Here is a 72,089-nt window from a genome sequence, read left to right as displayed (position 1 = left end):
GGGAACCTCCAACCTAACAGCAGACTGGTTAACCACCTGAAGCACCTTAAAAGGCCCCACAAACTTCGGACCCAATTTTTTAGAGGAAATCCTCAATCGCAGATTCTTTGAGGACAACCAAACCATGTCACCCACAGTAAACAAAACCTCTTTACATTTCCTGTTAAAATACTTCTTGGACTTTTTGTTAGCCTCTTGAAGGTTACAACGTACATTAGTCCAAACTCTCTCCAAGTCACCGGAAAAATTCTACTCCTCCGGCACCGCCGACCGCAATTTGGAGAACGAACCAAAAGACGGATGTCTCCCAGTACAACAAAAAAAGAACACCCAGCAGAGGAGGATGTATGGTTGTTAAGAGCAAATTCTGCGAGTGGCAGAAACTCAGACCACCCCTCTTGATTGTCTGCCACAAATCAACGCAAAAACTGTTCCACATCCTGGTTCTTTCTTTCAGTCTGTCCATTAGACTCAGGATGATAACCAGACGAAAATGACAAATGGACTCCCAACCTGTCACAAAAAGCACGCCAAAAGCGAGCCACAAACTGAGGTCTCCTATCAGAAACAATGTTGGTGGGAACGCCATGGTGCCTGACAATTTCCTTAACAAACGCCTTAGCGAGTGTCTTAGCGCAGGGTAGCTTAATGAATGGAACCAAATGACACATCTTGCTAAAACGGTCCACGACCACCCAGATGTCAGTGAAACCCTCGGACACAGGAAGGTCAGTAATAAAATCCATTGCCAAATGCGTCCAAGGCGCACTAGGAACCTCCAGAGGTCAAAGCAACCCCGCAGCAGGGGTATGGGAAGCCTTTGACCTAGCACACACCGTACACTGACGCACCCACTTGATGACTTCCTTCTGCCACCCGGGCCACCAAAAACTGCGACTGATAAGTCTCTTAGTCCCAGAAATTCCTGGATGACCTGCCAACCGAGACTCATGATACCCCACAAACAAATCTCTCCTAGAGGTTCTAGGCACAAACAATCTCCCATGAGGAGTGTTAGATGGGGCATCCTCTTGGGCTTTCAGAATCCCTTCTTCCAAAACAGAGTCTAATGCTGCTACCACAACTCCTTCCTGTAAAATGCTCTCCTCCTCCTCGGTACCAACCATGGGGGAAAAGCTGCGAGATAAAGCATCGGCTTTAACATTCCTAGTACCAGGGATATAGGTAACAGAAAAATTAAACCGAGAAAAAAAAAGTGCCCACCTAGCTTGACGGGCATTCAAGCGTTTGGCAGCATCCAGATAGATCAAATTCTTATGATCTGTGAAAACCTGAACAGGAAATTTAGCACTTTCCAAGAAATGATGCCAATGTTCAAACGCAAGTTTAATAGCCAACAATTCCCGATTACCAACATCGTAATTAAGTTCGGTTTCTGAAAATTTTTTTGAAAAAAAATCACAGGGATGTACTCCATCCTTGTTCTCCTGAGACAAAACTGCACCGACCCCCACCGAAGAAGCATCAACCTCGACCAAAAAAGGCTTGGTCTCATCAGGCTGCATAAGGATAGGGGCAGAACTGAACCTCTCCTTGAGATACACAAAAGCTTCAATGGCCTCAGTAGTCCACTGGACCGTATTCGCACCTTTCCTGGTGAGATCAGTCAGTGGCTTAACAATTATAGAAAAATTCTTAATGAATTTCCTGTAATAATTGGCGAAACCCAAAAATCTCTGTATCGATTTCAAAGCAATAGGCCTAGGCCATTCCTGCACAGCCTGAACTTTCACCGGGTCCATCTCAAAGCCCTCGCTGGAGATAATGTAGCCCAAAAAACTAATTCTCTGCACAACGAACTCACATTTCTCCAGCTTAGCAAAAAGTGAATTATCACTCAATAACTGCAACACCTCACGTACGCTCTGCCAATGGGAATCCAGATCTGGTGAATAAATCAGAATGTCATCCAAATACACAACCACATTCTTGCCAATCAAAGGTCTCAGGATGTCATTAATAAGGTTCTGAAAAAACGCGGGTGCATTGGTAAGACCGAAGGGCATCACCAGATTCACAAAATGACCTACCGGAGTGTTAAAAGCAGTTTTCCATTCATCACCCTCCTTCATTCGTAACAAATTGTATGCCCCCCGGAGATCAATTTTATAGAACCACTTGGTCCCCACTAACTGGTTAAACAAGTCTGGAATTAACGGCAATGGGTAGGAATTGCGTACGGTAATCTTATTAATTTCACGAAAGTCCAGACATGGACGTAAACCACCGTCTTTTTTTTTAACAAAGAAAAATCCAACGGCCACAGGCGACTTAGAAGGTCTAATGTGACCAGCAGCCAAGCTCGTCTGTATGTATCCTCCAAGGCCTTTCTTTCAGGGATAGTCAGATTTAATAAGCGACTCTTGGGAAGAGTAGCTCCAGAAACAAACTCAATGGTGCAATCATAGTCCCTATGAGGAGGTAAAACTTGCGACTCCTCCTCTGAAAAAACCTTCCAAAAATCCTGAATAGGTACAGATAATTCCCCTTTTTCCACAGCCGCAATGCGACCATTACAACATTTATCATAGCACTTAGGACTCCAAGACTTAATCTCATTAGTAGACCAGTCCAGTAAAGGATTGTGCAGTTTTAACCAAGGCAAACCTGCACATGCGGATTTCAATTGGGGAACATTGCTGCCCTTCTACCATGCGTTTTTCATGCGTTTCCGCGGCGTTTCCGCAACTGCAAAAACGCCGCGGAAACGCATGAAAAACGCATCGTGTGAACTCAGCCTCAGGCTATGTGCCCACGTTGCAGAAATGAAGCAGAAAATTTCTGCTTCATTTCTGCAAGTCCTCTCCCGGAAAAACGCATGCGGAATTCCGCACGCGTTTATCGCGCGTTTTTCATGCGTTTATCTCGCGTTTTCCACATGCGGAATTGCCTTGCGTTTTTAATGCATTGCACAAGGCAATTCCGCTTGCGGAAACGCAAAATTAATTGACATGCTGCGGATTTTTGAACGCAGCATAAAAGCTGCGGAAAATCCGCAGCATGTGCATAGAACTTGCGGAATCCCCTTGGGGACCATGGGGTGCGGATTACCATGCGTTTTACAAGCATTTCCGCTGCGGAAATTCCGCATCAAAAACGCTTGTAATCCGCAACGTGGGCACGCAGCCTAAAAGCAAAAGTATAAATACTAATTATTTATCAAAGCTCGACAAAATCTAGAAACCATATAATAAAACTGGCATAAAATATAGTGCTGAACAAGAGTTTAGGGAGAGATGTACAACCGGCACTGGCCTTTAAAAGGGATTGTGTAATCGCACAAAACTAGCAAAAATGTAAAGTGCCTGTAAAACAAGGAACGTGCAATTTACCTCTTAGTAAAAATCCTATTCTTTCTCAAGAACGGGAGGAATTTTAATTTCATGATTTTTTTTTAATCAAATAATTTTTATTGAAAAACTCCAAATACAAATTTTCCATCTTTCAAATAACATACATGACATAGTAATTCCATAGTATAAAACATGAACAAAGTATCTGAACTTCAATTCCCTAACCCACCCTAAACCCAAATCCCAACACTCCAGAGAGAACCATTTTAGAGCAGTTCTAGAATAACGGACTACAGCATTCGTAGAAGGGGGAAGAAGATAAAAAAGTGACTAACAAAGGGATAGCAGCGTTTTAATTTTATCATTTACTGCTTGATGCCTGAGCCGGGAAGTGCACGCTTGAAAACTGTTGCAGGCTGCTGTAATCACAGGACACAAGCAAGCAGCATGGCATTTCCTATCAGCAGGGAGGAAGTAAAGGAAACAGTAATGAAAGTCTCCTCCTACTCCGCTCCATAATGAAATGAACAGTGTGCATCCTACAAATGCGATGCATACAGCAAACAATTCATTTTCCATACACAGGTTTTGAGTTGACCACTGGATATACACATGTGTATAACTAATTACCAGAACTGGAAATCGAAAAAAAAGACGAGCAAGTTTGGGGTGAATCCTGCCTTCATTACTGCACAGCCGCTCATAGAGGGATCGGTGCTAGGAACAGCAGGAGTGCCGGCGATGTTCACAGATTTACCTGCTGCGGGACTGAAGGAGTCTGATAGTGTTCGGCTCTAAGCTTTTTACCTTGTTTACGACAGGAATAATTGAAAGCTGTGCTTCAAAGGCGAGGAAGAAGTTGGTCACTGTCTGCGCTTGAATACCCTTAAGAGGGGAAAAAATATATATATACATATATACAAATACTGAAACATCAAAATGCATTAGAACATCAAACCTGGTGAAGCGGTAAATGACTTGTCCTCCAGGGATACAGGCTACTGTCATTCAGTAATTATTTCATAGGAATTTTACATTTTATGTGATCACCACGCTAGAATGTAAATGATGAAAACACAACACAACTCCTCACCATATGAAGATATTTTGTGTTTTAGGCTATGTGCCCACGATGCAGAAATGAAGCAGAAAATTTCTGCAGCATTTCTGCATCTCCCTGGCAGAAAAAAACGCATGCAGATTGTGCATGCGTTTTTCCTGCAGAATACATGCGGATCCACATGCGGATTCACATGCATTTCTGCATGCAGATTGACAAGCACTTTCCAGGCGATTAGCATCACTTGGAAAGTGCTTGACAACTAGGTCACACTGTATAAATCCATGGAAACAGCATGGATTTATACAGTGTGAACCGCAAAAATTAAAACAAATAAAGCTATACTTACCCCCGAGGCCCCGGCGTGGCTGCAGCTCTGCTTCCTGGCTGGTTCCCGGCTGCCGGCATATCGCGAGACAGAGCGGTGAAGGGCCTGCGGTCACATGACTGTGACGTCACCGAAGGTCCTTCAGCGCTGCTGGCATTCAGAGAGAAGACGCCGGACAGGTGAATATAAACTTTATTTGTTATTTTATTCTTTTTTTTTACAGGTACAATGTTACCCAGGTCTGGATCAGAGTCTCCTCTCCTCCAGAACTGGGTACCATCCGCACATAGAGACGCATAGAAGCCGCTTGTAAAAATGTACAGTCGCGGTTTCTGTGCGTCTCAATGCAAGTCAATGGCGGGAATTCCGCTGCACTTCCGCAAAATTAAATGACATGCTGCGGATTTTTGTACGCAGCATAAACGCTGCGGAAAAATCCGCAGCATGTGCATAGAACATGCGGAATCCCCTTGGGGACCATGGGGTGCGGATTACCTAGCGTTTTACAAGCGTTTCCGCTGCGGAAATTCCGCAGCATAAACGCTTGAAAAATGCTACGTGGGCACACAGCCTTATAGAACAGCATTTCTGTGGAATAACACGACTGATTTACTGTGTATGCACCATAGCCTTCATTTGATGTCACTTACTGTCACCTGTCACCTTGCCCCAACTCTGCAATCCCCAATATCAGTCCATGACCTCAATGGGGTCACTATAAAATTCTAAAGAGGACTGGTCATGTCTCTATTAGAAAATAGACAAACTTAGGATAGAAACCAAATGAGCATATACCCTGCTATAAGTAAGTAAAAAGCAATAGTGAATATATATAATATAGGGTACTTAGTAAACATGGTTTTTGATTTAAAAAAAGCCATCCCACCCGCACCAAGGTGTACCCAGTCAGTTATGTGAAATATATAATAAAATACACTTTAGTACAATATTAGTGTTTTGTCCCTTTAAATCTGCTGCTACTTCTGTCACCATGGTAACTGCTTTCATACTCAGCCAATAGGATTGCTCGGTTTGAATTTGGAAAAAAAAAAAAAGTCCTATATCGTCAGTTTGTTCCTTCTCATCTGAGTGTGAAGACAGACACCTGCGATCAGCGAGAGATTATAGGTATAAGACGTGATATAATATAACGGACGGAGCCACATCCCATCACACGCACTCAGCGACCACAACTGACAGGAGTCAGCACATTTACCAGACAATAAGTTATTATTCCCCAACACATGATACGCTGAGACACCAGTGGGGGGCGCCGCACTCGTTACATCTCCCATCTGGATGGATCCAGCGACGAGATCCTGATATTTACCCCCAGCTCCGCTCCTCCATAGGGAATGGCCCAGATGCACGCAGAACGGACCGAAGTGTAATACTGCTAGAACTCTGCATGATATCACATCCTCCATATATACCACATAATAAAGGGGTGCTCCCACTGGGACAGGTCATCACCTATCCAGAGATCAGTGATAACTTGTTCCAACTAGACATCCCCTTTAATGGAAGAGATCACATCTCTAACAGTCAATACACTATTCATTCCCAATCTTCCCTGGCCCCAGTAATGCCCCTGAGTATATCGCCAATATGAGCCAATCATCAAACCCTCTGCTGACTGTTCCCGATGTTTTATAGAGTTTGGAGACGTTGCTACAAGAGAAGATATCAGCGGACACCATGGGGGTGGAGTATTCTGCCAGCGATGGAGCAGGTAGTATCCACCAGTCTGTGATATCTGACCTTCCTCCATATTCTGCTCTTACATGCGTTTCTTCAGCTTTACCCCTTCCCGACATAACCAATTTATGTTTTTTTTCTGTTTTTTCCTCCGCTTTTTCCAACTTTTCTAACTTTTTGATATCTGTCCACATAGTGTGAGGTCTTGTTATTTTGTAGGATGAGCTGTCCTTATAAATGACACCATTCATTTACCACATAGTCCTAGAAAACGGGAAAAACATTCCAAGTGCAGTAAAAGTGCGAAAAAAAAGCCTGACATTGTTTTTCTGGGAACGGTTTTAACGGCGCACATTGTGTGGTAAAAATGACCTGGTAATAGGATCCTACTCCTCAGTGTGATTACAGCAAGACCAAACTTCTCCAATAGTTTTGGCAAAAGAAAAAAACTTTTTTTTGATGCTGTCACCATTTTTTCTGAGACCCGAAACATTTTCAGTTTCCGGGTTGATGGAGCTGTGTGGGGGCTTATTTTTTGAAGGGCAAGAGGACTTTATTGATAACATTTTGGGACACATATGTCATGGTCATCGCTTCTTACAGGATTTTCTGCAGTATTTTGGCGAACGAAAAAATGCAATTTTGTCTTTTTGAATTTTTTTCTGTGTTCACTGATCGTTTTTTTTTTTTATATTTTGATAGATTGTATTTCTCTGAAAGAGACCATACCACAAAATGTGTATATTTTTATTATCTTTATTTTTAGTGGGAGGTGAGTTGAACGTGTGGGGTTTTAATAAATATATATATACTTTTTTTCACTGTATTTGTATACATCATCTGATTGCTTGTGCTATATACAGCGATACCACAGTAATGCTCCATATAGCAAAACCACGGTCTTCTTTACAGCCCAAATGAAGCTTTATGATGACAGGCACGGAGGCTTCAGCAGACCCACGGATGTCATAGCAGTCCATCGGCGCCCTATGATCGCGTCACAGGAGCGCCGGTGGGCGTATGGAACGACGCGTCCCAATGCTGGCGCGCTGTTAATGCTGCTGTTAGAGATTGACAGCAGCACTGAACAGGTTAACAGTGGTGGGCAGATCTTCGCTCCACTCGCAGCTGTTAGAGGCAGGTCCTGGTTGTTTGTCACAGCCATTATCTGCCATGTACGGGGCGAGCTGACCCTGCTCCATACACCCGCTACTGACTTATACCATACATGTACGGCAGATGTTGGTAAGGAGTTAAAGCAGTTGTCCAGCTTTGGGGCCATTTTTTTTACTTTAATGCAAGTATTTGGGGCTAAAATCAATTTCTGTATTTGAGTTTCATTAAAAATGTTGCCTTCTGTAGCATCTGTGCTGCACTGTCTATTGCTGGCTGCAAAATTAGCTAACTGAGAATCTATCAGTGAGCTCCTTAGTCGTAAGGGAGAGTTTGTAGATCTTTAATCTGTTTTTTTTTCGTGAGTGCCTATTAGCTGATCAATGCCCAAAGAAAACACAAAACTTGAATGTGCAGGGAAACAATAAGTCTGTAATAGTCGGTGTAAAACACTTAATGAAACCTAAATGTAAAAAATTACTTTTAGTAGTAAATACATGACATGAGAAAATATACACTGCTCAAAAAAATAAAGGGAGCACTTAAACAACAGAATATAACTCCAAGTAAATCAAACTTCTGTGAAATCAAACTGTCCACTTAGGAAGCAACACTGATTGACAATCAATTTCACATGCTGTTGTGCAAATGGAAGACAATAGATGGAAATTATTGGCAATTATCAAGACACACTCAATAAAGGAGTGGTTCTGCAGGTGGAGACCACAGACCACATCTCAGTACCAATTCTTTCTGGCTGATGTTTTGGTCACTTTTGAATGTTGGTTGTGCTTTCACACTCGTGGTAGCATGAGACGGACTCTACAACCTACAGAAGTTGCTCAGGTAGTGCAGCTCATCCAGGATGGCACATCATTGCGAGCTGTGGCAAGAAGGTTTGCTGCGTCTGTCAGCGTAGTGTCCAGAGGCTGGAGGCGCTACCAGGAGACAGGCCAGTACACCAGGAGACATGGAGGGGGCCATAGCAGGGCAACAACCCAGCAGCAGGACCCCTACCTCTGCCTTTGTGCAAGGAGGAACAGGAGTAGCACTTCCAGAGCCATGCAAAATGACCTCCAGCAGGCCACAAATGTGCATGTGTCTGCATAAACGGTTAGAAACCGACTCCATGAGAGTGGGATGAGGGCCAGACCTCCACAGATGGGGGTTGTGCCCAATGCCAGACCTCATGTGGCTGGAGTATGTCAGCAGTTCCTGCAAGATGAAGGCATTGAAGCTATGGACTAGCCCGCCCGTTCCCCAGACCTGAATCCCATTGAGCACATCTGGGACATCATGTCTCACTCCATCCACCAACGTCACGTAGCACCACAGACTGTCCAGGAGTTGGTGGATGCTTTAGTCCAGGTCTGGGAGGAGATCCCACAGGAGACCATCCGCAACCTCATCAGGAGCATGTCCAGGTGTTGTAGGGAGGTTATACAGGCACGTGGAGGCCACACACAATACTGAGCCTCATTTTGACTTGTTTTAAGGACATTACATCAAAGTTGGATCAGCCTGTAGTGTGTTTTTCCACTTTAATTTTGGGGGTGACTCCGAATCCAGGCCTCCATTGGTTAATAAATTTGATTTCCATTGATGATTTTTGTGTGATTTTGTTGTCAACACATTCAACTTTGTACAGAACAAAGTATTCAATGAGAATATTTCATTCATTCAGATCTAGGATGTGTTATTTGAGTGTTCCCTTTATTTTTTTGAGCAGTGTGTATATATAATATAAATAATTACTGCAGCTTTAATGCTATTTATTACGTCTCAGGAGGAGGACGGAAGAGGAAGAGGACGGAAGAGGCGGAGGACGGAAGAGATGGAGGACGGAAGAGGCGGAGGACGGAAGAGGAGGAGGACAGAAGAGGAGGAGGACGGAAAAGGAGGAGGACGGAAGAGGAGGAGGATGGAAGAGAAGGAGGACGGAAGAGGCGGAGGACGGAAGAGGCGGAGGATGGAAGAGGCAGAGGACGGAAGAGGCGGAGGACGGAAGAGGCGGAGGACGGAAGAGAAGGAGGACGGAAGAGGAGGAGGATGGAAGATGAGGAGGACCGAAGAGGAGGAGGACGTAAGAGGAAGAGGACGGAAGAGGAAGAGGACGAAAGAGGCGGAGGACAGAAAAGGCGGAGGACGGAAGAGGCGGAGGACAGAAGAGGCGGAGGACAGAAGAGGCGGAGGACAGAAGAGGAGGAGGACGGAAGAGAAGGAGGACGGAAGAGGAGGAAGACAGAATAGGAGGAGGACAGAAGAGGAGGAGGACGGAAGAGGAAGAGGATGGAAGAGGAGGAGGATGAAAGTGGAGGAGGATGGAAGAGGAGGAGGACAGAATAGGAGGAGGAGGACAGAACTGCACCTTAAGATCCCTAGGGGGAAAGGGATGGTAGTAATATAGTGGTAGTATATCCGTATTAGTGTAATATGAGTAATAATACTAGTGATAATAGTAAGAAAGTAATAAAATAACAGTAGTAATAGTAGTAGGTAGAATAGCAGTGTGATCCAGGGTCCTAGGACTGATCGCCTTTTCTCGGGGTCAAGAAGGAATTTTTCCCCTGTGACACAAATTGGCTGAAGGTGTCCTGGGGTTTTTGCCTTCTTCTGGATCAACACTGTAGGTATAGGGCAGTATTAGTAGTGATAGGAAAGAAGAATAATACTGTATGTAATAAGATAGCACAATGTAATAATAACCATATCAAATAGATTTATAAAAACAAATTAAAATAACTCCAGTAGTACAATAATTAGTGTAATATTATATAACTTGTAATAACATTAATAGGTTTGATCCAGGGTCCTAGGACTGATCGCCTTTTCCCGGGGTCAAGAAGGAATTTTTCCCCTGTGACACAAATTGGCTGAAGGTGTCCTGGGGTTTTTGCCTTCTTCTGGATCAACACTGTAGGTATAGGGCAGTATTAGTAGTGAAAGGAAAGAATAATAATACTGTAATAAGATAGCACAATGTAATAATAACCATATCAAATAGATTTATAAAAACAAATTAAAATAACTCCAGTAGTACAATAATTAGTGTAATATTATATAACTTGTAATAACATTATTAGGTTTGATCCAGGGTCCTAGGACTGATCGCCTTTTCCCGGGGTCAAGAAGGAATTTTTCCCCTGTGACACAAATTGGCTGAAGGTGTCCTGAGGTTTTTGCCTTCTTCTGGATCAACAGCTTTAGGCATAGGGATTTTAGTAATACCATTATTAGAATCACAAGATTAATAAAAAAAAATTAGAATTACATTTTTTTAATTCGTTTTATAACAGTTACAATTAATTGCATTAATGCAATAATAATAAATAGTAAAAATGGTGGTAATAATAATAATACAAAAAACTAGTCCCAGTTAGTAAGTTAGTGTAATGTTAGTGTAGGGACCCATCTGAAGAGGTCGCCTTGACGTTGGCAGATGGGCTCGCACAATTTGCTCAAAATGTGCGCTAAGAACCTCATATTTCTATGTACAGGAGATCTAGCAGTAATACCATTCAGGAGATATCTGTGTACACACATTTTGTTATATACTTTTGTGCAGCACACAGGGCAGGTATACAGGTACAGGGCGAGAGTGTTACAGTGATATTATAACTCGGCCTTAAGGATAAAATGCTGATAACTACAGATCCTGGAAACACATTCGAAACTAGACCTTGTAAGTAACTGGTTCCCAGCTAGTGGTAAATATGTACAGGGCAGTCCGGTACCAAGACCTGCTCTATAGGACACATTATCATCAGGCAGGTCCTTACAAGATCTGCGGCAGAAGTGTGGCTGTGTAACACAGTCCTGCTCCTGCCTCAGCTGCCCACAGTGGAGCCAACCTTGATCCTGGCAGCTTAATCCATTGTATGACACAGTAGGGGGCTTCCACAGCATTTAGGCACTTTAGACAGGAGAGGGAGGCATGATCATGGTGCCAATGAGTTTCTATGGCAGCTGAGATCTAACAATGGACCCCATGACGGCCATTTTACTGCTCCTATTAGACCCCGGCTGAGGAAAGGTCTATGAGGACACCGGTCAGACTTATGTCGCCTGCTCTGCACATATTAGAAATACCTAGGGCTGATTAGTTTGCCATTTGTAAATCTGATCCAGCAGCGTTGGGCTACCACTGACGTGATCAGGGCTATTGAGCTCCTAGATTGGGCAGAGGAGCTCAGTATTCAGCAGGAGCTGGCCGAGGAGAGCAGAGCAACTTGCATGGGGCTGCTGCACAAGAAGCAACTCACAAGGTGGAGATTTACCCGGAGACGCTGTGCTCGGGCTGTGATCTGCTGTGCAGGCTGCATAGTAGATGCCTCGAAGGACCCGAACTTCACCCCTAACAGGCACAGCAGAGCTCGGACGGCTGCAAGTGAACAGAGAGCGGCTGATTAGTAACTGCTGCGTCTCCTGCAGCTCAGATAAGAGCCGCACAGAGCGGGGGTTCAGTAATGATGAATATGGGAAGTGTCCGCCCCTCACATGCCCTAAATGCGGCCTCCAGAGGTAAAGTTTCCCCTGTAACCAGCGCCTCCTCTCACCTTCTCTGCTGGCATGCTCCATTACTTAAAGGGGATGTCTGTAGAAAACAAGTTATCACTTATCCACAGGCTCGGTGATCACTTACTGATCGTGGGGTCTGACCGCTGCGAGCCATCGTCTGATCGGGAAGGAGTGGAAAGTCAGGGATCAACTGCTGCTCCATTCATTCTCTATGGGGCTCCGGAAAAGCCGAGCTCAGCGCTTGAATGCCACATAGGGAATGAATGGAGCGGATCCTGGAGTAATAACATGCCCTCCTCTCCTCAGCTTTCTGTCTGTGTAAGTGGCTCAGCCCTTGTCTCCCCTTCTGCTCCGGCTTCTGTGCTGGTCCTTGTGAGGAAGAGGAAACCCTCTGCCCTTCTGCTCCGGCTTCTGTGCTGGTCCCTGTGAGGAAGAGGAAACCCTCTGCCCTTCTGCTCTCAGTCCTCTGCGACTTTTCACAATCGCTCAGTGCACCCATTATATGTAATAAGGATCATTCTTCATCCCTTGTCCAGCTTTCATCCCCCCCAGTCTGACCAGCGGACAAGATAATAAACATGTGAGTGGAAGGTTCACAATTATTAGATGTGTTGTGAAAAGTCTCCACAGCATTATCCGGAGAAAACTGCAGGGTGACCGCTTGTGAAACCAGCACAAAATCCAGCGGACAGCGCTTCCCTGTCCCCCGCCGGTCTCCGTATCCTGGCATTCAGCTATTCCATTTGGTGCTTATTCTGGAAGGAAAACAAAAATGTGATGTTCTTACACAGACGCCTGAAGACGCAGCTTTTCATCATCCATGTTGGGCTGTTGTATGACGTGTGGATTACTCTGCTTGCTGGATTCTTGCATTACCACAAACACTGCCTTTATTTTGTGATTTCTGTGCCGCTTCCCACTTCTATTGGCACTGTGATATATCAGCACGTGAGGGCTGCCACAATCATGTGTCAATAGGTTATTGCTGGAGCCTGTGATATAGAGACCATCCTGGACCAGGGAAGACTTGGTACAGAAGCACCTAGAGAGGGGGGTACAGGGGCTTCATTTCAATTTTAAACTTAGCTGGATTGTGTTTAGCTACAAGAATGGAAAGTAAAATAATAAAATCTTAATTTTTTTTTTCTATTTGGCAAAATCGTCCATCAGAGGTTTGGCCACTACCGAAAAGTTTTTGATGAACTTACAGTAGTAGCTGGTGAAACCCAAAAAACTTTGTAATGCCTTTAAGTCTTGAATATAATACCAATCCAGTACCGTCCGGACTTTGGCCAGATCCATGCAAAAACGGTGAATGATAAGAACTAACCCTGAATGGAGAACATACATTTCTCTGGTTTGACAAATAATTTATTATCTTTGAGTATCTGTAAGACCTGCCTGATATGTACCTGATGTGACTGGAGGTAAGTAAATTAATATGTCATCAAGATTGGTTTGTTGTGATCTACCTGCCAGATGACTAAAAATGTCACTAACAGTGTTGAAAGAAAGCGGGAGCATTAGTCAACCCAAATGCCATCACAAGCTTTTCATAGTGCCCCTCAGGAGTATTGAAGGACATCTTCCACTCATCTCCTCAATGTGAATGAGATTATAAGCCCCCCTGAGGTATAGTTTAAACAAATCATAGGAGCCAAATTTTTTTCTAAGGAGGTCGGGGATGAGAGGGAGAGGATATGCATCCCAGACCGTGATCCGATTAAACTCGCGAAAATCAAGGCGGGGGCGCAACCCCCAGTCTTTTTTTTTGACAAATAAAAACCCCACTGCAACGGGAGATGAAGAACGTCTTATAGGGCCCAATGGTAGACTGACTGACCATTCTGTTCTGAACTGCCACCCTAAGATGGCTTCCCATTATATACCTACTGTATAAGTGCTCCCTCTAACGGCTTCCTCCACCCACACCCACTACTGGTTCCCCCTACCTTTGGGTTCCCCCCACTCCAGCCAGGGACAGGGCTCAGCAGCTGCACTCTGCATGTTGGATGCAGGTGTTTTGGGGGGTTCTGTGCAGCACTCCCATCTTACCTGAGTGAAGGGAGACACCACACCTCTGGGTGAGGTGCAGTACCACTGTGGCGACTGAACACTCAGGGACGCCACATTCCCCCCCCCGGTAAAACACAGCACGTCCGCGGGCTGGAACAGAGCAAAACCAGGCATAACTGACATGCAAAATTTTTAAGATGCATCAGCATATTTGACCATAAAACAACATTTCTTCCCTTTATGGGAGGCACATTTCTTTTAACGTTACTGGTTACATTATAAAACATCATAAGAGTATTGTCATATAAAACAATTTTCAAGACAGTTCCAGCACCAGGGTGCAACAGTAGCAGCATGAGGGACCCGTCCACAAACCCTCAACGTAGGCCCTGGGCATGGCTGCAGGGCATAGACGATCCAATCCTGGACCTCGTCTTCCGCCACGCCAAACGGGTTTTTGTTCTGAGGTATATTTGTAATTATAAAACCAATAGGATGCACTTTAAGAAGTGCTAAACTATGTACAATGTCAACGTCCGGCTTCTCACAGTCCTCAGCCTGTCAGTCTCTGTACCCTGACGGGTAACTGGGTAGCAAACATGAAGTCAACTGCACCCTTCCGGGCAACTTATGTACAGTCCAGTTAACTAAAACAGTTTAACAGTGGGGCCCCCTCCGGGGGAACCCCTGGTTTCTGCAGGCTGACCCAGCCTGGTCATCAGCCTCAGGCTGCAGGGGGACCAGGGATGGAGCAGCGCCAGCCGCATTTGGGACAGGGACATCACTCCGACCTGCTCCCGCGACTGCGTCAGCTCGGCCTGACACCTCCCGGTCTTTACGCAGCTTCTCTCCACCGCCTCTCCTCTTTCGGGGGCGGTCCAATGGCACTTTGCTGTCGGTCACTCCCTGTGTCGGCCTCCCCGCTTTGACGGACACATCTATGCGGACAGTCACTGTTGCAAGGGGCAGGGCCTGCTTTTGGAGCCATTCTGGGACCCGGCCCACGACGGGAGGTTCCATTCTGTTGTTCTTTAGCACGCACATAATGGCGCCCGTTCTTCTGGGGCGGGCGCCACATTCAAGGCAGAAAACACTTCTTTAGGCGCACATTACCCGCAGATGGCAGGCTGGTCACGTATCCTGTTCGTGACGCCAAGTGGTGACTCGCTGCCCCCTGGGCCGCGGGGCACACGGCAGCCGGGCCGTATGGCTGCTTTGGGGAATATCACGGTGGCTGGCCCGGGGCGGTCAGTGCAAAAGGGATTATTTATAGGATTTGTCGTGAAGCCACCTGTGGTGTCTGGTGAGGATCACCAGCGCTGCAACAGTCCTCTGAGGCAGATGTTAGGGCAGCTAGAGATGGAACGGCTCCCCACAGGTGGAGCGGGCCTCAGGGCAGTGTAAATAGATGGAGGGTGCGCTGGGCGTTGTAGTGCAGGGAGGGAAATGGCACCAGTGAAGGAATAGACGGAGGCAACTCAGTGCAGTCGTCCAAGATTTTAATTCACAGTTCTTCAGGAAACACAAAAGTGCAAGTTACAGGTGAAGGCCTCCCACGTTGCGCCGTGTTCACCCTGTCAGGGGTTCAATCCTTCCTCAGGAAGTTTAGGAATGCTTGGCAGAACCCCACTTTCTCGTGTTCCTACTTTGACCGTCTTCACACTAGGTCCTTCTCCCTGCTGCCCTGCGCTGCCCACTCTCAATCCCGCTCGGGTATGCTGAAGTCCTTCCTGTACGTCGGATCCGGGACCAACCTGACCCCCTGGAGATTAGAATGGGGCAACCGATCCCTCTGTCTTCTGACAGATGCGGGGCGTATGGGTGCTGTCCTGCACGCGCCGTACCCCTGGGATCCCTTCTTAGAATGGAGCCTACTCCCTTCTCCCCTCCGGGGCCTCTATCCCGGGCCCTTCTTGTGGAGCAGAGCTCCTGCTGAGCCTCTGCTCCCAGACAGTCCTCACTGACCGTCTGTACTGTACTGACTGACCATTCTGTTCTGAACTGCCACCCTAAGATTGCTTCCCATTATATACCTACTGTGTGCTCCTTCTAACTGCTTCCTCCACCCACACCCACTACTGGTTCCCCCTACCTTTGGGTTTCCCCCACTCCAGCCAGGGACAGGGCTCAGCAGCTGTGCTCTGCATGTTGCCCTTCCAGCCGGTCTGAAGCAGTGTAATGTTGGATGCAGGTGTTTTGGGGGGTTCTCTGCAGCACTCCCATCTTACCTGAGTGAAGGGAGACACCACACCTCTGGGTGAGGTGCAGTACCTCTGTGGCGACTGAACCCTCAGGGGCGCCACATGCCCACGATGCAGAAATGCTCCGGATTTTTCCTGAGTGTTTCTGCATCTCCCTGGCAGAAAAAACGCATGCAGATTTTACATGCGTTTTTCCTGCCAGGGACAAACGTAAGTGAAGCATTTTTCACATGCATGTCCGCATGCGGGTTGTCAACCGCTTTCCAAGCGATTTTAGCATCACTTGGAAAGTGCTTGACAACTTGGTCACACTATATAAATCCTTGCAACCGGCATGTATTTATATAGTGTGAACAAGTTAATAGTTGAAAAAAAGAATAAAAATGGTAAAAAAGAAAAAATAGAATTAGACTTACCGGTAATTCTGTTTCTAAGACCCTCCACGACAGCACACCTGGAGGTAGCCTCCCCATCCTAATTAGGGACAGGAAAACAAGATGTTAAATAGCCCCTCCCTGCTACAATCCCCAGTGTTTTAAAAGGACCACACAGTATGAATGCTCTAAATATTTATTAACACTAAGGATTTTTCCAATCAAAGAAATGGAGGGAACTACCCATGCTGTTGTGGAGGGTCTTAGAAACCGAATTACTGGTAAGTCTAATTCTATTTTCTCCAATCCCCTCCATGACAGCACACCTGGAGTAATACCAAAGAATGAATTTTAGGGAGCGACAACAGCCTGAAGGACTTTCCTTCCAAATGCTAAGTCTCTATTAGATATTACATCTAGTCTATAATGTTTAGCAAAGGTATGGACAGACGACCATGTAGCTGCCCTGCAAATCTGCTCAATGGATGCACTAGCTTTTTCCGCCCAGGAGACCCACATAGCTCTAGTAGAAAGAGCTTTCAAGGATTTCAGAGGAGGCAAATCTTGAACTATGTATGTTTCACAAATTGCTTTCTTAATCCAATTTGCTAGCATATTTTTGCAATTTTCTTTCCTTTATTGGGGCTTCCATATTGGACAAATAGGTTCTGATCCTTCCTCCAGGTTTCAGTCTGCCTCAAATAGCGGATTATAGTCCTTCTTACATCCAACGCGTGGAATTCTTCTTCCTTGCTATTTGATGGATTTTGACAGAATGACGGAAGAATTATTGGCTGAGACATATGAAAATTAGACGACACTTTAGGTAGAAAAGAAGGATCCAACTGGAGGATGATCCTGTCCTCCAAAATACGACAATAAGTCTCTCTGATAGGCAGGGCTTGGATTTCACTCACTCTTCTGGCTGTAGTCAGAGCTATAAGCAATGCCGCTTTCCAAGACAATTTGTCTATGTGTGCCTCGGCTATTGGCTCGAAAGGATGCATAGTTAGGCCTCTAAGAACTACGTTGAGATCCCAAGGTGGAACTATTTTAGCTCTTGTTGGATTAATCCAAGAAGCAGCTATCATGAACCTCTTAATCCATCTGTTTTGGGCCAAATCAGCATCAAAATAGGAACTTAAAGGCGAGACTTGGACCTTCAGCGTGCTTGGTCTTAATCCTTTAGACAGACCGTTCTGTAGGAAATCCAAGATTCTGGCCACGTCAGGCCGAAAGGGATCTAATGGACAAGGCTCATACCATAGCTTGAAAGCTTTCTAGATTTTTCCATAGATGGAAATTGTGACTGGTTTTCTGCTTTTCTGCAGTGTATGTGACTCGCCCCCAGGGGTGTCGCGGGGCACCCGGCAGCCGGGCCTAAGACTGCCTGCGGGGATTATCGCGGTGGCTGGCCCAGGGCGGTCAGTGGCAAAAGGAATTATTTGTAGGGAATTTGTTGTGACGCCACCTGTGGTGTCTGGTGAGGATCACCAGCGCTGCAACAGTCCTCTGAGGCAGATGTCAGGACAGCTTGAGATGGAACGGCTCCCCACAGGTGGAGCAGGCCTCAGGGCAGTATAAATGATGCAGGTTGCGCTGAGCATTGTGGTGCAGGGAAAGCGATGGCACAGCAGGAGTAACGGACAGAGACAGGGGATTTGCTTCATTTCCTTTACTGGTACAGCTGTTAGGTACGGTCCAGGGTACTCCAGATGAAGGGCGCACTTTTGGACTTCTCCCCAGGGAGCAGGTATAGGGCCTCCTGATCCGTGTCTGTCCCTATGTATGCTCCTGGCCAGCCTGCAACTGGGCCTAGCTTATGTGTCCTGCTTTTACTTCACCAGATGCTCAGAAATAGGACCTCTGGTTGGTAACCACTTTCCCTGGACGTCGGGGCCTTCGTGGTTCCTGATCCTGTGTGTGTCTAGCCTTCAGGTTTGTCAGGAATTTGTAGTCCTCCTGGGATTCCGGTTATCCCCACTGGGTGTAAAGGGTCCCTGTAGGCGCGGATCCGGTGTCCGGTAGATATAATGGGGTGAGCTTATTGTGCTCCTCTGCCCCCTTGGTTTCACTCCCCTTTTTCTCCTTGCCGTCGGCCACACTCGGGGCCCTCACTACTAGGCAGCTGACGTGCTGCGTCTTCACCGCTATCTGAGTGTCGGCACGCTCTCAGGCTCTCTCTCAGCCTGCCTGCTCTGCTCTGACTCTGAGCACTGACTAATCAACTGAGCTGCCTGGCTCCACCTTCCCTATATATATCCCTCTCTGGGCTCCCTCTGCTGGTATGAGTTGGAAGGTAGAGGTGTTTGTATCTAGTGAGGGCCTCTTGTGGAGAAATCCATCCATGCACCCTTCTGGGTTCTGTGGCACCAATGCACAGCAGGGCGCCACATTTGGATCACCTGTCCTGAGAAGCCTCTGGCTTTTCAGAGGGTGGTCTCAGAAGCCAAGCTGCTAGAGCCAAATTCTGAGGGGCCGGATGGAAAATCTGGCCCTAATGCAGCAGATCGTGGATTCGAGGAAGCATCAATGGATCATCCATTCTTAGACTGCTCAATGTTCCGAACCATGCTCTTTTTGGCCACATTGGAGCTATTAAGATAGTCTTGAGCCCTTCCGACCTGATTTTTTGTAAAGTCCTTGGTATTAACAGAATCAGGGGAAAAGCATTAGCGAGCCCAACTTTCCAAGGGTGAGCGAATGCATCTATCCCTGTTGCTGAATCCTCGGGTTTCAAAGAGAAAAAGGCTCTTACTTTTGCGTTTTCCTGGTTCGCAAACAGGTCCACATCTGGGTATTCCCACTTTTGAACAATCATCTGAAATATCTTCGAGTTCATGCTCCACTCCCCTGGATGAATGTATTTTCTGCTCAGAAGATCTGCATGATAGTTGTCGGAGCCCCTCAGATGCAGAGCCGATAAGGATAGTAGATTATGCTCCGCCCAGTGGAAGATCCTTTCAGAGATCATCTGTAACCTCCTGTTTCTTGTACTTCCCTGATGTCTCAAGTGGGCTATAGTTGTCATATTGTCAGAGTAGACTCTGACATTCGACCCCTGAAGCACAGTAGTGGCTGCCCATAGGGTTTCTTCCACCACTTTCATTTCTCTTAAGTTTGAGTACTGCTCTGCTATTTCTTGCGACCAGACCCCTTGGAAGGCCACGTGGGAGACTACTGCTCCCCATCCTCTTTTGCTTGTGACGCGCCCCTGGGCCTGCTGTGTCGTGCGGCATCGCGCGCACGGGGCTTACCCGGAGCCGGATCAGATGGGGGTAGTAGTCTCGTGGCGGTCACCCGGTCCGTGCCCAGGGTGGTCAAACTAAGTGGCAGTCTATGGCAGTAGATGTTGTTTAAGTGTCGACTACGCCACCCGTTGATTTGCGGCTATGAGGCCGCCGCTGCAGGGCAGACCGCTGAGGCCGGTGATAGGATTGCAGCAATGGTGGTATAACCCCCAACGGGAGAGGTATGGCCTCAGGGCAGCTGGTGCGGGTGAAGGGAGTGATAGAAAGGGCGTCCCGGTACCTTTAGTGCTGGTAGTGCGATGGAACACAGAGACTGATTGCAGTTTTCAATGCTTTACTCACAGATGTTATCAGTGTCAGTCCTGCAGGTGATGACGACCCGAGCCGTGCTGCGTCCACCAGGTACGGGGCTCGACCAACCCCCAGGCAGTTCCAGAGTGTGACCTTGAACTCCTTTCTCCGTTCCTTTCTCTGGCCATCCCCACTAGGGACCCACCCATGTCCAGCTTCCTCGGGCCTTCTGGTGGCGAAACCTATCTCCGGTTTCCCTGACCCTATGTGGCGTGCCTTCGTGGTGAGTGTAGTGAGTGGTCGCGCCAAGACGTGGCCACGACCTCCGGTTCCTGGCTGAGGATAAGTGGCCTCCACCAGTTCGGGATCCGGTACCCTGATCTGCCAACCCTTCACCCGCTGACTCCTAGCGTGTTCGGGTTCCCTCTTCCTTCATGTCTCTGGGCCTTTCTCCAGGTTCCATTCCTTCCTTGTTCCTTGTTCCTTTCCTCTTGTCTTTCTCTCTCTTGCTCCCTTCAGGAGCAGCACCCAGACAGGGCTGCTGCTCCCTGTCACTACTCTTCTCCTCTTTTTCTGTCTGACTGAACTGAACTCCTAAGATGGTGCCCACCTTTTATACTCCCTCTGACACCCGAGCCCAGGTGACTAGCCACCAATGGACTCCTTCCTATGCCCAGAGTCCCTCCCCTCTCTGCTCCTGCACCACTGGGATATTCCTCCCCCCCTCCCACTCCAGCCAGGGACAGACGCTGTCGTACCTGCACATCTATCTGGTGGGAGTACCGTTGATCTGTCCCCCGGAAATGGGGTGAGTGTGGTGCATGCAGCCTACTGAGCTCAGTTCCACGCCCCATCCATACCCGGGAGTATAATACCACACCTCTGGTTCGAGGTGCAATACCCCTGTAGCAGCCGAGTCCTCGGGGTGCTACACTTGCGTCTGTTTTGACGGATAACAAGGGAAGTTGAATCCATGCTGAACTTTTCTCCAGATTTCCTGGACAGAGCCACCAATTTAAAGATGCTTTCACCTTCTCTGGCAGATGAATTCTGTTGGAGAGGGAACTTGGAGATCTGTCCCAACAGGAAAGGATGTAGTTTTGAAGGACCCTTGAATGCGCTTGAGCCCAAGGTATCGCCTAAATAAATGAGGTCATGGACCCGAGGACGGACATGGTGAATCTTAATGACACTCCTCTCTGGTTCTTTAGTGCATAAACTTTCGACCTCAACTGAATCTGCTTCTCTTTTGGCAGAAAAGAGGCTTGTTGCTGAGAATCCAGGAGAATTCCCAAGGAGGTCTTCCTGGTGGAGGGAATCAGATCTGACTTTTGGTAGTTTATCAACCATCCCCAGGATTCCAGGATCTGGAGGGTCATCTGGAGGTCTCTTTCCAAACTTGAAACCGAGGGAACCATCACCAAAAAATTGTCTAAATATGGGACGATGCAGATATTCAGTTTCCTTAGATAAACCTACTACCTCTGCCATGATCTTTGTAAACAGGCGGGGTGCTGACGAAATGCCGAAGGGGAGTACATTGAATTGAAAATGAAGTACCTCTCGGTTCTGAGTTACAGCAAATCTGAGAAATTTTCTGTAATCCGGATGAATTGGCACGTGGTAGTAAGCCTCTGGCTGGTCTACTGTTGCCACGACAAATCCTTTTCCAATCAATAAGCTGCCATTGAGGAAGGAAGCTCGCAATTCTGCCTCCTACCTTCTTGGCGTCATTGTCTGTCCTGCCTAGAACCTTGAAAGATATTCCTACCTCTTCCCCCTTTTGTGTAACTCCAGCGACCAGTTTTACCCTTGCCTCTGTACTGAAATGCTTGCTGCTGTTGTTGTTGAGGGAGAAGAAATGGTCTCTTTCTGAAACTTTTTGGATTCTTTGGCTCTGGCAGAGACTTCTTCTTGTCGGATGCTTTCTCCAACAACTCGTCTAGCACCGCCCCAAACATATACTCTCCTTTAAATGGAATGGAACAAAGCTTAGATTTTGATGCGTTGTCCCCACTCCACATCTTCAACCACAGAGCTCTTCTCATAGAATTTGATAATGCTGCCGATCTTGCCGCAATCTTGACCGACTCCGCCAAGGCATCCGCTAGGAATCCAGTGGCCTTCTGCAGAAAAGGAAGAGATGCTAGGAGGTCCTCTTGAGTGGTACCTTTCCAGAGATGTTCCTCTAGTTGTTGGAGCCAGAGGAACATGGAACGAGCTACACAAGTTGAAGCGATATTAGTCTTCAGTGAAGCCGCCGATGTTTCCCATGCCTTCCTTAGAAGGCTGTCCATCTTCCTATCCATAGGATTTTTGAGCTGTGACGAGTCTTCAAAGGGAAGGGTTGTTTTCTTCGCAACCCTTGCCACCTGTACATCAACCTTCGGGACTTCCATCCATAGCTTAGCCGCCTTTTCATCTAGAGGGAATCTATCCTTCATTTCTCCTGCCATACTAAGCCTTTTCTCAGGTGACTCCCATTCATCCAAAATAAGACTCCAAATGTTGTCATGCACAGGGAACACTACCTTCTTCTTGGATTTCAGACCGCCAAACATTTCATCCTGAACTGTACGGGTTTCCTTCTCCTCTTCCACCTGCATCGTGTCTCTCACCTGCGACAACAATTCCTCCATATTCTCAGACGAAAAGTAATATTTCCTATCTTCCTCATGATCTTCACTTAGGACCCCTTCTTCCGGTTCCTCCATAGACCCTAATTCTGAATCAGAGGTCTCCCTAACCGTATATTTTCTCCTTTTGGGGGGAGATGGACCTTCAGCTCTGGCTTGTGAGAAGGAGGCTAGGGAAGATTGTATTTCCTGCCGAACCATTCCCCTGACTTCTTCCATAAGGGAAGGCTGTTCTTCCTTCACAATGTTGTCAGTGCGTTTCCAGCATAGGGGTTTCTTATGCCCTGAAGCCAGCTTTTTTATACAGATGGCACATTTGCAAACTGTAGTGCTTTCTCCCACTGTCGGTGCCAGATCCTTGTCTCCCTAAATTAAAAATAAAAAAAGGGGAGATTTAAAATATATTTAGGATCCTGCTCAAAAGAGAGTGGGGAATAACCTAGGACCTAGTACTTACTAGGGCCGGGTTAGCGCTGGGCTCTGCAGACGCAGGCTTTGGAACAGCACCCTCCATAGTAGCAGAATATTCTGTCCTACCTTAATGGAGTCTTCTCATCTGGGTCTTTTATAGGGGAGACCGAGATCCAGTGCCAAATTTTCACCTATCTGGTGAAGGATCCTCATTTTCAGGGCAAACCGCGGCTTCTCCTTTTGAACTTCCCGCCGCGGCCCCATGCGTTTCACGGTGGAACGCACCAGAAGTGACGTCCCGCTGGCCAAAAGCCTGACTTCCGGCACGCCGCCATGGAGGACAGAGGAGACTCCGGCCGGGGAGCTACAGGAGGCCCCCAGCCCCCAAAACCCTACTCGGCTTTACACGCAGGCGAGTGTGTGTGTGGGGGGTCCCGCTCTCAAGGAGACACGGGAGCTGCAGCCCGGCAGGTAAATTTAATAGGGCCCTGCTTGCCGGCTGCAGGCACCCCAGGTAACCTCTTCATCCCATAGGGACAGGAAAACACTGGGGATTGTAGCGGGAAGGGGCTATTTAACCTCTTGTTTTCCTGTCCCTAATTAGGATGGGGAGGCTACCTCCAGGTGTGCTGTCATGGAGGGGATTGGAGAAAATAACATTATACTTACCTTCTGATGGCCCCCGGTCTTTTCTCCACTGCGTCCGGTCTCTTGTACGGCTCGCGGTGGTGTGAAAGGACCTTCCATGACATCATTTAGTTATGTGACAGGTCACGCGACCGCCGTGACCAGTTGAACATCCGCAACAAGACCATAGAGAAACAAATCAAGAAGAAACGTCACACTCACCGGAGTGTTGATCAGGTTCAGGAGATACTTCTTTCCCTCGTAAGTGTAAAACAGAGACGCAGTCAGGGCCTTCACCGTAATCCCGCACTCCCTCTCCACCTGCAGCTTGTCCAGAACTTGCTTATTGGAGGAGGCTTTTGGCATACAACCTGAGGGAAGGAGCGAGACACCAGAATCCACACTGTTAGATCGTAGTGGCAGTGTCTCCCTCCATACTAGTCTGTCAATGGTAGCTTGTTTCTGTGTTTTATATATGTATTTTAGGTGTGTAAACCCTCTTCATGTGTACAGCAGCCTGGAATGAACGCTGCTTAAAAAATAAATAATAGAGTAAGGCCTCATTCAGACTTTCATCAGCTTTGTTTTGCATCCGAGAAGCTCTAAACTTTGATTTGGATCAAAGTCCGACAGGTCAACGTGTTTCGGTGAAAAATACGCGGTCCACAGAAATATGTGAACAGCCCTAGACTATAATAGATATGAGTTCTGTGAAAAACAAGGATCGAGCTCGTACGAAATCCAACATTTCATTCTATAAATCTACATAAATTAAGTAACGTGCCAAATTGCTTTTTTTTTTGTTTATGTTTTGTTTATGTACGGAGGGAAAGTTCCCAGTGCTAGTGTCTAGCTCACTGATTTTCCTTGCTTGGTGCCTGACGTCCCAAAAAACTGACAGTGAGCTATCAATCAAGATAAAGAGGCTGGTGCTGGGCAGGGAAGCAACCTTGGAAGGCTGAGGCTTGGTTAGTGCTCCGTTACACCCAGAGCACTCAGAAATGCAGCAACAGATAAAAGATATAGAGGTGTCTATGGATTTAGCTTTCCAAATCCTGCATGGTCATGAATGGGAATTGGAGGGAGGGGTATATCTGATGGATACCCTTAAATTGTTAATTGGCAATTGCAGTTCACATAGTTGCATATTACTTAATCATTAGAGCTACAAAAATTTGCACTTCAAGCACCAGTAAAACAGAGGCCAAAAAAGATTCCTTAGAGGCATCTGGTCACTATTAGTGATGATCGAGCGTGTTCTATCAACCCCTTCGGCGAGCACGCTCAGGTGCTCGCCGAGTATTTTGGCATGCTCGGCATTTCTTTTAAGGTCGCCGTGCCTGCAAGTGTCACGGCTGTTAGCGTGCTCGCTGAATGGGTTCATAGAACACGCTCAATCATCACTAGTCACTATACATTAGTATACAATAAAAAAACACATATCACATAGTGAATAACACAGACACTATTCAATACAGCAGGGTTGAGGTGTACTTTGTGGGACAAAATTACAGCATTTTTGAAAGACGCCATTCACTTTACTGTGCAACATATAGAAAAAAAAGGGCAATGAATTCCAAATAAAGTGAAATGGTGCAGAAGAAAACGAAAACATTTTACTGCTTTTAAAAAATTCTAAACTTTGCAAACAAATTGTTTGGCTTGTGTTTCAATTTTCTAAGACCGTTTTTAATACCATTTTGGGGTACAACTTTTTGATTGCTCCATCAAATGTATAGTCGTAAGTTACTTACCGGTAACGGGATTTTTCAGAGACAGCACCACGAGATAGGGGATCCGCCCACCAAGGAGAGGAAACCTACAGGCTTAAAAGGGCGCCACCTCTCTCCCGCCTCAGTTGGGATTACAGAGCATTGAGAGGACTGCCAGGTTAATAAACACAGCAAACAATCACAAAATTGCCATACCAGACGACACCTATTGAGTGTGATATTATAATTAATAAAAGGGGAGTGTTCCCACAAACGTGAAAGGAGGAAATATAAGGGTGCTGTCATGGTCTCCGAAAAATTCCATTACCGGTATGTAATTTAAGATTTTATCGGTCGACCATGACAGCACCACGAGAGAATTACAGAGATGAAGTAATCTATTGAAGGACCACAGCCTGGAACACTCTTCTCTCAAAGGTGAGGTCAGCCGATACACCCATATCTAACCTATCGTGTCTATGGAATGTAGAGGGACAGGACCAGGTAGCAGCCTTACATATGTCTTCTATCGAGACACCTGTCTTCTCAGCCCAGGAGGGGTGGGGTGGGATGAGCCTTCAGCCCTTCTGGCACTTCCTCGCCGCTAGATGTACAGACCAAAAGTTTGGACACATCTTCTCATTTAAAGATTCTTCTGTATTTTCATGACTATGAAAATTGTACATTCACACTGAAGACATCAAAACTATGAATTAACACATGTGGAATTATATACTTAACAAAAAAGTGTGAAACAACTGAAAATATGTCTTATATTCTAGGTTCTTCAAAGTAGCCACCTTTTGCTTTGATGACTGCTTTGCACACTCTTAGCATTCTCTTGATGAGCTTCAAGAGGTAGTCACCGGAAATTGTTTTCACTTCACAGGTATGCCTTGTCAGGTTTAATAAGTGGGATTTCTTGCCTTATAAATGGGGTTGGGACCATCAGTTGTGTTGTGCAGAAGTCTGGTGGATACACAGCTGATAGTCCTACTGAACAGACTGTTAGAATTTGTATTATGGCAAGAAAAAAGCAGCTAAGTAAAGAAAAACGAGTGGCCATCATTACTTTAAGAAATGAAGGTCAGTCAGTCCGAAAAATTGGGAAAACTTTGAAAGTGTCCCCAAGTGCAGTTGCAAAAACCATCAAGCGCTACAAAGAAACTGGCTCACATGAGGACCGCCCCAGGAAAGGAAGACCAAGAGTCACCTCTGCTTCTGAGGATAAGTTTATCCGAGTCACCAGCTTCAGAAATCGCAGTTTAACAGCAGCTCAGATTAGAGACCAGTTCAATGCCACACAGAGTTCTAGCAGCAGACACATCTCTTCAACAACTGTTAAGAGGAGACTTTGTGCAGCAGGCCTTCATGGTAAAATAGCTGCTAGGAAACCACTGCTAAGGAAGGGCAACAAGCAGAAGAGACTTGTTTGGGCTAAAGAACACAAGGAATGGACATTAGACCAGTGGAAATCTGTGCTTTGGTCTGATGAGTCCAAATTTGAGATCTTTGGTTCCAACCACCGTGTCTTTGTGCGACGCAGAAAAGGTGAACGGATGGACTCTACATGCATGGTTCCCACCGTGAAGCATGGAGGAGGAGGTGTGATGGTGTGGGGGTGCTTTGCTGGTGACACGGTTGGGGATTTATTCAAAATTGAAGGCATACTGAACCAGCATGGCTACCACAGCATCTTGCAGCGGCATGCTATTCCATCTGGTTTGCGTTTAGTTGGACCATCATTTATTTTTCAACAGGACAATGACCCCAAACACACCTCCAGGCTGTGTAAGGGCTATTTGACCAAGAAGGTGAGTGATGGGGTGCTACGCCAGATAACCTGGCCTTCACAGTCACCAGACCTGAACCCAGTTGTTTCACACTTTTTTGTTAAATATATAATTCCACATGTGTTAATTCATAGTTTTGATGCCTTCAGTGTGATTGTACAATTTCCATAGTCAAGAAAATACAGAAAAATCTTTAAATGCGAAGGTGTGTCCAAACTTTTGGTCTATACTGTATATGATAGAGAAATGGCCTCCTAATTCCATCTAGCTATGGTGGACTTCGTGACCTTAGACCGTTCCTAGCCCCTTGGTAGGATATAAACAACGAGTTATCTTTCCTAAAGCTTTTGGTAACTGAATGGTACCTAACCACACATCTCCTCACTTCTAACGTATGTAACTCCACCTCTTTCTGGTTACTAGGATGTGGACAAAAGAAGGGTAGGAGGACTTCCTGAAGTCTGTGGAAACGAGTAGCTACCTTAGGGAGAGAGAGTGATTTTTAGACCAGATCCTGCCTATCATCCAGAATTTGAGTAAACGGCGAGGCCATAGACAGGGTCTGGATGTCACTAATGCTCCTGGCCGAGGTTAAAGATATTAAAGCGGTCTTAAGAGAGAGGGATTTAAGGGTTGCTGACTATTAGCTCAAACGGCGAGCTAGTCAAGGCCTTTAGAACCAAATTTAAATCCCAGGGAACCAAGCTGCTTTTAATAATGAGTCTAGATCTAAAAGCTGCCTTAATGAACCGAGAAACCCAGTAGCTACAAGCTACATCACAGCTATATAGGGCACCCAAGGCAGAAATCTGTACTTTAAGGGTGCTGGTGGATAACCCTAGTTCAAGACCTTTTTGTAAAAACTCCAAAGATTTGTCCTATTGGCACCCCTTCCCCATCAACCCCAGAACCAGAGAAAGACAAAAACTTTCTCCAACTTGTGGCATAAATCTGGGTTGTAACAGGTTTTCTGCTGTGCAGGATGGTTACTAGACCTTTGGAAAAACCTTTCTGATTTGGCAGTGTCCTTTCAAGTTCCACACCGTCAAGTGGAGGCCAGTTGCTTGAGGATGGAATATCGGACCCCGGAGAAGGAGATATGGAATCTCTGGAAGAACCCAAGGATCAGAGATGGACATGTTCCTCAGGCATGAGAACCAGGGCCTCCTGGGCCAAAATGGTGCGATCAGCAGAACCCTGGCCTTCTCCTCCCTGATCTTTCTTATTACCATGAGAAGAACAGCCAACCAGGGGGGGAGGAGTCATACGCCAGGCTGAAATACCAACGTATCAGGAAAGCGTCCACAGCTAGAGGATTTAGGGAACACAAGATCTTTGTCTTCCGATTTAGTTTTGTGGCAAACGGATCTACCTGACCGGAGGCCCCCCCATCTTCCCATTCCCCTTGCATCAGAGGATAGCAGCTTAGGAAATCTGCTCTCATGTTTTCTTTTTCCATTATATGGAGGGCCATCAGGGAAAGGAGGTGACTTTCTGTAATCTGGAAGAGATGATCTGTCACTCTCATCAGCGATCTTGACCATGTATCCCCCTGGTGGTTCACATATGCTACCACAACTAGATTATCCAAGAGGATCTTTACATTCTGGCCCTGAAGGAAAGGTAAGAAATTATTCACCGCCTTGTCTACCGCCAGAAGTTCTTTTGAATTGGAGGAGAGACCCTTTTCAATATCTGACCAGGTCCCCTGGGCTACCATATCTCCCAGATGGGCTCCCCACCCTCTCGGACTCGCATCTGTGGTAATTGTTCTAGTGACCCTAAGTACCCAGGGAACCCCTCGAGATAGGTTAGGCTCATCCTGCCACCACTATAAAGATTTTACTGACCGGGGTGATAAGGACATCTTCCAAGTGCCCCTTAAGAGAAACTTCATTATGTAGCACATCCCACTGTAGAACTGTGGCGCCCCTGAAGGTTCGACCGCCACAGGGATGCTGCACTTCTGTAATGGAGTGTAGTGTTCCTCCTCCGAGGTAAGAACAGCGTGATGGTCGGGACCCAACCTTTGCATCCAACACCACATTTCTCCACCAGGGGGGCTAGTATGCACCAGGTGCTGCCCTCCTGGTTACAGGGAGACTGGGGAACCAAGAGTGAGGGGAACCAGTTAGTGGGTGAGGGTTGAGGACTTACAATTTAGTGACACTTTAAATTTCATATTTAATAAAAAGCCATCTTTGGTTTTGGTCTTTGTGCAGTTAATTACTGTGAGGTATTGTGATCTCCCACCCTGAACGTGGATCCTGTGTGGACCTGCAGTGGATGGAGACACAGCCCTCATACCCCAGCCTTGGGACGGGGGGCAGGTTGCAGACGAGGAATGTCTCAACCCGGTCAAGGACCACGACCAAGAAGGCCCGGAGCTTAAGAGTGTAGCTCCACAGCTAATGGATCCCGGGGAGGATGCAGACGGAGCAGTGTACGCCACCTGTCCTCACCATCTGATATATTCAGAGGGAGTCCGGCTGCAAGAGGGGTACCGGCCCCGACACCCGACCTTGCTTCTCCATGTCCTGGTTGGTAAAGCCTGGTAGGCCCAGAGGATCCCATCGGGTATCGGAAGGAGCGGAGCTGCCACCCGTGCCCTTGTTCTGAGAGGAGTTCAGAGGGAGACCCGGCCTATCTACACACACAGACAGGAGAGGATACGGTCTGTAGTTCAGGAACACTCTGGTGCGGGGTCCCGATTGAATGCTGGACTTGCTCGGAGGTTGTCGGACCCCCATCCCTGGTGACTGCAGGACTCCTTGGGGATCAGGGAGTCGCCTTCCTTCTGCCATCTCTAATGTGAGTAAAGCCTTGGAAGTTCACCCCTATGGCCTCCGGACTGTTTATTCTGCGCTACACCGCGCGACGTGGCATCCGTTCTTCCTCCACTACTACCCCCTCCATCCTTCCTGTCCCTCTGCCCTGAGGCCTTGCTCCGCCTGTGGGGAGTAGTAATAACTCTGGCCGCCGTAACACTATGCCTCAGCGAACTGCAGCGGCGCTGGTGGCCTTCACCAGGTGCCACAGGTGGCGTAGTCGTAAATCAGCCCACACCATCTCTTTTAATGTGACGGCCCTGAGCACGGGTCGGGTCCGGGCCACGGCTGCACCCCATCTCTCCATCACAGGACCCGACTCCGAGTCCCCCATCTCCCAGGGTAAAGAAAAGGGCTTTTTCGAGTAAGAGACGTCACGCTATCACTTGTAGGGGGTTTCTGCTGTTTTCGCATGTCAGGGGCTCTCCAAATGTGATATGGCATCCACTTTTTTCATATGGCATTTTGTTTTCATAATGGCATTACGGCATTCATTTTAATATGGTGATATGGCATTCAGTCTTTTTTGCGTTCAAAAAGTCGAAACGGTGCTCCTTCCCTTCCGAGCCCTGTCATGTGCCCAAACAATAGTTTTCCCCCACATATGGGGTATCAACATGCTCAGTAGAAATTACACAACAAATTTTGTGGTTCATTTTATCTTGTTACCCTTGTGAAAATAAAAAAATTGGGGCTATAGTAAAATTTTTGTGAAAAAAAGTAAAATGTTCATTTTTCTTTCCACATTGCTTTAGTTCCTTTTGGGTATTTTCTGTCATAAAGGCCCCTCAAAGTCACTTCAAATGTGATGTGGTCCCTAAAAAAATGGTTTTGTAAATTTTGTTGGAAAAATTAGAAATCGCTGGTCAACTTTTAAACCTTCTAACTTCCTAACAAAAAAAATGTTTTAAAAATTGTGCTGATGTAAAGTAAACATATGAGAAATGTTATTTATTAACTATTTTGTGTGACATAACTCTCTGGAATTAAAAGTTTGAAAATTGCAAAATTATCAAAATTTTCACCAAATTGTCGTATCAAAATTGGTTACCACTATCATGAAGTACAATATGTCACTAAACACAATCTCAGAATCAGTGGGATCCATTGTAAAATAAGAAGAAAATAATAAAATCCTTATACTCACATGTCCTATGTGTCCGTAGCTGTAATTCTCTGACCGCTGAGCCGAGGAGAATGAGCCGCTCCCGGCGAGCGGGCCCCAAAGCTGAGCTCAGGAGCGGTGTCCTGTCACTCAGTGAGCGCAGCTCCGGGGCCACTATCCGGGGAACACTTAGGACCATAGGCAGATTATAATGAGGGCAATCTGGGCTACCGCCTGGGGCCCCGGGGCTCCGGGGAGCCCCGGGGGGTCCAGGCCCAAGCTAAAGGATCCCTCACTTTACACACTTAACATCTTTTATCCATTGTAAAAAGCGTCATAGATTTCAAGCTTTTTTCATAGTGTTTTTCACCCTTGAATTTGTTCCAGAAAATGAAGTATTGCTCCTGGAAAATTAATGTAATTACACATGTGTTGGTATAGATATGTTTATTTCATTGTATGTAATGGAACAACACAAAAAAACAAACAAAAAAGGCAAATTGGACATAATTTCACACAAAACTCCCAAAATGGGCCAAACCAAAATGTGACACTTTTTCAAAGTTGTAGGTAAACAACTTTGTTTCAAGCATATGATGCTCATTCAAACTCACCTGTGCAAGTAACAGGTTTGAGCAATATGAAATCATACCTGAAACCAGATAAAAAGGTGAGAAATTTACATATTCTTTGCATTGTATGACTGTGTGTGCCAAACTAAGCATGGAGAACACAAAGAGGAGAAGAGAACTGTCCTGAGGAGTTGAGAACCAAAATTGTTGAAAAATATCAACAATCTCAAGGTTACAAATTAATCTCCAGAGATCTTGATGTTCCTTTGTCCATGGTGCGCAACATTATCAAGAAGTTTACAACCCATGGCACTGTAGCTAATCTCTCTGGATGTGGACAGCCGAGAAAAATTGATGAAAGGTTGCAACGCAGGATAGTCCAAATGGTGGTAAGCAACCCCAATCAAGTTCCAAAGATATTCAAGCTGTCCTGCATGCTCAGGGTGCATCAGTGTCAGCGTGAACTATATGTAGTCTTTGAATGAAATGAATCACCATGGCAGGAGACCCAGGAGGACCCCACTGCTGACATAGATACATAAAAAAGCTAGACTACAATTTACCAATATGTGCGTGAGTAAGCCTAAATCCTTTTGGAAATCATCTTGTGGACAGATGAAACCAAGATAGAGCTTTTTGGTGAAGCACATCATTCTACTGTTTACCAAAAATGGAATGAGGACTGCAAAGAAAGAAACACAGTACCTACAGTCATATATGGTGGAGGTTCAAAGATGTTTTGGGTTGTTTTGTTGCCTCTGGCACTCATTGCTTTGACTGCGTGCAAAGCATCATGAAATCTGAAGATTACCAAAGGATTTTGGGTCACAATGTAGTGTCTATTGTCAGAAAGTTGGGTTTGCGTCCTAGGTCATGGGACTTCGAGCAGGACAATTACCCCAAACATATTTCAAGAAGCACCAAGAAATGGATGGGAACAAAGTGCTGGAGAGTTCTGAAGTGGCAGCAATGAGTCCGGATCTAAATCCTTTTGAACACCTGTGGATTTAGATCCGGACTCATTGCTTAGTCCGGATCTAAATTGCTCTTAAAATTGCTCTGGGGAGGAGACACACTTCACATATGGGAGACCTGGGACAGTTTGCAAAAGAAGAGTGGTCTACATACTTTATATATATATATATATATATATATATATATATATATATATATATATATATATATATATATACATATATATATATATATATATATATGTATAATACTTGACACCTAATGGGAGCCAAAGCCAAAGAAGGGGGCATTGTCCTAAGTAGGGGCGACAGAGGGAGACATTATTTAATTGGGGTCCAAGGAGGGGGACATTATTTTAAATGGGGGCCCCAAGAGGGGACATTATGTAAATTTTGTCTAAAAAGGGGGGCATCATACCATGGGAGCAAAAGGGGAACATTATGATAAATGGTGGCCAAAGAAGGGGACTTTATTCTAAATGAGGACCAAAAAGAGAGACATTGTACTACAGGGGCCAAAGAGAGTTATATATAATAATATTTTTTATTTAATTTCTATATTTAGTAGAGACATGTACAAACTGAATAAGACAATACAGATTATCACATAATTCATGACATACTAAGAGGAGTGAAGGCCCTGCTAACAAGCTTACAGTCTATGAAGATATAGGAGTGACACAAAAGATAAAAAGGTGCTTGTCATGTATGGTCCGGCCATGATTATTATAAACAGGGGAATTCAAATACCATTACATGAACCAGTCATCAGCCAGAATCTGTATAATACAGATACAAGGAGCTGTAGAGTGCATGGAGGCTGTGGATACAGATGAGTGAAGGACCAGATTCTGGAGAAAATTAAGGAAGGGAGAACAGGGCATAGTTAGATTAACCATATTCTGTGGGATAGTGCATTCCAGAGAACTGCTGCAGCACAAGAGATGTCCTGAAGATGGGGGTGGAAGGTTTTGATTACAGAGGATGCTAGTCTTAGGTAGATAGTTGATTTTACATTTCTGGATTCTGTAGATTTGTGATTTGTATTAAACAAAAAAAAAAAACAACAACAATCCGAGGTGTCAGTATTCTTTAATGAGGACATAGCCCTCATGGTTTGTAATTCCAGTGTGTGATGATTAAATAAATGTTGTGATTAAGGTGCAGTTACTGCAGTATATCACAGATCAATTAATCCACAGTCACACTAGCTATGTATACGGATGTCCCCCAGGCCGATACCCCAGCAGTTGTTTCGGGATGCCTTGGCTTCTGCTGCTTTAGAAGATGCAGGTCATCCTTGTGACGCGCCCCTGGGCCTGTGCTGAGTGGCGTTGCGCACGCGGGGGCCTACCCGGAGCTGGGTCCGATAGGGGTAGTAGTCTCGTGGCGGTGACCCGGTCCGTGCCCAGGGAGTCAAACTAAGTGGCGGTGCTTGGCATAAGATGTTATATTGTTCGACTACGCCACCCGTTGAATGCGGTCATGAGACCGCCGCTGCAGGGCAGACCGCTGAGGCCGGTGATACGTTTGTGCAGCGGGGATGGTATAACCCCCAACGGGAGGGGTATGGCCTCAGGGCAGCGGACGTGGATGATGAAACACTCAGAGACGGTGCGGTGTAGTTCAGGGTCTTTACTGGTGGCAAAGGTAGACCCACCCGGAGTACTGGCTAGCGATCGGGGCCTGGTCAGTCCGTGAGCAGATGGAATCCCCCCTGGCCAGGTGGAGTTGTAGGCCTCCCCAACTAATCGTACTCTTCTGGCTACCTTGCTAGAGGCTGATAAAAGTAGCCCACGTCCCTGAGTGTACCGTGTGGTGCTCACCCGTATGGCCGGTGACTCGGGGCCTTCTGGTAGCTTCCGCTCCACGACGGCGGTGCTGGTCCCTTGCGTGTGACCGTGCCTTCGGGTTTCTGGGCCAGAGGACCTGAAATCCCCTGCCGGGCGGTTTCTGCTGCTGGGTAAGGATTAGTCCCCACAGCCTCGGACTCCGGGTCCGGTAAGAACTCTTCAATCAGGGCGAGCTCTACAGCTTCCAGCCCCTGACTCCTTTTAGCACTGCTCCCACTGAGCTCCTGATCTTTCTTTCCTTGCTTTTGCTACACTCCAGACCAGACTGTGTCTCTGTCTGGGACTCCTCTTCTTCTCTTTCTCCCTAACCCTGCCTCAGCCCCAGTCTTATATAGGGGAACTTCTTCCCCTCCCAGGACTGGGCAGGAGGTGTGGCATGCATAGGATTCCTGGCCAGGAGACCTCCCACCTGCTCTCAGACGTAATATTGCTATTACTGTGGAAACCAGACCCCTGGGGTGCCACATTCCCCCCTAGTGAAATTTAGTACTCCGGGACTAAACATATTTTTGTAAACATAACAAGTTATAAAGAGAAACAGTACAATAAAGAAAAACACATTAGGATGGTCACGGCGTGTCCGCAACCGAGTGCAGTTTTTGAAGAAAACAAGGGTGTCCATTCCACCAAAGAACAGGGAGCCGTAACCAGGTAGGGGTCTGTCCTGCCCCGAGTCTTTAACAGTCTTTAGTCCGTTCCTGGGTTACGCTCCAAACATATGTACAAAGGATTCCGGATAATCCCTAAACGACACCTAAAAAATAACTAAAAATACACAATTATTTACAGGCAACAATAAACAGGTAAATACAAATAAAGCAGTCTAAACACTTAGATCCTCCAACGTACGGGCAACTGGCCTCTAGTGGCTCTAGTGGACCTACGGAGCTGACTGACTGGTCCTGAGCTACGGGGTGTAGGAGCTGTCAAAGATAAACTGGGCAGCTGTCTACGGGCTCTTTGGCTCACTAGGGGTACGGCAGGCTCACTATAAGCAGAGGGTTGATCCTCCTGGTCTGCTTGTGTGGGGTCTTCTGCCTCCAGGACCGGCTGCTCTTCCAGCTCTACCTGTTTCTCCGTAGGTACTTGAGATGCTGGTTGGAGGAAGGTGAGGACGGGTACCACAACAGCGCCATTGACTTGAGTCCAAGACCGAGGGAAGTCTCCGAGCACAGTACTGACCATATCTTCCCTTTCCTCTGCGGGTCGAGGGTCTTCCTGTTCTTCTTCAGGGCTCCGTAGCTGTTCGGGACACTTCTTCAGGTGATCTCGGGATACAATGGCTGTGGTTTCTCCTCCATCCTTACTGATTGTGCAGACTTTCGGGTTCTCATGGCTTGAGGGCAGTACGGTGTACGGGTCCTTCTCCCACTGGTCGTCCAACTTGTGGAGCCGTCTCTTCCTCTTCAAGACCTGCTCTCCAGGTACCAGGGGAACAGCGGGAGCATACTGGTTGTAAGTCTTCTCCTGTCTTTCTCTAGCTTGACAGAGACTTCGCTCCACGCTCTCCTGTACTTTCCGGTACTGCTGCTGCCTCTCTGTGTCCCAGTCTGCTTCTGGTGAAGTGTCCTCGGGTGTCAGAACTCCCATATCCAGGTCAACAGGCAGCTTACCAGGTCTTGCTCTCATTAGGTAAGCCGGGGTACAGTTGGTAGAACCTACAGGGATGTGGTTGTATAGGTCCACCAGATCAGGCAGTTTCTCAGGCCACAGACTGCGTTCTTCCAGGGGCAATGTTTTCAAAAGGTCTATCACCACCTGGTTCATTTTCTCGCAGAGTCCATTGGTTTGTGGATGATAGGGTGTTGTTCTTATCTTCCGGCAGCCATACAGAGTGCAGAACTCCTGGAAGACCTCCGCTTCAAAGGCAGGTCCCTAGTCCGTCAGCACCTGCTCTGGGTATCCGTGTGGACGGCAGAAGTGCTGCTGGAAGGCTCTAGCTGCTGTTTGAGCCGTTAAGTCCTTGACGGGGACGACAACCAAGAACCGGGAGTAGTGATCCACGATGGTTAACGCATAGACGTAGCCACTTCTGCTGGGGGTCAGTTTTACATGATCCAAGGCTACCAGTTCCAACGGCTGCTTGGTGACGATGGACTGCAGGGGAGTCTTCTGGCTAGCACGGTCCTTCCTTCTTAGGTTGCATGGGCCACAGTCTCTGCACCACCTCTCGATGGTTCCTCTCATGCCTACCCAATGGAACCGCCCGCGCAGCAGGAACTCCAGCTTCTTCCATCCGAAGTGCCCAGCTCCTTTGTGGTATGCCTCCAGTACCATAGCCGCGTCTCTTCTTGGCACCACTACTTGCCAGATCAGTTCATGCGTCCGGGAGTTAACCATTCTGCGGCACAACTTCCCCTTGTAAAGGAACAGTCGACTCTTCTCAACCCACAGTTGCTTGGCCTCCTCCGGAGCGTCTGGGTCAAGGTGGGCATCTGGCTGAGTCAGCATCTCCTTCACCAGTCGGACGGCGGGGTCACTGTCTTGCGTTTCCGCCCAGCTGTAATGAGGTAAGGGGTTGAACGTAGCAGATTGCTTACCCCTTACACGGTGGGAATACTGGATAGTCCCATGACGGTGGAACGCGGGGAGTTCAACTTCTTCCAGTTCCTCTGGATCTTCCCCTACGTCCGGTAGGTTTGGCATTCTGGACAAGGCATCCGCGTTGGTATTGGAGCGTCCTGCCCGGTATTTGATCGTAAATTCATAGTTGGACAGACGGGCCATCCATCTCTGCTCTAGGGCACCGAGTCTTGCAGTGTCCAGATGTGTCAACGGGTTGTTATCCGTGTACACGGTGAACCGGGAAGAGGCAAGGTAGTGCCTAAAGCGTTCGGTGACTGCCCACACCACTGCCAGGAACTCTAGCTTGAATGAGCTGTAATTCTCAGGGTTTCTTTCGGTGGGTCGCAGTTTTCGGCTGGCGTAAGCAATTACCCGTTCTTTCCCCTGCTGTATCTGGGACAGTACGGCTCCTAGCCCGATGTTACTTGCGTCGGTGTAGAGGATAAAGGGCTGGCTGTAATCCGGGTACGCCAGGATTTCATCCCCCGTGAGGGCCATCTTCAGCTGGCGGAAGGACTCTTCTTCCAGCTTCTCCCATCTGAAGGGCGGCTTCTGGTTCTTGGCCTTCCTGGACTGGCCTATCAGGAGGTCCTGCATAGGAGCTGCCTTTTTGGTGAAACCGGGAATGAATCTTCGGTAGTAGCCTACCAACCCGAGGAACTGCCGCACTTCCTTTACGCTGGAGGGTCTGGGCCATTCCTTAATCGCGGTGATCTTATCAGGGTCGGGAGCCACTCCGTCAGCACTCACCACGTGTCCCAGGTACTGCACCTTTGGTTTCAGGAGGTGACACTTGGAGGGTTTCACCTTTAGGCCGTAGTTTGCCAGGGCTTCGAACACTTCTGCCAGGTGTTTCAGGTGGTCCTCGTAGGTCTTGGAGTAGACGATGACATCGTCCAGGTATAACAGGACCGTCTCGAAGTTTCGGTGTCCCAGACAGCATTCCATCAATCGTTGGAAGGTTCCTGGTGCGTTGCAGAGTCCGAACGGCATGCAGGTAAACTCGCTAAGTCCCATCGGGGTGGTGAATGCGGTCTTCTCCCGGTCCGCCTCTGCTACAGGAACCTGCCAGTACCCGCTAGTGAGATCCAAAGTGGAGAAGAAGTTAGCAGATTTTAAAGCAGCCAAAGACTCCTCTATCCTTGGTAAGGGGTATGCATCTTTGTGTGTGATACGGTTGATTTTCCGGTAATCTACACACATTCTCATGGTGTTGTCCTTCTTTTTAACCAAGACTAGTGGAGCTGCCCAGGGGCTACAGCTATCCCTGATTACTCCAGCCTCCTTCATGTCTCTAAGCATCCCCTTGGCGTGTTGGTAGTGTGCAGGGGGTACGGGTCGGTATCTCTCCTTTATGGGAGGATGGTCTCCCGTGGGGATGTGGTGTTCTACCCCCTTTACTTGCCCGAAGTCTAACGGGTGTTTACTAAACACTCTCTCGTACTCTTGAACCACCCGATAGACTCCCTGTTTCTGGTGTGAGGGAGTGGAGTCAGTTCCCAAATGTAGTTGCTGACACCAGTCCTCCATTGGTTTCTTAGAGCCGTTACCTTCCTCTAGGTGAGATGGAGGCAAGGGTTCCACTGACTGTACAGAATTTTGGTCGATGGTATACAATTTGGCTAGCGTGGCATACCAGGGCAGGTATACTTCCCTCTTCCCGATATTTATTATGCGAACGGGCACCCTCCTATGGCGTACATCAACCACCCCCCGTGCCGTCAAAATGGTGGGCCTACTGTCTGAGTAGACTGGTTCTACCATTGCCTGGTAATCTCTACCTCTCAGACCAATAGCTGCCCGGCACCAAATCATCATTTCACTTTTCGGGGGCATGGCAATAGGGAAAGGGTCACACATTCTCACGCTTCCTATCTCACCACCGGAGAGTTCCACTTGTTGCCGCCGCATCAGTGCCCGGATCTCTTTTTGGAGCACTCGCTGCTGGCCGGAGCTGGCGTTCTTGGCAACCTGCTGTAAAATGAAAATCACCTCTGCAAGACAATTTTCAATCACATTAGTTCCTAGAGTTATCTTTGGGTGACTCTCGCGCTTGTCAATGTCTACAATGATCAGTCCCTGTGCTGCCAGTTCGACTCTACCGATTTTAATGGTCATCTCTTTAAATCCGATCTGTGGCACGGGCTGACCATTGCTGGCGATGATACTCAAGTCGTCGTCAGGGTAGCGGGTTATATCCGAGTCATTCCAGTACTGCTTGAAGAGCACGTACGGGATGGTGGTGACCTGTGACCCGGTGTCAAGTAGGGCACTCATAGGAATGCCATCCAGCACCACAGGCAAGACTGGACGTCCTCCCACGTATTTGTCACGCCAGTTCGATGGGCCTGGTGATCTTATTCCTGGGGGTTGGCCCTCTACCCCAGGTTGTGCCAGTTTAAAGGACAGTACCTTGCCATATGTCCGGGTTGATTGCAGCGGCGGCAGATGGGTTGTCCGTCCTCGTTGTATCGGTCGCTGGGTCTTCCTCTGGCCGGTGGGGTCCTCCTTGGTCGACGCCACGGGATGTCCTCCGGTCCGGATGCCAGCTGGATCTTCCCTGGAGCAGAAACCTGTAAAGACTGCACAGTTCGGGTTAGCGCACCAACGCTTTTAGCTAGCTCTTGGACCTGATGGTACAGGTCTGGAGCCGGGTCATTGTTCAAAGCCTGCGCGTCAGCTCCCACAGGCCCTGCCGACAAGGGCGCCGCCTCCTGGTGGTAAGCGGTAGTAGGGTGCCTGTGGGTCACCACGCCACCCGGTGCCGGTTCTCGGAGCACCCGGATGGCTCTGTCCTTGAACTGTGCAAAGTCCAGATGAGGATCCTGTAAGGCCATTGCCCGCAACTGGGTTCGGTGGGCATTGCAATATAGTCCCTCTATAAATTGTTCGGTCAACAGCCTGTCCTCGTTTCCCACGCCGTCAGGGTCGGTCTGCTTAATGGCTCTCAGGGCCTCTTGTAGGTTTAGTGCATAGTCCCTTATATTCTCATGTGCTCGCTGTTTGCACCCGTAGAATCTAAGCTTAATCTCGGCTGAGGTGCGGGTATCAAAGGTGTCCTTCAGCCGGGTTAATATCCCTGCGACAGTCCTCCTCCCAGGTGGCCAGGACTTTACCTCCCTTTGGGCTGCCCCGGTTAGTTGGGCCACCAGGATGCTCACTTTTTGCTCTTCTGTGAGGGGGTACACCTGGAAGAGGCTATCCAGCTTTTCTCTAAAGTCATTCAGGGTATGTGACTCCCCTGAGTACTGGGGTAGCCAGGCTGCCCCCGGGATATAGGGCATGGTGAAAGGCATGACCGCAGCAGCGGCGGCGCTGGCGGTGGCTGTGAAGCTCTCCTCCGTATCCGACATCCTCCTCCCCCCTAGTGGACCGTGGCCTACCTTGCGATGATCCTCTTCCGTAGGCCGCGGCTCCGCAGTGCATCGTCAGGGTCAAGGACCTTCCGTCGCGCTCCGGTGACGTCGGCGTCTGCTGGGCTCCTTCCAGGACCTTACGCAATGTCCGGACGTGAGGCGGGGCTTCAGTTCTCGCGCGCTTTCAGAGTCCACGCCCCTCTTCTTCCCGCGCGGCGTGTTCAAGATGGCGTCCAACGGCGGGAAAACTCCACGGATGGCGGGAAGAAGGCAGAAGATGGCGTCGGATGGCGGGAATCTTCACCACAGGTAAGTTTAAAAGTCTCTTTTTCAGGCACGCAGTACCCGGTGGTTGCGGGCACGGAATCCTGCCGACTACGCCAAAAGTTGACGCGCCCCTGGGCCTGTGCTGAGTGGCGTTGCGCACGCGGGGGCCTACCTGGAGCCGGGTCCGATAGGGGTAGTAGTCTCGTGGCGGTGACCCGGTCCGTGCCCAGGGAGTCAAACTAAGTGGCGGTGCTTGGCATAAGATGTTATATTGTTCGACTACGCCACCCGTTGAATGCGGTCATGAGACCGCCGCTGCAGGGCAGACCGCTGAGGCCGGTGATACGGTTGTGCAGCGGGGATGGTATAACCCCCAATGGGAGGGGTATGGCCTCAGGGCAGCGGACGTGGATGATGAAACACTCAGAGATGGTGCGGTGTAGTTCAGGGTCTTTACTGGTGGCAAAGGTAGACCCACCCGGAGTACTGGCTAGCGATCGGGGCCTGGTCAGTCCGTGAGCAGATGGAATCCCCCCTGGCCAGGTGGAGTTGTAGGCCTCCCCAACTAATCGTACTCTTCTGGCTACCTTGCTAGAGGCTGATAAAAGTAGCCCACGTCCCTGAGTGTACAGTGTGGTGCTCACCCGTATGGCCGGTGACTCGGGGCCTTCTGGTAGCTTCCGCTCCACGACGGCGGTGCTGGTCCCTTGCGTGTGACCGTGCCTTCGGGTTTCTGGGCCAGAGGACCTGAAATCCCCTGCCGGGCGGTTTCTGCTGCTGGGTAAGGATTAGTCCCCACAGCCTCGGACTCCGGGTCCGGTAAGAACTCTTCAATCAGGGCGAGCTCTACAGCTTCCAGCCCCTGACTCCTTTTAGCACTGCTCCCACTGAGCTCCTGATCTTTCTTTCCTTGCTTTTGCTACACTCCAGACCAGACTGTGTCTCTGTCTGGGACTCCTCTTCTTCTCTTTCTCCCTAACCCTGCCTCAGCCCCAGTCTTATATAGGGGAACTTCTTCCCCTCCCAGGACTGGGCAGGAGGTGTGGCATGCATAGGATTCCTGGCCAGGAGACCTCTCACCTGCTCTCAGACCTAATATTGCTATTACTGTGGAAACCAGACCCCTGGGGTGCCACACTTGTACATTTATCTGTATAGAAATAAATGGTTCGAGGCATAGAGATAAACAGAATGTAAATAAAGACAATACAGCTGTCCTTACCTGCAGTTGAAAGGTTGTATTGTCTTTATTTACATTCTGTTTATCTCTATGCCTGATGATTCCATCTGTTTATTTCTATGCTTGGTGATACCATCTGTATTTTGTGGGCCATGATTGACTTTGCCCTATATTGACACTTGTCTACCACTTGTGGGCTTTATGGCTTCTCTCTATATGACCTATTGACATATTTATAGATATATACTTTCATGGCATTTTGACTACATTTATCTATGCTGGATACTTTAAGGTATGTACTTGTTATCCACTAATGCTTACTAGATGAATGAATTTTGGATACTGATCCTTTTACTTATTTATTTATTTAATTCTTCATGTATTTATCACTGGGTTCATTGATATGATCTCCTTTTGTAAGTCTTGTTAAACAGAATAAATGATTGACTACCCTTGTTACTAGCACTGCAGGCACCTTCATTGGTTCACTTCCCCTTTATGTGTGTTTTATAAATTTCTTTTAAATAATTCAATAAAAGTTCCAAATCTTTTTATCAAACTTGTGCATCTATACTTCTTTGACCTGATTGAGTGTTTGTTGAATAGAAGTATTGTACCAAATAGGCTTTTTACTTTTTGGACTAATAGAATGGAAGTATTAGTAGGATATTTTGCAATTATTGGGCTTTTGTTTTGCAGTATATGACAACGCCCCCCTGAGGAAGCGATAGGTGAAACACGCATCAAGTTTTGGGTGGCTGCCCGATCTCCATCATTTCCACTTGATCACATTTGATTGATCTTTCTCATTGTGTACCTAGTGGGCACTTATGATTTTGGTTACTTAGTCCCACTTTGGTTTATGCCCACTATGGATAAAATGCACATTACTTCTGTTATACTATAACTGGGCTGCAATCCTCCTCCTCCTCCTAATCTTTGTGCAGTATCACTTCTAATTGTATATCTATATATTTTTATGCTCTAATAAAGATTGTTATTTTCCATGGATTTTGTATCGTTCGCCTTATCCGCATTGTTATACATAGTGGGGAAATCTGTCTGTCTTAGGGGATATATACAGTAGACATTATCCATTATGGAGTGTATAGGATTGTAGTGTTATAGGATTGTATTTTGCAGTGTATAGTAATATAGGAATGAGGCTTCAGATTCAGGATTGGTTATTACTTTCTATGGACGTCGCTGTATTGTACAGATCTGTAATACTATAGTGTGCAGGGGCCCTGATGCTTTTTAGTCTAATATAAATATTTGTTAAAGTAATCAAATTATACAGATCATTACATTGCTGGAGCTACACAATACATCTCCGTATATTCAGAAGAAAACAGAAGAAACTTACAAAAGTCACCAACAATATAAATAATATAAATTACTACTTAAATAAAATAATCTATGACGATGTGTAATGTGAAGTGTAACCACCAGATCTGATGTTACTATGCAACCATTAGTGTCATTTACATTAGATACAAGGGGGCGGAGCTATTACCACTGACCCCTCCCCCAAATGTAGTGTCCCAGTCCTATATAAAGAGGCCTCTTCCATCTGCTCCTCACTTCTTACCTGTAGTCATACAGAAGCGAGGACCACCATGCAGGCCACTTACCTTCTCCTCCTCTGCTGCGTGACCCCCATATTTTCTGCACCTCGTAAGTCCAGTTCCTTTATCTATTGTCTGATTTCTTACAGCTTCTTAGTATATGTAATAGTTATATCATAATATCTTATGCTCTAGTGGTTTAATCCTGTAAGAATCTAAATCCAACATCAATGTCTTCAATTAATTAAACACTCAAATGCACAATGTTCCATTATATGTATCTATTGTCTGACTTCTTACTGCTTCTTATTATATGTAATATTTGTATGGTAATATCTTATGCTCTATTGTTGTAATCCTGTAAGAATATAAATCCAACATCAATGTGTTCATTTAATTCCACTATTAATTACAGACTCTTCTATGGGGAATCCCTGGGTAGACCTTACTTTGGGCACAGCTTAGGCGGCATTATGTGTCTTTATGTGTGATAGCATTCTTGGACACACCAAGCAGTTAGATATTTCTATCTGTTGATGAATCTTGCTACAAGAACGGCTTCTGCGATTGTCGCCCTCCACATAATGTAGATAGTTTACATTGTGTAACTTATTTTCCAATAATTCTATTGGTCATTACCATAGGTAATAGTAATAGTATATACAGTTATATGAAAAAGTTTGGGCACCCCTATTAATCTTAAGCTTATTGTTTTATAAAAATTGATGTTTTTGCAACAGCTATTTCAGTTTGATATATGTAATAACTGTTGAACACAGTAATGTTTCTGCCTTGAAATGAGGTTTATTGTACTAACAGAAAATGTGCAATCTGCATTCAAACAAAATTTGACATGTGCATAAGTATGGGCACCTCACCAGAAAAGTGACATTAATATTTAGTAGATCCTCCTTTTGCAAAAATAACAGCTTCTAGTCGCTTCCTGTAGCTTTTAATGAGTTCCTGGATCCTGGATGAAGGTATTTTTGACCATTCCTCTTTACAAAACATTTCCAGTTCAGTTAAGTTTGATGGTCGCCGAGCATGGACAGCCCTCTTCAAATGATCCCACAGATGTTCAATGAACATGATGGAACCTCCACCAAATTTTACTGTGGGTAGCAAGTGTTTTTCTTGGAATGCTGTGTTTTTTTGCCGCCATGCATAACGCCTTTTTGTATGACCAAACAACTCAATCTTGGTTTCATCGGTCCACAGGACCTTCTTCCAAAAAGAAATTGGCTTCTCCAAATGTGCTTTTGCATACCTCAGCCGACTCTGTTTGTGGCGTGCTTGCAGAAACGGCTTCTTTCGCATCACTCTCCCATACAGCTTCTCCTTGTGCAAAGTGCGTTGTATAGTTGACCGATGCACAGTGACACCATCTGCAGCAAGTTGATGCTGCAGCTCTCTGGAGGTGGTCTGAGGATTGTCCTTGACTGATCTCACCATTCTTCTTCTCTGCCTTTCTGATGTTTTTCTTGGCCTTCCACTTCTGGCCTTAACAAGAACTGTCCCTGTGTTCTTCCATTTCCTTACTATGTTCCTCACAGTGGAAACTGACAGGTTAAATCTCAGAGACTGCTTTTTGTATCCTTCCCCTGAACAACTATGTTGAATAATCTTTGTTTTCAGATCATTTGACAGTTGTTTTGAGGAGCCTATGATGCCACTCTTCAGAGGAGATTCAAACAGGAGAACAACTTGCAAGTGGCCACTTTAAGTAGCTTTTCTCATGATTGCATACACCTGGCTTTGAAGTTCAAAGCTCAATGAGGTTACAAAACCAAAAAAAGTGCTTTAGTAAGTCAGTAAAATGTAGGTAGGAGTATTTAAAACAAGAAAATGATAAGGGTGCCCATACTTATGCACCTGTCAAATTTTGTTTGAATGCAGATTGCACATTTTCTATTAGTACAATAAACCTCATTTCAAGGCAGAAACATTACTGTGTCCAACAGTTATTACATATATCAAACTGAAATAGCAGTTGCAAAAACACAAATTTTTATAAAACATTAAGCTTAAGATTAATAGGGGTGCCCAAACTTTTTCATATAACTGTATTGTAATCGTAATAGTATATATTATAATATTTAGAGTATTCTAAACATAATTACTGTATATATTATAGTTTACTGCTAAGAACAAATGTAATAATTTAACAAGTAATTACAAATTTATAATGTGATATATATTAACTTGATGTTCATGTGCACACTATCTATGAAGTGGCATAAGGAACAAAATGGCTGAATTTTTGCATTTCTACCATGGTTGCACATACACCAATGTGATACATTTGCTGCAATTAGTGACATTTTTAAAGACTAGTAAATTCATGCCCTCTCTCTGATAATTTTAATAAATATCCCCAATTGAGCTGTTTTATAATCTAATTCTTCCCACGTGAATAAACCCCAGCGCGTTGTGTTCCTTAACACACAAAGTTGCTCTTGGATACTAATCTGCTTGTTCTTTTGTAGTTTTAATATTTTTTTGCTGTTTAGTAACTAATTATGAAATTGATGGCTGCTAACTATTGAATTTTTTAGTTTTTGAAGGATCTGGATTAGGATCTGGCGAGGAATTTGTCACAATAATCGGTCAAGATGAAGGATCTGGCATTGTCATCACTCCAGAAGGATCTGGCTCTGTAATCGGTCAAGATCAGGGATCTGGCATTGTCATCACTCCAGAATAAGGATCTGGCTCTGTAATCGGTCAAGATGAAGGATCTGGCATTATCATCACTCCAGAAGAAGGATCTGGCGCTATAATCGGTCAAGATGAGGGATCTGGCATTGTGATCACTCCAGAAGAAGGATCTGGCGCAATAGTTGGTCAAGATGAAGGATCTGGCATTGTCATCACTCCAGAAGAAGGATCTGGTGCAACAATTGGTCAAGATGAAGGATCTGGCATAATCATCACTCCAGAAGAAGGATCTGGCACTATAATCGGTCAAGATGAAAGATCTGGTATTGTCATCCCTCCAGAAGAAGGATCTGGCACAAAATAATTGATCAAAATGAAGAATCTGGCATTTCAATCCCTCCAGAAGAAGGATCTGGCACACAATAATTGATCAAAATGAAGGATCTGGCATTTCAATCCCTCCAGAAGAAGGATCAGGCATTAGTTATTTCTCTAAAAAATAAACTGGTTGAAAATATATACTATTGGGAAACCAGATCACTTTTGGACATTAAGGAGATGCCCCATCACATGTTTGTTAGTGTGATTTCTTCTTTTAGGTGCTTATTTTATGAACTTAATTCCACAAAGCCGAAATAAGGCAAAGTAATCCAACCTGCACTGTATTCATGCATTTATCTTGTGCCTTGTATCCAGTTCACAGTTGAATATCAGTATCTTATATTTTTTTCAATAATAAAAATAACTTTTGCAACATATTTCACTTCATTTCATATGAATTCTATTAATATTACAATGAGAAAATTAATTTAAAAAACTCCATTTGATCTCTGTAAACCAGGGCCGGACTGGGACAAAAAAGCAGCCCTGCAAGACAAACCCCACCAGCCCACATACTGTAACACTCATTACCCCAGATCAGTAAATTTGGCTTTACTTAGTCGTGCCCCTCATCACTCCCTTTAAGGAGTTATTTGATGAGCCACATGTGAATAGTGCAGCAGTGTGTATGATCCACCATAGCCCCACTAACATGGTGCTCTTCAGAGCTCTGGATCTCGGGATTATGGGGGTCTCAGTGGACGGACCCCCAGTGATTGGAAAGTTCTCAGGATAGGGAATACTTGGGATGTTTAAATTAGTTTTCCAATATTTATTCTTATTTTATCATAGGAATATTGAAAATAATAAACCAATATTAACCCAACCAAAGTCTAATGTTGCCTCACGACAACAGGACACAAAAAGTGGTACTGTGCAGTGTATATGTATATACAGGAAACAAGAAGTGGTACTGTGCAGTGTATATATACACGACAGGAGAAGTGGTACTGTGCAGTATATATATATACAGGAAAGGAGAAGTGGGACTGTGCAGTGTATATAAACAGGAGAAGTGGTACTGTGCAGTGTATATACACAGGACAGGAGAAGTGGTACTGTGCAGGAAAGGAGAAGTGATACTGTGCAGTGTATATATACAGGACAGGAGGAGTGGTGCTGTGCAGTGTATATATACAGGAAACAAGAAGTGGTACTGTGCAGTGTATATTTACACGACAGGAGAAGTGGTACTGTGCAGTATATATATATAGGAAAGGAGAAGTGGGACTGTGCAGTGTATATATACAGGAGAAGTGGTACTGTGCAGTGTATATACACAGGACAGGAGAAGTGGTACTGTGCAGTATATATATACAGGAAAGGAGAAGTGGTACTGTGCAGTGTATATATACAGTACAGGAGGAGTGGTGCTGTGCAGTGTATATATACAGGAAACAAGAAGTGGTACTGTGCAGTGTATATTTACACGACAGGAGAAGTGGTACTGTGCAGTATATATATACAGGACAGGAGAAGTGGGACTGTGCAGTGTATATATACAGGAGAAGTGGTACTGTGCAGTGTATATATACAGGAGAATTGGTACTGTGCAGTGTATATGTAGCGCCCCGAGGGTTCGGCCGCTACAGGGGTATTGCACCTCAGACCAGAGGTGTGATATTCCACTCCCGGGTAAGGATGGAGTATGGACCAGGGCTCAGTTAGCTGCATACAGCACACACACCCCATTTCCGAGGGACAGCTCAGCGGTGCTCCCCTAGACAGAAGTGCAGGCACGACCAACTATGTCCCTGTCTGGAGTGGGGAGGGGGGTGGAACACCCAGTGCTGTAGGGGCAGATAGGGGTTGGTTCCTGAGCGTAGATAGGAGCTCATTGGTTGCTGGTCCCCTGGGCTCATGGCTAGAGGGAGGTATAAAAGGTGGGCACCATCTTAGATCTAGGTTCTGTCCAGAGAAGAGAAGACAGGGAGTAGAGGCTCTGTAGGAGCTCTACTCCAGAGTGGGCCTAGTGAGAGGCCGAGGAGGAGAGTGGAGAGAGAGAGAGAGGAGGTGAAGTGGAGCTGAGATTACGTCTCATCCCAGCTCCACGAGAAAGGAACAGAAAAGGAGAAGAAGAGAGAGAGAGAGAAACAGAAGGGCTCAGGAACAAGAAGGTGGAAGGGACCCTAAGAACCCACGAGAATCCAGGGTGCAGGGTCAGGCAGATTAAGGGTACCAGATCCCAAGTTGGTGGAGGAGAAACAACCCTCAGCCAAAGACCGGAGGTCGTGATCATTTATTGGTGCGACACCTCATCAAACCTGCTAGGAAGGCACCATATAGGACAGCGGAGGACAAGGCCCACGTTTAATCGCACAAGTCCGCGGTAGCTGGACAAAAGTGGGTCACTGGTGAGGCAGGCCAGAGAAAGGACAAAAGGGGGTCTTGAGCCATACTCCTGAGCTGTCTGGGGGTTGACCGAGCCCCTCACCTGGTGGACGCAGCACGGCTCGGGCAGTCATTCCCCGCAGAAGTGACTTGGATATTAATCGTGAGTAAAGACCCTGGACTGCAGTACGTTGTCTGTGTGCTTTTTCACTCCTCCGGCATTACTGGTACTGGGACTCTCACCACCATCACTCCCACCATCCACTACACTGCCCTGGGGCCGCACTCTTCCCGTGGGGAGTCACACCATCCCAGCTGCATACATCATCGGCCCCAGCGGTCTGCCCTGCAGCGGCGGTTCCTAATAACCGCAATCCACGGGTGGCGTAGTCGGACATTATCTAAAACATCTAAAAGACTGCCACTGGTCTGACCACCCTGAGCCACGGGACCGGGTCGCCACTACTACCCTCATCGTCTCCCTATTGCCCGGGTCTGAGTGCCCCACGGCCCAGGGGGCGAGTCATATATACACAGGACAGGAGAAGTGGTACTGTGCAGTATACAGTATATACAGGAAAGGAGAAATGGGACTGTGCAGTGTATATATACAGGACTGTGTATATATATAGTGTATATGTACAGTGTATATATACAGGACTGTATTCAGGACTGTATATATACAGTCTATATATACTGTATATATACAGGTATATATACAGGACTGTATATATACAGGACTGTATATATACTGTATATATGTATATATACAGGTACTGTGCAGTGTATATACTGTATACAGGAGAATTGGTACTTTGCAGTGTATATATACAGTACACAGGACAGGAGGAGTGGTGCTGAGAGTAGCACCTGCCTCCTGAGCTCAAGCACTTCCAGGAGGAGGGTCGTCGTCTGCCTCTCTTCTCCCTAGGGAGAGGCAGGCCTACTGGGAGGCCGGCATGGCTTCGGAGCCTCCTATCCCCCGGTCTATGCCGGCGGGGGAGAAGGAGCCTCAACAACCGGCCCAGAAGGGAGTGAGGAGATCAGGAAGGGTGAGGAAGAGTACATCCACCTACTCCAACCCCGAGACTGTTCACCGCCCGCCCAGAGAGGGAGACCGGGGCACCCCAGGCCCCAGGAACAAGAGCCCAGCAAGATCCTGGGGGGAGATGAGCTCTTGCGAGTCCACAAGTTCCTTCTCCTCCCGAGTGGTCGCCACGTTGCGAGAGTACGAGGACGCCGGCAAAGCACTAACCCAGCTGAAAGAGGAGCTGAGGGAGGCCTGGGTCCTGAACACCCGGGCGTCCAACAAGGAAAGACCCGCGACCTCCCAGAGGTTTAAAGCCCTCAGAGACGAGGTGGTCAGGTTAGTGCTCCTCCGGGAGGGGATTGAGAAAAGCGCAGGTCCCTTCCTGGAAAGGTTTAAGAACCAGCGGTGGTTCTCAGAAATGAAGGGGTTAAACACCTCAGGAGAACCGCCAACCGGCGTCCTTAGTGAAGAGGAGGAGGAGGATGAAGAGGTGACTGGAGTTTCAGTTGCTGGAGCCAGTGAGGGGCAGAGCCGGAGCCCAAGTGGTCTCCCTGCAGGGCAGAGGACTCCGACAGCAGAGGCTGGAGTGTTGGGGGAGGAGGAGGAAGGAGGATTGCTGAGGGAGATCCGACTGCTGGAGTTTCCAGTGGACCTGACGCGGTTTTCCTTCGGTGAGAACAAACCAGTGGAGGAGACCAAGAGGAGGAAGAGGAAGACCGGAGGAGCCGCACAGGAGGTGGTGAGTTACAAGTATGTACCAATGTCTGATGTTGTGCCTGCCACCTTCTGTTTAAACCCCACCAAACCTAAAGACACGGGCTCTGCAGTGGGCTTGAGGCAGAGGCAAGGTGGGGAGAGGAGAAGGATGTCCGGCGATGCTGCCATCTGTGCAGGGAACAGTGCAGAGGGCGAGGCTGTGGAGGTACTCACAGCGCCGGACATAGGAAGTTCTGTGGAGTTTCCCTCCCTGCCCTCTGCGGCTAAGCCAGTTATCACCGGGGCTGGGGGGGCCGGGAGGGATGTGAAAAACACATCTGCGAGGAACACTGGGCACACTGCTGCGACAGGGGGGCAGTGTGCCCCAGCGCCCAAAAAGGACACTAAGACCCCAAAGTCTGTGGGTGCAGGGCGGGCAGCGGTGCCCAACAAACAGTCTGCCCAGCACAAGGACCAAAATGCTGCAGTAGGGGGGCAGGGCGCTCCAGGAGACGACCTGCAGAAAGCCAGCAGCAACCAAAGGGAAAAGGGTAGAAAAGGGTGTGGTGCTGCAGGGAAAGGAGTCTCTGGAAGTGCTCCCCTCCCCCGGCCCAGCAGGTGTGAGTGCAGAGACACCAGACACAAGGGAGGAAGGAATGGAGGTGACTGTGGAAGGTGCAGAGAACAGCAGAGGTAATGGGGTGACAAGTAAAGGGAATGGAAGTAGTGGTGTAGTGAATGATGGGAGTAGTGGTGGAGCAGATGGTGGGAGTAATGGTGGAGCAGATGGTGGGAGTAGTGGTGGAGTGAATGGTGGGAGTAGTGGGAATGGTGGGAGTAGTGGTGTAGCAAATGGTGGGGGTAGTGGTGGAATGAATGCTGGGAGTAGTGGGAATGGTGGGAGTAGTGGTGTAGCAAATGGTGGGGGTAGTGGTGGAATGAATGGTGGGAGTAGTGATGCAGCAAATGGTGGGAGAAGTAGTGGAGTGAATGATGGGAGTAATGGTCCTGCGAATGGTGGGAGTAGTAGTGAAGTGAATGGTGGGAGCAGCACTGGTGTTGGTGGGGGGAAAGTAGGTGCTGGTCCCGCTGCCCCCCCCCAGCATTGGCGGGGGCTTCAGCCCAAAGCTATTCAGGAGCTGTCAGTGCTGGGGGTAGTAGTGCGCCCTCGTCTGGTGGCCCTGGGGATGGTGACTTGCAACAGCAGCTCCTGGACGCCCTGAGGAGAGGGGAGAGCTCCATCACTATAGAGGGGAGGGAGGTTGATCTGTCTTTCTGGATAGAGAGACATGGTCTTTCAGCCTTCCGAGATAGAGGGGCAGAGACTGTCTGGTCTCTGTCGACAACGGGGCAGAGGAGTAACCATAGGAACGTGGTCCGTCTCCAGTGGGTAAGCAAGGATGCCTGTCCTGATAGGTGGAAGGTGGTTGAGCTCCTGCTGGGGATGGGCTTTGCGGCATATGACATCTTTGCCTTGATCCATCCCTACGGGACCTCCTACTTCGATGTCAGCTTCGTGAGACCGGAGGGCCTTGAGCTTTTCTGGTCTTGCCATGAGCTGGCTCGGAGTCGCCCCCAATGGCATGGTCTCTTTCCCCTGGCAATAACCTGCCAAGATTCAGTCAGGAAAGTGACCGTTTTGACTAGTAACGAGTCGCTTTCCTGTATGGACATTACGACCTGGGTGAGTCGATACGGAGAGGTCACCAATATTCCCGAAAAGAATCTGAATGGCCATAGTATCTGGTCAGGAGCCTGGACCTTCATGGTGAGATTGAAGGTTTCGGGAAACACTATTACCCATATCCCCTCCTCAACCTTTTTGGGGAGGGATAGGATCTTGATTTTCTACCGGGGGCAGCCTAAGGTCTGTCACAGGTGCGGTAGCCCCACACACTTCAGTGCGCAGTGTACCACCCAGAAATGCGCACTGTGTGGGGACCTTGGTCATCTTGCTGCTGCCTGTCGCAGGATTAGGTGTAACTTGTGTGGTGACCTCGGTCACCCGTTCAGTCGCTCTCCACGTTCCTTCGCCAATGCTGTCCTGAAAGCGGCGAGTGCGGGACAAGCGAAAGCCAGGACTAATCTTGCCGGTGAAGGGACCAGTAGAGGCGGGGAGGCAGGGAACCGGTGAGGAGCAAGCTGCCGCCATCCACCATCAGGCGGCAGGAGCAGCGCCGTGTGGACAGGGGGCAGGGAGTAATGTCCCTAAACTCTGACCCAGGTACTTCACTTGCAGCTGAGGATCCTAAAGACAGTGAATTGAGCGAGGAGGTCAAGAGACTTGAAAGGGAAGAGCGAGAGGACGCCACGTCTTCCCAGGAACCCTCTTCTGGTGACAGTCTAGATGAGGGAGAGGGGGAGTGGTCACAGAAAAAGAAAAAGGGTAACAGGAAAACGGCCAGAGGTAGGAGGGGGACCAGGTCTCGAGCTGCCTCTTTGGAGTGCGACCCCTCTGACTCTCTGGCCGTGATCCAAGCGCCATTGGAGGGTTCAGCCGCCCCCCCTCTGGTGGATCTCTCCAACCGGTTCGGGGCTCTCCAGGACCTCCCTCTGCAGGGGGGAAATGGGGACCCGGGGCCGGAGGTTGCGGACAAGGTGGTTGCGGCTCAGGAGATGGCTGGGTCTTCCTCTCGGGGGCAAATACAAAGCCCTCTGGGGGGACGACTAACCCAGGACCACCAGACGGGGGCAAGAATGTATTTAAGGAGAGAATGGACGAGTCTGTTTGTCTTAAGCGCACTAAAAACCCGTCATTATCGGAGGAAGAGGTTGGGACTGTCAGTGGTGGGAAGAAAAAGGCTATCTAATTCAACCATTCATGATGGCGGCACCCATCCCGTTGACGTTGGCAACTATTAATGTTTGCAGCATAAAGTCAGATGCGGCAAGGTACACGGCCTTTCATTTTCTCGGCCAACTTGACGCCGACATTTTATTTTTGCAGGAGACCAGGTTGACCGATATATCAACCTTGCATAAAGCAAGGCGGGAGTGGAGGCATGGGCCCTCCTACTGGTCTCTTGCGGCCGAGCCGTATAGCGGGGTGGCGGTCCTTTTTAAGACCGCAGCGGTTGAATGCAGACGAGTGATCGAATTAGAAATGGGGAGATGCTTGATCCTAGATGTCTCCATGGGGGCACAAGAGCTTCGGCTCATTAACATCTATGGTCCCCAGTCCAAGTGGGACCGCAAATGTCTCTTCCTGAAGATCAAACCTTTTTTATTTTCGAGTCGGCAGGTGGTCTTCGGAGGGGATTTCAACAATGTCACGAGATCCTGTGATAGAGGAGGTTCCGGAGACCGGCTGTCTTATGACTGGGTCGCGTTAAACAGGATAGTGAGTGAGGCTCGCCTGGTGGATGTCCACATCCGGCACAACCCGGGCAACACGGGATTCACCTTTTCTAGAGGTAGTCAGTGCAGGTCTAGGCTAGACAGGTTTTATTTGAAGGAGGAGGCCGTCTCTTCACCGTTGTCGGTTGTGGAGGTGGAGTTCTCCGATCACTGTTTGATTATGTTTTCTCTGAACGTTACAGAGACTCCTCGGATGGGAAGAGGTTATTGGAAGCTGAATTCGTCACTCCTTGAGGAAGAAGCTGTAAGACGTTCTTTTGAGGAATTATTTCAGAGCCAGGTACCATTGCTGGGCCTAAGTAACACTAAGTCAGAGTGGTGGGAGATGTTCAAAAATCGGGTGGCGAGATTCTTCCGGCAGCTCTCGAACTTCAGAAGCCTGAACAGGGATCGCCTGTATTAGAGCCTGAAGAGGAAACTCGAGCATCTTGTCTTGACTGGAGGTAGCCGCGAGGAGATCTCCAGAGTGAAGTCCTTGCTGAAGAGGTGTCAGTACGATAGGCACGCATCTATGGTTTTCGAGAAGGACTACGGGAAGTACTGCTCGCCCGACCCTTACAGAAACTGTAAGATGTCAGTGAATAGTAAGATAGTGACGGGGCTGGTGGACAGTACGGGGTCCCTGAGAAGGTCCAGGTCAGTGATCTTGGAGGTCGTCAGTTCCTACTACTCGTACCTCTTGGGAAAGAGGGAGCTTGATCGTGACCGGATGTCGGCTTTCCTGACTGAATCTGTTCCTGAGCCAGGGGCTGACCTCTCGCTGGGCGATTTGGCAGAAGCGATCAAAGAAGAGGAAGTGAGACTGGCGATCGATGGGCTTAGGCCCAAAAAGTCGCCAGGTCCGGATGGCTTAACATCCGAGTTCTTTAGGACCTTTAGGGACTCTTTGGTCCCCCTCTTGACTCAGGTGCTTAACGAGTGTCTCTCCTCGGGCACTCTGCCGAGATCGTTAAGGAGGTCAGCTTTGATCATTTTGTCAAAGGGTAAGGATCCGTCACGCATTGAGAACTGGCGTCCCATAGCACTTCTCAATGTGGACAGGAAGATTTTGGCTAAGATACTTTTCAACAGGCTGGTGAAGTTTGCACCCCGGCTCCTTTCGGAGGTTCAGCACTGTTGCGTTCCTGGCCGTAGCACTTTTAGTGCTGTTCTAGGTGTCCGAGAGGCCGTGGAGCAAGGCAGGGCGGGCCTCTGGAAGGGGTTCTTGCTGACCTTGGATCAGGCAAAAGCCTTTGATCGGGTTAACCACGAGTACCTCTGGTCCACTCTTTTGAGGTATGGTCTGCCTGGAGGGTTTGTGGACAGGCTTAAGACCTTATATGCAGGGGCTGAGACTTTCCCTCTGGTGAATGGGTGGATTGGACGACCTTTCGGGGTAGGATCCGGTGTCCGTCAGGGCTGTCCTCTTAGCCCTTTGCTTTACGCGTTTGCAATCGATCCCTTCCTCAGAAGGATCGATTGTGGACCGTTGGCGGGGGTGCGGATGGGCGGGGCGGCACCGGAGGCTATCCTGAGGGTGGTGGCCTACGCGGACGATGTCACCGTATTTGTTTCTTCGCAAGGGGAGGCAGCGAGTGGAGCGCTACTCGGAGCATCCGGGTCCAAGGTCAACCAGGATAAGTGTGAGAGTCTCTGGCTGGGAGGCGGAGATCCCGGGTTTGATCTTCCGGACACCCTCCCCGAACCCCAAGAACATGCCAAAGTCCTGGGCATCGAATTCGGCCAGGGTGATTACTCCACGAAAAACTGGGAAGGCAGAATCAAAGGTGTCGCCCAAAGAGTGGACCAATGGAGGGGATGTTCTTTGACCCTGAGGGAAAGGGTTGGCCTGTGCAAAGCTTTCCTGCTCCCCTTGCTAATCTACCTGGGCAGCGTCTGTGTCTTGCCATAGCCTCTCTGGACACGGGTCTACAGTCTGTTCTTCCAGATGTTATGGGGTAACAGACTGAACCTAGTCAAGCGGGAGGTCACTTACCACACGAGGAGACTAGGGGGTTTGAATATGGTGAACCCCGTGGTGTTCCTAGTGAACACCTTCTTGAAAGTGAACGTGTCAAACCTCTGGAAAGAGAGGGCTCCTCCGTGGGTATTCTCCTGCAAGGGATGGTTTCAGCCTTTCTTCCAGGAATGGGAGACAGGGGGAAGATTGAAGGATCTTCGCACACCACACGGGCATCTCCCGGCTTATGTTACCCCGGTTCTGAAAATAATCCGCCGGTGGGGTCTGGGAATGTGGGAGGTGAGGTCCCTCCCGAGGAAACTAAAAAGAAAGAAAGAAATGTTTATTAAATGGAAAGAGGGAGGCATATCTAAAGAAGATTATAATGCAGTCTGCAGATCCTGTAGGGCACGTATCAGGTTAGCTAAAGCTGACAATGAATTAAGGCTTGCAAGAGATGTCAAAAGCAATAGAAAAGGATTTTGGGGGTATGTCAAAAGTAAAAGAAAAGTCAAAGATGCTATAGGATTTTTACAGGATGAAAATGGAGAAATGGTAAGAGAGGATGTTGAGAAGGCCGAACTTTTTAATTCCTATTTTGCTTCTGTTTTCTCTCAGAAAGAAAATGTAACATCAACTGATCTTCACTGTCCTTTTAAAGGAATAGAGGAATCCACGTTATCTGTAAACAGAAAGATTGTGAGGGAATATTTAGCTAACATAAATGAGTTCAAGTCTCCAGGTCCAGATGAATTACACCCCAGAGTACTGAAGGAGATCGTAGAAGAAATTTTAGAACCACTCTCCATAATCTTTGAAAATTCTTGGAGAACAGGAGAAGTCCCAGAAGACTGGAGAAGAGCAAATGTTGTTCCTATCTTCAAAAAGGGGAAGAAGGTGGACCCAGGGAACTATAGGCCGGTGAGTCTGACTTCTATACCAGGAAAGATCTTTGAACAAATTATTAAACAACATGTATGTAAGTACATGGATAAGAATGAAGTGATTAACCAGAGTCAGCATGGGTTTGTAACTAACAAGTCATGTCAGACTAACTTAATTTCCTTCTATGACAGAATCACTGACTGGGTGGATCAGGGAAATGCTGTAGATATAGTATATCTTGACTTCAGCAAAGCATTTGACAAAGTATCTCACACCATCCTTATTGAAAAAATGACCAAGTATGCAATGGACCAGGCAACTGTTAGGTGGATTCATAACTGGCTTAGTGATCGGACTCAAAGGGTGGTTGTAAATGGCTTCACATCCAGCTGGATGAATGTCTCAAGTGGGGTACCACAGGGCTCCGTCCTGGGACCTGTATTGTTCAACATCTTTATCAATGATTTAGATGAAGGAATTGAGGGTAAACTGATTAAATTTGCTGATGACACAAAGCTAGGAGGGATAGCTAATACTAGAGAAGAGAGAGAGAGGATTCAAAAAGACCTAAATAAACTGGAGCAGTGGGCAGCAACCAACAGAATGGTTTTTAACAGGGAAAAATGCAAAGTACTACATCTGGGCAATAAAAATGAAAAAAGCATATACAGAATGGGAGGAATAGAGCTAAGCAACAGTACATGTGAAAAAGACTTAGGTATACTAATAGATCATAGACTGAACATGAGTCAACAGTGTGATGCAGCAGCAAAAAAGGCAAATACAATTCTGGGATGTATTAACAGAAGCATACAGTCTAGATCACGTGAAGTCATTATTGGTCTTTACTCCTCTTTGGTCAGACCTCATCTGGAATACTGTGTACAGTTTTGGGCACCACATTTTAAAAAAGACATAGACAAACTGGAGCAAGTTCAGAGAAGAGCGACCAGAATGGTGACTGGTCTGCAAACCATGTCCTATGAGGAACGGTTGCAGGATTTGGGAATGTTTAGCTTGCAAAAAAGAAGACTGAGAGGAGACTTAATAGCTGTCTACAAATATGTCAAGGGCTGTCACATTGTAGAAGGATCATCTTTATTCTCATTTGCACAAGGAAAGACTAGAAGCAATGGGATGAAACTAAATGGGAGGAGACACAGATTAGATATTAGAAAAAACTTTTTGACAGTTAGGGTGATTAATGAGTGGAACAGGCTGCCACGAGAGGTGGTGAGTTCCCCTTCAATGGACGTCTTCAAACAGAGGCTGGACAGACATCTGTCTGAGATGATCTAGTGAATCCTGCTTTGAGCAGGGGGTTGGACCAGATGACCCAGGAGGTCCCTTCCAACTCTACCATTCTATGATTCTATGATTCTATGATTCTATGATTCTAACTCCTCGATATGAGGGTCTTGGTTTCTCATTTTCAGAGTCCATTGGCCCTCAAAGACTGCCCAAGTCGGGATCTGGAGGTTGGGTTGAGTTTGTTAAATTCTAGCAGGATCCCCGAGAAGTACTGGGACTTGACTTGGCGCTGCTTCCATGGTAAGCTGTATGTGAGGGACAATTTGAAGTACAGGAGCTCCGAGGACAGGAATTGCCCCCGTGAGGCTTGTGCTAACGTGCTGGAAAGCATGGAGCACTTCCTGCTTCATTGTCCCTTTAATACAGAGGTGTACAACAGGGTGGGGACTTCCATTGGTTGGCTGCGGCTGGCTACTCTGTCCTACCCCGGGTGGGCCTATGGAGCGTTCGGAGACCTTGGGAGAAGGGACCGAGACACTTTATTCATAGTCAGCGCAGTGGTCAGGTATTTCACGTGGAACGCACGAGTTTTAGTTTCGACGCAGAGTAAAATCCTCCATGTAGATGAAGTCTGTAGGAACATCCTAGGTGACCTGGTGAAGGTACATTCTCTGGAGTATGAAAGACTGGGTGCCCGGAGGGCGGCCCGTCTCTGGAGGGGCTTTTCCTTCAGGGTGCCTTAGTCCGGTAGTACTTCTATATCCTGGTGGTGGGCTGATGTCTTTCCACCCTAGATTTTTGTTTTGTATTTCTGTCTCCTGAATAGAAGGTTTGCCGGCATCGAACTTGAGCCTTGGATGGTGAGTGTGTAGGTTGTGTTCTGTATATATTGTATATAATGTATAATAGGGGGTTTTAGTTAGGTTGGGTGGGGGATTTGGGGAAGTTCTTCATCAGCGGTGATAAGAGGACTGATCTGGCCTGGTCCAGGCCCCGCCTGGGGAAAAACTTTGGTGTCTGATCCTAGCTCGGAGTAATCCTGAACTTTGTGGCCAGAGCTGGATCAGGGGTGGCGGGATAGTTAGTGTAGGTGTGTGTTTTATATATATATTAAAAAATTACAAAAAAAATATAAAAAAAAAAATACAAAAAAAAAATATATACAAAACAAAAAAAGGTTTAAAATTGTTCATGTCACTATTGTATATATTGTTATTTTTGGTTTTCTGTGGTGTGAATGAGGTGCGGTAAGGGTGTGACTGTAAGGTCAGGCAGTGGGACCAGTAGGTTAGTGTTAGTTTCCGGTTGTATATACGTTATATTAGGTTTAGTGTTTTGTGTTTCTAGCGTTTTATTGTATATAATCTTGTATATAGGACGGTGTTTTATGTGTATATAGGACAATGTGAGCGTTGTGTGGGATTGTATATAGTAGTATGAATGAAGCTGGGCCGGAGGTTTTATAGGTTTTATAATATTTATTTCTTGTATATGTATATATTCCTGGGGGGATTTATTTTGTTTCTATTTTCTGTGATTTGTCGTCTTGTTTTGTTCATATGTTTGGTGTCCTGTAATGTATTATTGTTCTGACATGTACTGTACTTATTCTATCAATAAAAAAAAGACCTGCAGTGTATATATACAGGACAGGAGAAATGGTGCTGTGCAGTGTATATGCACAGGACAGGAGGAGTGGTGCTGTGCTGTGTATATATACAGGACAGGAGGAGTGGTGCTGTGCAGTGTATATATACAGGACAGGAGGAGTGGTGCTGTGCAGTGTATATATACAGGACAGGAGGAGTGGTACTGTGCAGTGTATATATACAGGACAGGAGGAGTGGTGCTGTGCAGTGTATATATACAGGACAGGAGGAGTGGTACTGTGCAGTGTATATACAGGACAGGAGGAGTGGTGCTGTGCAGTGTATATATACAGGACAGGAGGAGTGGTGCTGTGCAGTGTATATATACAGGACAGGAGGAGTGGTGCTGTGCAGTGTATATATACAGGACAGGAGGAGTGGTGCTGTGCAGTGTATATATACAGGACAGGAGGAGTGGTGCTGTGCAGTGTATATATACAGGACAGGAGGAGTGGTGCTGTGCAGTGTATATATACAGGACAGGAGGAGTGGTTCTGTGCAGTGTATATATACAGGACAGGAGGAGTGGTGCTGTGCTGTGTATATATACAGGACAGGAGGAGTGGTGCTGTGCAGTGTATATATACAGGACAGGAGGAGTGGTGCTGTGCAGTGTATATATACAGGACAGGAGGAGTGGTGCTGTGCAGTGTATATATACAGGACAGGAGGAGTGGTGCTGTGCAGTGTATATATACAGGACAGGAGGAGTGGTACTGTGCAGTGTATATATACAGGACAGGAGGAGTGGTGCTGTGCAGTGTATATATACAGGACAGGAGGAGTGGTGCTGTGCAGTGTATATATACAGGACAGGAGGAGTGGTGCTGTGCAGTGTATATATACAGGACAGGAGGAGTGGTGCTGTGCAGTGTATATATACAGGACAGGAGGAGTGGTGCTGTGCAGTGTATATATACAGGACAGGAGGAGTGGTACTGTGCAGTGTATATATACAGGACAGGAGGAGTGGTGCTGTGCAGTGTATATATACAGGACAGGAGGAGTGGTGCTGTGCAGTGTATATATACAGGACAGGAGGAGTGGTGCTGTGCAGTGTATATACAGGACAGGAGGAGTGGTGCTATGCAGTGTATATATACAGGACAGGAGGAGTGGTACTGTGCACTGTATATATACAGGACAGGAGGAGTGGTACTGTGCAGTGTATGTGTACAGGACAGGAGGAGTGGTACTGTGCAGTGTATATATACAGGACAGGAGAAGTGGTACTGTGCAGTGTATATATACAGGACAGGAGAAATGGTGCTGTGCAGTGTATATATACAGGACAGGAGGAGTGGTGCTGTGCAGTGTATATATACAGGACAGGAGAAGTGGTACTGTGCAGTGTATATATACAGGACAGGAGGAGTGTGCTGTGCAGTGTATATATACAGGACAGGAGGAGTGGTACTGTGCATTGTATATATACAGGACATGAGAAGTGGTACTGTGCATTGTATATATACAGGACAGGAGAAGTGGTACTGTGCAGTGTATATATACATGACAGGAGGAGTGGTGCTGTGCAGTGTATATATACAGGACAGGAGGAGCGGTACTGTGCAGTGTATATATAGAGGACAGGAGGAGTAGTACTGTGCAGTGTATATATACAGGACAGGAGGAGTGGTACTGTGCAGTGTATATATACAGGACAGGAGGAGTGGTGCTGTGCAGTGTATATATACAGGACAGGAGGAGCGGTACTGTGCAGTGTATATATAGAGGACAGGAGGAGTAGTACTGTGCAGTGTATATATACAGGACAGGAGGAGTGGTACTGTGCAGTGTATATATACAGGACAGGAGGAGTGGTGCTGTGCTGTGTATATATACAGGACAGGAGGAGTGGTACTGTGCAGTGTATATGTACAGGACAGGAGGAGTGGTACTGTGCAGTGTATATATACAGGACAGGAGGAGTGGTGCTGTGCAGTGTATATATACAGGACAGGAGGAGTGGTGCTGTGCAGTGTATATATACAGGACAGGAGGAGTGGTACTGTGCACTGTATATATACAGGACAGGAGGAGTGGTACTGTGCAGTGTATATATACAGGACAGGAGGAGTGGTACTGTGCAGTGTATATGTACAGGACAGGAGGAGTGGTACTGTGCAGTGTATATATACAGGACAGGAGAAGTAGTACTGTGCAGTGTATATATACAGGACAGGAGAAGTGGTACTGTGCAGTGTATATGTACAGGACAGGAGGAGTGGTACTGTGCAGTGTATATATACAGGACAGGAGGAGTGGTGCTGTGCAGTGTATATATACAGGACAGGAGGAGTGGTGCTGTGCAGTGTATATATACAGGACAGGAGGAGTGGTACTGTGCAGTGTATATATACAGGACAGGACTAGTGGTACTGTGCATTGTATATATACAGGACAGGATGAGTGGTACTGTGCATTGTATATATACATTTGTACCCTGCAGATGCCAGCCTCTATGACGACAATTCAGTTCCATAACAGAACATGAATCCGAAACATAACCACATGGGCTAATAAAGAAGAGTCCTCCATTTTTTTGACAATTAATCAGATTGTTGAGATATATATATTATTATATTATGCGTGTATGTATGTACACACACACGCAAACATAATAAGAGCAGATACTGAGAATGACACCATGTATACAGGGCAGGGGAAGTATACAAATCATACACAGCTCCACAATATATTCTACAATCAATTATATACCCAGCTCCACACTATATACTGTGCAAAAGAATATAGAGTCGAGCTGTTTATATACTATATATATTATATAGTGTAGGGATGTGCCAGTGTATATAGTGTGGATTCCAAACTATATACTACACTATGTACACAGCACCATACCATATAAACATCTCTACACTATACAGTACAGACCAAAAGTTTGGACACACCTCATTTAAAGATTTTTCTGTATTTTCATGACTATGAAAATTGTACATTCGCACTGAAGGCATCAAAACTATGAATTAACACATGTGGAATTATATACTTAACAAAAAAGTGTGAAACAACTGAAAATATGTTTTATATTCTAGGTTCTTCAAAGTAGCCACCTTTAGCTTTGATAACTGCTTTGCACACTCTTGGCATTCTCTTGATGAGCTTCAAGAGGAAGTCACCGGAAATGGTCTTCCAACAATCTTGAAGGAGTTCCCAGAGATGCTTAGCACTTGTTGGCCCTTTTGCCTTCACTCTGCGGTCCAGCTCACCCCAAACCATCTCGATTGGGTTCAGGTCTGGTGACTGTGGAGGCCAGGTCATCTGGCGTAGCCCCCCATCACTCTCTTTCTTGGTCAAATAGCCCTTACACAGCCTGGAGGTGTGTTGGGGTCATTGCCCTGTTGAAAAATAAATGATGGTCCAACTAAACGCAAACCGGATGGAATAGCATGCCGCTGCAAGATGCTGTGGTAGCCATGCTGGTTCAGTATGCCTTCAATTTTGAATAAATCCCCAACAGTGTCACCAGCAAAGCACCCCCACACCATCACACCTCCTCCTCCATGCTTCACGATGGGAACCAGGCATGTAGAGTCCATCCGTTCACCTTTTCTGCGTCGCACAAAGACACGGTGGTTGGAACCAAAGATCTCAAATTTGGACTCATCAGACCAAAGCACATATTTCCACTGGTCTAATGTCCATTCCTTGTGTTCTTTAGCCCAAACAAGTCTATTCTGCTTGTTGCCTGTCATTAGCAGTGGTTTCCTAGCAGCTATTTTACCATGAAGGCCTGCTGCACAAAGTCTCCTCTTAACAGTTGTTGAAGAGATGTGTCTGCTGCTAGAACTCTGTGTGGCATTGAACTGGTCTCTAATCTGAGCTGCTGTTAACCTGCGATTTCTGAGGCTGGTGACTCGGATAAACTTATCCTCAGAAGCAGAGGTGACTCTTGGTCTTCCTTTCCTGGGGTGGTCCTCATATGAACCAGTTTCTTTGTAGCGCTTGATGTTTTTTGCAACTGCACTTGGGGACACTTTCAAAGTTTTCCCAATTTTTCGGACTGACTGACCTTCATTTCTTAAAGTAATGATGGCCACTCGTTTTTCTTTACTTAGCTGCTTTTTTCTTGCCATAATACAAATTCTAACAGTCTATTCAGTAGGACTATCAGCTGTGTATCTGACTTGCCCCCTGGGCCGTGGGGCACTCGGATCCGGGCAATAGGGGGAACGATGGGAGTAGTAGTGGCAACCCGGTTCCGTGGCTCAGGGTGGTCAGGCCAGTGGTAGTCCGTTATGTGTTGTTGATTATGTCCGACTACGCCACCCGTGGATTTGCGGTCATTAGGAACCGCCGCTGCAAGGCAGACCGCTGGGGCTGATGATGTGTGCAGCTGGGATGGTGTGACTCCCCACGGGAAGAGTGCGGCCCAGGGCAGTGTAGTGGATGGTGGGAGTGATGGTGGTGAGAGTCCCAGTACTGGTAGTGCTGGAGGCGCGAAGGAGCACACAGACAATTGGTTGCAGTCCAGGGTCTTTACTGAAACAGGTAAACTGACTCATAAACAGTCCCAGCTAGGAGGGGACCTGGATGTCTGAGAGCAACGGGGAAATTGGCCCTGGTCAGGGTGAGGGTGTAGGCCTACCGTGCTTTCTGCGCTCCTTCTGGCTATCTCCTCGTTATAGGGTAACAGCCCACGTTTCCGAGCTTTCCGTGTATTCTCACCTGTTTGGCCTGCGACGTGGGTTCCTTTCTGCTCCCAGCCTTGTACGGCTTTACTGGTCCCTTCGGTTGTGGCAGGGCCTCCAGGCTTCTTAGGCCAAGAAATATACAGTCCCTTGCGGACTGGTTATCTGCTGGAGGATGTAGAATCCTCCCAGCCTCAGACACCAAAGTCTGGTAAAGTAAGTCTTTTATCTGCCAAGACAGGCTCTCTTCGCCTCTTGTCTCTGGCTTGTGGCTCTCCTCCTGCCACACTTCCTCTTAGGTGCAATACAACTTTCTGTCCCTGCTCTGCTCTGGGACAAGTCTCAGTGCTGAGACAGGCCATCCAGTTCTCTCTAACCCTGCCCCCAGTAACAGCTTTTATAGGGGCAGCCTGCTCCCCCTACTGGCCTGAGACAGGAGGTACTGCATGCTAATGTTCCCCTGACTAAAGAACCTCCCCCTTGCTCTCAGACACAGCTTTAATTACACTTGTGGCATCCAGGCCAGGGTGACACATATCCACCAGACTTCTGCACAACACAACTGATGGTCCCAATCCCATTTATAAGGCAAGAAATCCCACTTATTAAACCTGACAGGGCACACCTGTGAAGTGAAAACCATTTCCGGTGACTACCTCTTGAAGCTCATTAAGAGAATGCCAAGAGTGTGCAAAGCAGTCATCAAAGCAAAAGGTGGCTACTTTGAAGGACCTAGAATATAAGACATATTTTCAGTTGTTTCACACTTTTTTGTTAAGTATATAATTCCACATGTGTTAATTCATAGTTTTGATGTCTTCAGTGTGAATGTACAATTTTCATAGTCATGAAAATACAGAAAGATCTTTAAATGAGAAGGTGTGTCCAAACTTTTGGTCTGTACTGTATATACACAACTTTACATTATAATTAAGACCACATTATACTATATTATGAAACACACATCACAGGAGACACATATACATCACATAGGACACACAGCAACTGCTGAATATGTATCACAGATCCATAAACACATCAGTCAGCCCCGGAAGTTAGTAGTCAGCCCCCAGCCCCAAAAGTAAGCCTCCAGCCCCATAAGTAATCCCCCAGCCCCAGAGGTCAGCCCCTAGCCCCATAAGTAAGCCCCCAGCCTCAGAGGTCAGCCCCCAGACCCATAAGTAATCCCCCAGCCCCAGAGGTCAGCCCCTAGCCCCATATGTAAGCCCCCAGACCCAGAGATCATCCCCCACCCCTGGGTACCAGAAACATGTTTTTTACTGGCTAAACAACAGCATACATCATCATGCCACTGTACTCACCCAGGTAGGAGCAGAGCTGCAGAGATCCGCTTCCTGATTCGGTACGGCACCGGGCTGCGCTGCACCAACAGCTGCAGCCGGTGTTGTAAAGGCGGGAGAGAGGATCGCGCTCTCCTCCCACAGAGAACGCTGATGTGTTCTTATATGTGACGCATGCAGCGGTTCAAATACTGAACCCTGCGTGCAGGCGCAGAGCGCCCCAATCCCGGCTGTGCCTCCAGATTTAAGGGGCCAGCGACCAGAAAAGCGGGTCGGTGGCCGGATCAGCAGGCCGGTGGCCGGATCAGCGGGCCCCGTGGCCTACTACAATGCACACATCCGTGGACCACTGGGAAAATGCCCGGTGCGCCAGATTAGCAATTCCGGCCTGCTGTAACTATTAATATGGGCATATAGGTTATAGACTGCAGAGGAGAGTGATGCCTGTATGCCTCATATCTGATGCCTTGTTGCTGATAAATCATCTTTTATCACTTTATGTAAATGACCTCTTCCTGGCTCTGGGGACGACGCTGCCTGGAAGATAACTCTGCCTCCTTATCTCACATGAAGGGGAGTTCCCAGTGTGATGTGTGATGGCCGCTCTCTGCTCTCCTGATCTCACTGCAGAGCTGTGTGCGCTTAGAACTGACACGTCTGCAGCTTCCTCTCAGCTTCCATCTCACAGGCAGACAGGGCTGCAATATAGGACAACAAATGTCACTACTTACTGTTATGTTCTGCTACCAAAGCTAAGGAAAGAGAGGAGATCTGTCCCTACTATAAGACTCAGCTGAATCCCTACGATGTAACAGGGAACCTGATCCTGCGATCAGACCTGCTAAAGTCCTAATCTAGTCTGTACGGAGACCTATAGATTTGGGGAGGGAATCCCTACAAGTACTAAGGACTGGGAGGAATATAGGACACCTCCTAACAGAAATAGCAGCAGACAGACGAACAAACAAAATAGATAGAACCTAGAGGTCCGTAGACCAAGCAAACTAACAGAGTTAGATACAGAGCACAGGCTAGCTAGAAAGTAGATATACAATGAAGTCCAGCAAAGCCAGAAGGGCGGAGCAGGATTAAATAGGCCAACAAGGTCATGTGACCAGCAAAGGAAAAAAAAACCTAACAGCAAGGTTCTAACAGTACCCCCCCTTCTAAGAGGATCCTCCGGATCCCCTAGGACCAGGCTTATCAGGAAATCTCCTGTGAAACGCTCTGATAAGTCTGGACGCGGAAACATCATCTGACCTCACCCAAGAGTTATCCTCGGGTCCGAAACCTTTCCAGGCCACAAGATACTGCAAACTACCTCTATACCGTCTAGAGTCAAGGATGCGAGAAATTTCATATTCCCCGTCCTCCACCACCGGAGGAACAGAGGCAGAGGCGTCACCATCCGACACAACAGCTTTTTTTAACAGAGAGACATGAAAGACCGGATTAATTCTCCAGGAGGTAGGAACCTCCAACCTAACAGCAGATTGGTTGACAACCTGAAGCACCTTAAAGGGCCCTACAAACTTGGGACCCAATTTCTTAGAAGGAATCCTCAACCGCAGATTCCTAGAGGACAACCAAACCATGTCACCAACAGCGAACAAAACCTCCTGTCGTTTCCTATCAAAGTAGTCTTTAGATTTTCTGTTGGCCTCCTGAAGATTACCACGCACATCCGTCCAAACTCTTTCCAAATCACCGGAAAAATTCTCCTCCTCAGGCACGGCAGATCCCAACTTGGAGAACGACCCAAACGACGGATGTCTCCCAGAACAACAAAAAAAAGGCGAACAACCAGCAGAAGAAGATGTATGATTGTTCAGAGCAAATTCGGCAAGTGGCAGAAACTCAGACCACCCATCTTGATTGTCTGCCACAAAACAACGCAAGAACTGCTCAACATCCTGGTTTTTCCTTTCTGTCTGGCCATTAGATTCAGGATGATATCCGGACGAAAACGACAAATGAATTCCCAACCTGTCACAAAAGGCACGCCAAAAACGAGCCACGAACTGAGGACCCCTATCAGAAACAATGTCAGTAGGAACGCCATGAAGTCTGACAATTTCCTTGACAAAGGCCTTAGCGAGAGTTTTAGCGCAGGGCAGTTTGACGAAGGGAACCAAGTGACACATCTTGCTAAAACGGTCCACGACCACCCAGATGACAGTAAAACCCTCAGAGGGGGGAAGGTCAGTTATAAAGTCCATAGCCAAATGTGTCCAAGGAGCACTGGGGACCTCCAAAGGACAAAGCAACCCCGCAGCAGGAGTATGTGAGGACTTAGATCTAGCACATATAGTACATTGGCGCACCCACTTAATGACTTCCTTCTGCCATCCAGGCCACCAAAAACTGCGACCCACCAGTCTCTTGGTCTCAGAGATTCCGGGATGACCTGCCAACCGAGATTCGTGACACTCAACAAACAAATCTCTCCTAAAGGTCCCAGGCACAAACAACCTCCCATGAGGAGTGTTAGATGGGGCATTCTCCTGAGCTTTAAGAATCTCATCTTCCAAAACGGAGTCTAAAGCAGCTATCACAACACCTTCTTGTAAAATGTTTTCCTCTTTCTCAGCACCGACTATGGGAGAAAAACTGCGAGACAAGGCATCCGCCTTAACATTCTTAGTACCAGGGATGTAAGTAACGGAGAAATTAAACCGCGAGAAAAACAGTGCCCACCTAGCCTGACGGGCATTCAGGCGCTTGGCAGCGTCAAGATATATCAGATTTTTATGATCCGTAAGAACCTGAACGGGAAATTCCGCACCTTCCAAGAAGTGGCGCCAGTGTTCAAATGCGAGTTTAATAGCCAATAATTCCCGATTACCAATATCGTAATTCAATTCAGTCTCCGAAAATTTTTTTGAAAAAAATGCACAGGGATGTAATCCATCCCCGTTATCCTGAGACAATACTGCGCCAACCCCCACAGAGGAAGCATCAACCTCAACCAAAAACGGCCTAGTAACATCAGGCTGCATAAGGATGGGAGCAGAGGTGAACCTCTCCTTGAGATACACAAAAGCTTCAATGGCCTCAGAAGACCACTGAACCGCATCAGCACCTTTCCTGGTGAGATCAGTCAGAGGTTTGACAATACTAGAAAAATTTTTTATGAATTTTCTATAGTAATTGGCGAAACCCAAAAACCTCTGTATTGATTTCAAACCAATAGGCCTAGGCCATTCCTGCACAGCCTGAACCTTAACCGGATCCATCTCAAAACCTTTGCTGGAGATAATGTAGCCCAAAAAACTAATTCTCTGTACAGCGAACTCACATTTCTCCAGCTTAGCAAAAAGCGAATTGTCCATTAATAACTGTAATACCTCACGCACGCTCCGCCAATGAGACTCCAGATCTGGCGAATAAATCAAAATGTCATCCAAATACACAACCACATTTTTACCGATCAAAGGTCTAAGGATGTCATTAATCAGATTCTGAAAAAATGCAGGAGCATTAGTAAGACCAAAAGGCATAACCAGATTCTCAAAATGACCCACAGGAGTGTTAAAAGCAGTCTTCCATTCATCACCCTCCTTCATGCGCAACAGATTGTATGCCCCCTTAAGGTCAATTTTAGAGAACCACTTGGCCCCCAATAACTGGTTAAACAGATCAGGAATCAATGGCAGTGGGTAAGGATTGCGTACCGTAATTTTGTTAATCTCACGAAAATCCAGACAAGGACGTAAACCGCCGTCCTTTTTTTTTTACAAAAAAAAATCCAACCGCCACAGGAGACTTAGAGGGCCTAATGTGACCGGCGGCCAAACTTGTCTGTATGTATTCCTCCAAAGCCTTCCTCTCAGGAATGGTAAGGTTAAATAAACGACTTTTAGGAAGAGTCGCTCCAGGGGCAAATTCAATAGAACAATCATAGTCTCTATGGGGAGGCAAAACCTGCGATTCTTTCTCAGAAAAAACTCTCCAAAAATCCTGAATAGGAACAGGCAATTCTCCCCTATCCAAAGCTGCAATACGCCCGTTACAACACTTGTCATAACATTTATGGCTCCAGGATTTAATTTCACTGGTAGACCAATCCAGTACAGGATTGTGAAATTTTAACCAGGGCAAACCCAATATTACTGGAGAAGGCAAGTTATTCAACACTACCAAATCCAATTTCTCATGGTGAACACCATTAATAGTGAGAGGAAATTCACTGACCTTGAGAGTAATATTCTTCAAAGGGGAGCCATCCACAGAAACCACAGCAATGGGGGATGATAAAGGTTCAGGTTTTAAATTGAGTTTTTCCACGAATCCCCCATCAATAACATTCAGTGTAGACCCGCAATCAACAAACACCCGAAATTCCATTAATTTTTCCTGAGCAATCGTGGAAGCAGCTAAAAATATACCCTTGGAATTTAAACAGGCAATACGGGCGTGACTGACCATTTTTTTTTCTTTCTTCATACGAAGCTCACAGCCTTTAATCAAATGACCAGATTTTCCACAATAGAAACACAAGCCTTCTGAAAAACGACGGTGTTTTTCTTGAGAGCGAGGTGCCACCGATCCAATCTCCATCGGTTCACCACTGTTAGTACACACATTATCATAACCAGAAACTGACATAGCAGAGGATTTGCTCTCATTAACCCTAGCACGCAGTCTTCTGTCCACCCGTATAGCTAATTGCATAGCCTGTTGCAAATCCTCAGGTGTAGGATAAGCAATTAGCAGGTCTTTAACCCTTTCACTGAGCCCAGCAAGAAATAGACTTTTCAGAGCAGAATCGTTCCACCCTGTTTGAGTGGACCAACGACGAAAATGTGTACAATATTTTTCCATATTACCTGATCCTTGTTTTAAACGTCTCAACTCAGTCTCAGCTGATGCCACACGGTCAGGATCATCATATAATAGTCCTAAAGCAGAAAAAAAACTATCCACTGATCTGAAGCATGTATCACTAGGTTGCAAAGAAAAGGCCCACTCCTGAGGCTCTTTGCGCAAAAGTGACATTATGAACCCTACGCGCTGGGATTCATCCCCAGAGGACTTGGGTCTCAAACGAAAATACAATAAGCAAGCATTTTTAAATGAAAAAAATTCTCGATGTTCACCAAAAAATAAATCCGGCAAACATACCTTAGGCTCCAAGAAATATGCTCCAGGACAGTTACTCACGTGCTGACGGAGCTCGGCCACTTCCAGAGAGAGTCCCTGCAGGTGTTTAGCCAAATCCTGAACCGACACCATGATGGAACAAAAAAAAATCTTTCCTTAGAGAATTTACAGGCTGGACTTACTGTTATGTTCTGCTACCAAAGCTAAGGAAAGAGAGGAGATCTGTCCCTACTATAAGACTCAGCTGAATCCCTACGATGTAACAGGGAACCTGATCCTGCGATCAGACCTGCTAAAGTCCTAATCTAGTCTGTACGGAGACCTATAGATTTGGGGAGGGAATCCCTACAAGTACTAAGGACTGGGAGGAATATAGGACACCTCCTAACAGAAATAGCAGCAGACAGACGAACAAACAAAATAGATAGAACCTAGAGGTCCGTAGACCAAGCAAACTAACAGAGTTAGATACAGAGCACAGGCTAGCTAGAAAGTAGATATACAATGAAGTCCAGCAAAGCCAGAAGGGCGGAGCAGGATTAAATAGGCCAACAAGGTCATGTGACCAGCAAAGGAAAAAAAAACCTAACAGCAAGGTTCTAACACTTACACCAGACATGATGGGGAAATTCAAAGAACCATGATTAAACTACAGCAAAACATTTCATATCGATGTAATCATCCAGAATTATGATAGAAATAAATACCTTAAATGAAAACGGCAAAAACAATAATAACAATTATAAGAATCAATCACAGTATAAATGGAGATGCCCCTAAGTGAGGGACAAACCACTTAGTAAGGAGCAAGCATTGTTCAAAACGCTGGTTTCACTGTTATCTTGACGTGTAATCAGGCTGCCAATCATTCCATAAATCAGTAAAACACTCATTCATCGGGGGAAATTATATTTTGTGCAAAACAAAAGATCATCATTCTCAGCTTGGCATCGTCCTGGATAAACAGGTCTCACACTGCCGAGAACTATGATCGATCACTCAGTTTTCATCGTTTGCTTTGGTCTGCCTGCGTAAACTGCCACTGAAACAACCATTGATACTTAGTTTATTGATCAGCGTTCATATAGTGCCACTGGCCAGTTCATGTAAACGGACCTTTAGATTGCAGAAAAGCTACAATTGGCCCTGTGTGGGGCTTCTGTGTGTCAGACCCCAATCACTCTTACATTGATGACCTATTCTAAGGGCTTGAGCAGACAACCGTATTATCAGTCCTAGTGTGATCCA

Source organism: Phyllobates terribilis, unplaced genomic scaffold (genome assembly GCF_046119375.1).
Source record: "Phyllobates terribilis strain yellow unplaced genomic scaffold, ASM4611937v1 Scaffold_330__1_contigs__length_2102749, whole genome shotgun sequence".
NCBI classification, from domain to species: Eukaryota; Metazoa; Chordata; class Amphibia; order Anura; family Dendrobatidae; genus Phyllobates; species Phyllobates terribilis.
The sequence above is the reverse complement of the archived record's forward strand: the minus strand, read 5'-3'. Positions refer to the sequence as shown.